Source organism: Paramisgurnus dabryanus, chromosome 20 (genome assembly GCF_030506205.2).
Source record: "Paramisgurnus dabryanus chromosome 20, PD_genome_1.1, whole genome shotgun sequence".
NCBI lineage: Eukaryota > Metazoa > Chordata > Actinopteri > Cypriniformes > Cobitidae > Paramisgurnus > Paramisgurnus dabryanus.
Window position 1 is genome coordinate 26283516 of NC_133356.1, and position 69857 is coordinate 26353372.

Consider the following 69857-nt stretch of genomic DNA (forward strand, 5'->3'; position numbering starts at 1 on the left):
GATGTCTCATTGGATTGTAGACACAATCGCCCTGGCGTATGAGAAACAGGGCATTCCTTGCCCTTTTGGTTTGAGAGCCCATTCAACCAGAAGCGTGGCTTCATCTTGGGCTTTGGCTCGTGGTTCCTCACTTGCAGATATTTGTAGAGCTGCTGGCTGGGCGACACCTAATACGTTCACTAGATTTTACAGTGTTCTTGTTGAGCCGGTATCCTCTCGAGTTCTCTCAGATCAGTGAGAACATCGAGGAACGGCTCCTGTGTCGGCTTGGTGCCTTTCTTTTCGGTGCTGCACGACCGCACCATTATGGAAGGCAGTTAAGGCAAAAACGTTACAAAAAACTGTTTTTTGTCTCCTCCACCGCTTGGTGGCCGATGTTGCGGAGCATCGGCTGCCAGCCTCTCACTAGATGTATCCTTAAGAACCTGGGTGAGGCTAGCGCCCACATTGCGCCCCCTAGTGGTTTCTTTGTGAGTATTTCCGTGGAAAGTTCTGATTTACCACGTTTCCCTTAGCGGAGTTCATTCCGCGCCTCTCTAGTGTACTAAGAGAGAGTGTTTTTTATATAGACCTCGTGTCTTTTTATCCATCACCTTAGTGGTAGACCCCTAGAGGGTTTTTTTTTTTTTTTTTTTTCCGCAGCGATCTTAGTCCTGCCTGACGAGTTCGCTTCCCAGTTCGCCTAGTCACTATCGTGGGTTAAGGAACAAGTAGTGACCGGCCTCTGCTTCAACCCCATTTCCGTTCCCTTAAAGAGGAGAGTCGGAGGGTTTACGCAGGCACTGGAAGGGTCAGCTTCAGTGGCGCTTTGGTAGGGATTCCCAATTCGTCGGTCACGACGTGACGTCGTAGTGACCGACTGAAAGGGAACGTCTCGGTTACATATGTAACCCTCGTTCCCTGAAGGAAGGGAACGGAGACGTCACGTCCCGTCGCCACAGTTTGCTGTTCCATTGCTGGTATCGGCCGGACATTTTTCTTTTTCTGGCCAGCTTTCTCAGCAAAAAATAGCTGATTTGATAACTGCACCTGCCGCTCATTAAATACCTGTGCGGCGGGGCAGCGCCGGCAGATGCAATTATCTGCATGCCAAGTTCATTGGCGTTTTAAAGGTTTCTCGAAGCAGATAGGTCACCCGCGAAGCGGTTCCCAATTCGTCGGTCACGACGTGACGTCTCCGTTCCCTTCCTTCAGGGAACGAGGGTTACATATGTAACCGAGACGTTTAGATAACATAATTACAAAACTAGCAAATTATTGCATTCACATACGTTGCAAAGCATGATTATTTATTTAGATTTCAGAATGAGCACGTTTATTGTCATTAATACTAAATATGCTGCGGTCTGTCTGCTGATCTGATACTGTAATAAATAATAACTGATTAAAAAGCAAAATGTACAACTTTCAGTAAATAACCATTTACATGCTTAGGACGTTTGTGTTGTAATAATGTACAGGGTAACTTCACATATAAAAACGAAGACGAGTAAAGTGATGTTATATCCCTAAAATCTGATAACGTCCATTGATTTAATAGAACGTTTGGGTATACCAACATGGCGGCGCGGTGGCTTCACAAGTGTGACGTCATGCACAATCCAGTCATTTAGTGAAACTGACATGTTTTTATGGTCTCGACTCCTAAAGGAATTGACTCAGACTCGACTGTATTTAACCCTCTGGGGTCTAAGGGGTTTTTAGGGGCCTGGGGAAGTTTTGACATGCACTGACATTTGTGCTTTTTTCAGTTGCTTAAAAACATATTAATGGCAAAAGTCTCATAACAATGTGTTCATCACAAACTGGGCTACAATATCATATAATCAGCATATATGTACATGTTTGTATTTTTGAGAGTAAAATGTTTATGTGTGGTTTTTGAAAAAGCTAAATTTTTAAGTCACTGATATAACTCCACAAAACTCATTCTAAACATGTTTTCCCAAGACTTTTCAAAACAGGATCTAGTAGTCTAGAGTTTTTTCTTCAAAATGATGTGAAAATCATATGGCCTACTCAATTACATAAAGCAAGATATTGATTTACAATTTCTAAGACACTTTTGCTTGGGAAAGGCTGTATGCGTGGAGGCGGGAAAGCTCCTGAATAATCAGTGATTGACAGCTGAGAGACAAAAGAGTTGAATAATGAGCCACATAATGAGCCTTGTGGGGATGTTCAACAGGAATGTAACTTTCTCTGTAGTAAAACCATGATAAGGTTTACTTTTCAATATAATGTAAATACACACACACACATTATATACTAGTCAACATTTGAAGTGGATCAAAAAAGTTTATCAAAGTTGTCCTGAGACAAGAATGGGTATTAGGAATTGGTTTTATGTCAACTTTTTTGAATGGTTTTGATCCACTTCGAATGTTGACTAGTGTATATATTTATATATATTTCTATTGAAATATTTTCTATTAATTTCACAAGTATAAGTTACCTTTTAAAAACCATAGTAGCTTAATCATGGTAAAGATACTGTTTGGCCATCGTAAAATGAACACACTTCAACACAGGGTTAGTGTTTGGTTGGCCAGCGAGAGGTTTACTTTTGTGCAGTAAAAAGCTCAAAAGAACAACTGCCTATCGTTGTCTGGACTCTTATTTGTGTTTTTGTAATCATTATAGTAGAAACACAACAAGGGACACGCGTGGTAAACTTATCAATGTTTGTTTACAGCCGCCGCCATTACCTTACGTGTTGATCATGAAAGCAGTGAATGTGTGCACATGCGAGTGATACTGTGTTTAATAAACTTGCTGTGCGGAGATATGCGCTTAGACGCAACTAAATAAGGATTGTACTGTTTGCAATCGCGTATTTTATAAGAATACCAAAAAGCACGTCGAGTTTCCAGTTTCTTTTTCTGACGCGTTTCTGAAAGGACTTCACTGAGGGAGAGAGAACAGAACGTGCATCATGTTTATTTTCTTAATTTTGCGAAAAGCACAACATTCTGTTTTTATTGGGAGTGGACAGAAAAAAAACTAGACACTTTAACGTTTTAAATGATGTATAAATCATATCTGTATGTCAAAAATCAGCAGAGTAATTTAAGTCTCTTTGCGGAGTGATTGAAAAATAAAGAGTTTGCGGCGCCCGCGCCACCGTCAACCTCAGAGTGTTAAAAAGCAACGGACTCCGTCTTGACCCTGCAAAGACTCGGTCTTGACTCAGACTCTGCATAGGCGGTCTTGTTTCCATCACAACCATTTCCACACACAGGAACACACAGGTTTTTGCTACAAGTTTTTGTCAGGTAAGAAAAAGCAATGAAAAGGAATTATTCAGATGCTATAGAAATACATTACTTAACAACTGCATTTTAATAGCATTTCTTTTTATTCAACAACATCAGTCTGTTTTCAGAATTTTCAGTTTTGTTAATTACATTGTGAAAAATGATTGCCTTCAAAAAACTTCAGTCAACACAACCAAATAGTTAAAAAGAAACTCTAAACATTGTTATCTGAACAACATTACGTTTTTAACCTACCTGGATGTCCATATACGTGGACATCAAATTTTTTTGTTGTTTGCACCATAATACTTAATTCTGTGTAACTGGAACCTGTTGTACACAAACGTGGAAAATTACACTGCTTCATGTTCAAAGAAAAATATTTGGTTGTTATATGTATTGGTTCTTCCTTATCCCAAAATAGCTGTAAGAAATCTGAAAATAAGACAAACCAATGCGCCGGTCTTAGGGGGTTTATATTATTTAGACCTGTACAGCGTTGACTTCACAACTTTAGGTGAAAGCAAAACTAAATGAAACAGGTGGCGGCCAATACAAACCAGAAAAGAGATGGTAACATAAGGAGTTTAATTTATAATTTTGTTTATTGAGTGCCAGAATTGACAGAGTACAGGTTTGAAACTGTAACACATGCTGCCACTACCAGACAAAAACTGACAACAGATGTAGTTAAACACAATAAAAGCGGACTAGACAGAAACAATAAAATGTTCATCAAAAATGGGGTGTCTGACCCCCACTGAAGAAGGCTTGATTTCCCCTGAAGGATGTTGTCACGGTATGTGACTGGAGATGGATTAGGAGACGAGGAGTAGGCGAAATGATAAAAAAACTTTAATAATCAAATAACAAACAGGTAAACAGGCAATTTTCACACAATGACTGGCATGGACATTGAGACCCGACCAGATAATGACTCAACAAAGGCAATGTACCAGTGGCGAACCGTGGGTACTTCAGCTGGGCCTTCAAAATATGCAATTAAGTGCAAATGCCTCTCCATCCATAATACTAGGCTATTCGTATTTCGTTAAATCAAATAGTGAACGTGTAAAAATTCTGAGCACGCAAAGTTAAATTACAGAATGGGCATTGTCTGCCTTTAAATGCAGTTTTAAAGTTTAAAATTACTTTAGTCTAACTGATAAACACAAATACAGACTCTGCTGCTCTGTAATGACAGGGGCTCTGTAAATTAGCATTTAACAAGCTTAAATTATGTTCTTTAATTTATTTTTTAGAAATATATATTTAGCTGTAGGATACCTTGTTAGTCTTTTTCATAATGGGAAATATAGCACCCTGCGTTCTCAGTGCACCTCCTTGTGGCTTATAACTGTTGTTATAAGATATCCAGGGCTCGCAAAATCGCTAGCCCGAGCCCCGAGGGCTACCAAAATGTATCTCCGCCCTGCCCATCGGGTATAGCGGGGAAAACATATTTGAATGTTTTCGCATTCTCTCAGATTTAGTTAGGAAATTATATTGTATGTAATTCGGCGTCGTCTGTCAGTTATTACTATCCTCACGTAACAAGTGAAACTGTCAGGAAGTAAAAGTATAATTAAACCCATTATTTTTCTCGTGTTCGCGTCATATGCACAGGCTCCTCTGCACGCGCTTCTCCCGGCAGTGCTCTTCACGAGTACGCGCTTAAGTAATTTCGTTTTTACCTCAGCCCTATCAAGCTAACCACAACGTCAATCACGTTTTCCGCCATTTACCTCAACCACTCTCACCGCAGAGATTCGGGCCATTAGACTGTATTAATATTAACGGTCTATGATCTTCGTCTTTGGTGTTTTACGGCAGCTCGCATCCAGTTTGTTGCATGATTAGGACTTCATGAAGGCTTACAATGTTTTGTTTTTTACCCGCCCACTTGAAATCAAAAAGTGATTGGTCGATTTGCCCGTCACTCTCCACACCAAAACACATAGCTTGGCCTTCCCTGGGATTCATGAAGTCCTGACCAATGAATGAGCCAGATAACCGGGCCTTAATAGAGACAGACGATTCTGATTGGATTAGATGTTTTCATGACATGAACCTTACAGTAAGCTTAACGTTAGAACATAGATGAGAGAAAATATATTACATGTATTGTATTAAATTGAATTAAAAAGAAATTTAAAAATGTAAAAACATATTTTTATTGAATACTATATTATTTATTTGTATTATTATTATAAAAAATCTTTTTATTAATTTTTTTAGGCCTTCTCTGAAGGCATAGAAGGCCCTGAAGGTTCCCCACTGCAATGTACACACAAGGACTAATGCTAACCCAACAAGAAACAGGTGAGGATGATAATCAAAACAAATGGGGAACAGGTAAGGGTGATAAACAAAGTGCCAAGACTATTGCTGCATCCGAAATCGCCTACTACCACACTATGTAGTATGCAAAAAGCACTACTTTGCCTACTATATAGTATGGAAGTATGCGGTTTCGGACACAGCGTATGGCTGTATCTCAATCCCGAGAACGCAACTCCGAAGATAGGTCTTGGCAGGCGACCTTGAAAGAACGAAGAACACAGAATGCACTTGTGAGAAGTGAGATGTGTGTGATTTTCCTGTAAGTCACCTGACCTCCCCAGATTTGGATATTGAAAAAAGTGACAATCATACCATTATGCGTTATCTGCATTATTATATACTGTCATGGGCAAAGACAGGCTGCAGGATAGTAAAGTTCACAATTGTTATTGACACTCCATAAAACATAATAATAAAAAAGTTCAGTAAGGCAGGACTGGCAGCTATAAAAGCCGAGCATGACCACCGAGGACACACAGAGCTGCTCAGCAAAGTCTAGAAGCCGGTACCGTAGAGTAATCCAATAAGCGGAGACAAGAGGGTGACCAGCAGATAACAGGTGATCTCAAGAGAGAGCAGTGACAGGAAAGCACAGGACCACGGCACAGGAGTCTAAACAAGGAAATCAACACAGGTGAGCAAACTAATATTAAATCTTTTCTGTGACAAGACAAGACTAAGGTGCAAACCCACAGTTAGCGTAGGGAACAAACTCAACGATCTGATAAAGGACACACAGAAATATAAGGGATACAATTAGCTAAGATAATGCAAGACAGGTGAGAGTGCTGATGAGAACAACTGATGCACACACAACACCAGGGGGCCGTTTCAACAACTCTGAGTTAAAACCTGAACTCTGAGTTGACTTACTCTGAGATAGGAAACTCTGAGTTTTCAGTTACAGAACATCTCATCTGAGTTAGTTCAATCGACTCTGAGTTAAGCACATACACAACCACTATGAAAATCTATCATCAATGGAACTTTGATATTACGGTTCGCCATGTCAACAGCACGTAAAAAAGAGGTCTAAATCCTTTTTACTACTAAAACTGAAAATGTTGTTGCAAGTGTACAGCAACTACGAGCATATATTTTAAAGAAAAGAGTTGTTTTTGGAAATTAGTAAATGTGTCTATTTAATTTTTCATAACGGTTAAAATTTCAGAAGTAAATAAACAGAGGACTGTACGTTATTACCTTATTACCTTATATTCATTTTCATGCAGATGCAATTCCATGGGCAAAAAGAACATGGCAGCAGCTCAGCTAAAAATTAAATTAGGCATAAAAGGCTACAAACTTTACAAATGTCCCTTACGAAAATTAACCATGGTTTTACTACAGTTAACCCCCCCCCCAAATTAACAGGGTTAGTGTAGTAAAACCATGGTTTTGCTAATAGTAATCAATACACCAAAAAACATGGTTACTACATTTTTACCACAATAAAACCATGGTTCATTTTCGTAAGGGGTTGGTAATGAATAAAACAGAAATACACCAAGCCGGTATTCACTCAACGTTATTCATTCATCTCAGGTCGCCAATAGTACATCTGCCCTGACCACTGCGGACAGCTAGCCTGGTAATACCATCCTCTGCTATTTTGCTTCGCTTCATAGACAGAGTCTGGCTGGGCATAATTGACAATAGTTTTCCTTCTAGTGGGAGGGGCTTGTCTGAAGTTTAAAATCATTGGTCTGGACGTAAGCCAATCACATAACGTTTGGATATGATGTGCGTTATGCGCCGGCTCAGCCGCATCGAATTTCTGCTGTAAAATACACGTAGGATGTGAAAACAAACCCATCGAGCGAAATACCGGAGTTAACATGGCTGTGAACGACTTTTGCAGATTATGTAAAGTAAATCGGATTAGAGCTAGTTGAACACTATCCTTACGGTGTCTTTCCACTCACGTCTAAGTGGAGGAACGCCCGTCTCTCCTCTCAAACTTTTCCACCAGACAGCCATAATCACATGTAAATTAAATCTTCCTACCATATTTTCTGATTAATCAGGAACGTCACCAAAGAATGTTTGCCCACGCGTCCTCCACCATTAACTGTGAACAATGAAATTCCCTTCCATGATTTCTCGATTGTTGTGCACGTCAAGCAGTGCTGCACACAGTTTCTCTCTGACGATCGGTAATAGTTGATGAATTCCTGGGAGGTATCTCAGACTGAGTACAGTAGCGTAATGAAATTTAGCGGAAGTACGAAGTCTTACGTAGTCAGGCTAGCGGACAGCCAACATGATCTCACAATGTTCCGTGGGATAGTCACATAATTTTTTGCTCATTTTTTCGTGGCATTCTCACGGATCTCCGCATTTTTCTGTGGCCCTGCCACGGACTTTCTTTTCTTTGGCATTGTCACGGATTGGCTACTCAACTGCTTTTTCCTATTTTCAACCATTGTCGCTTCTGTTTGTAAAGGCAACTGTTCATAAGAACACGAGCCACAAAGGCTGATATTAGTCACATTAGGATAATTATAAATCTAAAATGACTGCAAAGAGAAAGAATACCACTCAAATAAGTGGATATGACAAAAATCAACTCGGGGGTCTCAAAATCCTCGCAACATAAATCTAACTTTCTACAAATGAAGGCTACATCATTATGTACAGGATTCTCTATAAAAGCAAATGACATTTTAGTCACTAACGGTCTCTGCACCTTAGGATATTATATTAGCATTACAATTCATTTCAAGTCATTTCAATTTACTGTTTTCATAATTGAAAGTTTAGTGTAATTTATAAAAAATATAAAGTAGTAAGTTAAAATAGTTTGCACTGGCAATTTAATTATAACTTAAAGACAGCTAAAAATATTTTACAGTGTACGTAATAAAAATGTTAAAGGTCACCAACCTTTTTACACCGCGGACCGGTTTCAGCTTTAAAAAAAATTTGCGGACCGGGGGTGAAGTTTGGGGGTAGCTGAGTTGCTGTTCGAACAAAGTGCTGAAAATCCTGCTTTGCAAAATGTATAAGTCAAGGTCAAAGAACCATGCATGCATTAGGAAAATTCATAATTGCTTTATTTATAATATATTTTATACGTGTTAAACCATATTTTGCCAGATTGTTTTACTTTCATTGTTTCATGAATTTGTTTGCGCATTTAGTCTTAATAATTAACGTTACCTCTCCTTCTGAAACAGGCTTGACTGCTGTCTCATGTTTAAGATACCTCTCATCCTCTCACCTATTTTCATTCCTAGACACTGCTTATATTATATTAAAAATAGCCTTTTTATATCAGCCACTATGGAAATGAGAGTTAATTTATGGTCATCATGCGTATTAACATTTACAACATTCATTTACTGTATGGTAATGTTAGCAATCAATAGTTGTCAGATAATAGGTGTTGAAAGAGTGGATCATTTTTTTTTATGTTTTAACATGTCCAAAGTTTCATGCATGTGTAAGCCATGGTGTGGAGATTGTAAACAGTTTATTAAATCTGAGTTAATTTGGACCCTTAATGTTGATTAAAACTAAACCAGTCTAAAAACCAGTCCAGTTTCCCCAGCTGTAAATGCAATTGGCCGTTAAAGTATATTTTTGCTTATATGAGGCAGTCTTTCAGAATGCTCTCAATTACATGTAGATGCTGTATACTGTATGCATTTGTGAGTTTGGTGGGGCTTATGGGATGTCACTCTGGGACGAGTAAGCATAAGGGTGAGAGGGAAAATCAAGACTACACCCCTGCTTCACACTTTGACAACGTCATGTGCTTTAATTTTAATTCTTAAACACCTCGCTGAGGATTGTTTTTGTCAGACCTCTACTGTTTTGTTCAGTCAGTCACAAATTTTAATTGCATGGGCAATGGTTCATGTAGGTTGTCTACAAACCGGAAGGTTGGTGGTTCAATCCCCGGCTCTACCGGACCAAGTGTCGAGGTGTCCTTGAGCAAGACTCCTAATCCCAGCTGCTCCCGACGAGCTGGCTGGCGCCTTGCATGGCTGACACCGCCGTCGGTGTATGAATGTGTGAGTGAATGGGTGAATGTGAGGCTAATTGTAAAGCGCCTTGCATGGCCATAGGTCTGTTAAAAGCGCTATATAAATGCAGTCCATTTACCATTCTAATTAAACCTCTATTAAATTAATCCATAATTGAGATTTAAATCTGAGTTTAAAGTATGGGTGCAACAGAACTAAAGTTAATTTTAAATTTAACTTAAATCCATGATCGAATTGATGGGTTTAATGTAAACCTGTTTTTATTAAAACAAGGTTTAAAGTTTGGTGCAACATAATTATTAGATAAATCCTTACAAACTAGACAGCTAAATTCAACATATTCTCATACATACATCAAACACGTCATTTATTGTCTTTGATATCCTGTTACTAATAAAAGAGTGTTTTTCTTCACTGCTTCTCATATTTTGGCACAATCCATAAATTGAACGAGTAGTTTTAAGGCACCCATCTTGCATAAAATTAAACTGCTATTTTAAACATATTCTACATGCCTGATATAAATTAATATAAATTTGATATAATTATTAATACTGATACACTAATTTGGGCAAAGGGCACTAATGACTTGTTTAAGACTTGAAGCTTAAAGTTGATGACTTGCAACTCAACTTGGACTTGCTTGTCTTGACTCGAGACTTCAATGCAAAGACTTGAAACTTACTTGTGACTTGCAAAACTATGACTTGGACTGGTAAAGCAAATATAAATATGAGTACCCCTAAAATGGGCCATACAACTGTCACTGTATAATGTAAGTGCAGCCAGGCTTGAGAAACGCCACACATTCATTAAACTTTTGATAAATGGTCTCACTAACCCTCTCTTTAAATCGACTGTCTTGATTTCATTGCTCTTTATGAAAGTAACTCTTCACCCTTGTGTTCTTGCATATTTAATATAAATTTCTATAGAAAGAAAATTGTTTGTTAGCTTAGATACTAGGGATGTGCATCTATGCATCGCGTTCCCGTTGAAAAGACCTGTCTAAAATCGATTCTGAATCGTAAGGCTCCGATTCAGTGTTTCATGCACAGCTTGTGCATGTACTACGGCTCCGTGATCAGTAGGAAGTCTTATCAATCTAAAATCACTACAAGTTTGACTCGTTTATAATGTGCATTTAAAAAAGCAAAACTCGTCAAACACAATCATTTATTCTCTATTATCACGAAAATACCTGAAACAATCTGAAGAACAGCGATATAAATATGCCTCTAGATATTTCCTGGAATAGTGTTTGTAATTCTACTTCTTCTGTGGCACAAATGGTGTTTCTAAGCGAGAGCGCCCCCTGGCTTTTGGATGTCGCTGCATTTCACCGTAATTCATTCAAATTCATTCATTGAGAAAACGCGCATTTGCCCGATTAATTGTCACAACCCTATTAGATACACACAAATGTTTTCTCTTCTAAAACATTTTTGCTTTGCAGGAATTTACAGCAATGGCCAACAGTCGGTCCGCTATAAAAGACCATGGCTACACATTAGTGAGTAAAGAAAAGAACCTGGTGAAAAATGAAGGTGGTGACCAGTTTGTCATTAAAAAGTTAAAAACTAACCAGGTAAGTTTAAAAGTTTTATTTTAATGAGATTTGAGTTAAATAATTATACGAGATAAATGATTATAATGAGATTTGAGGGTGTGTTTGTTTTGTTTTTAGGATGAATTAAATTTTCTCCTAGAGCTCACCCATCCACACATCGTCCATCATAAGGAAACCTTCCCAGGTTAAATAAAAAATTCAGATTTTTTTCTGTTCACCTTTCAGGGCTAAATCAATTTCTGACTTATTTTTTAAATAATATTAAAGTTTGTTATACTGTAATTATTATTAAAATTTCAGATTCAGACTGTTTGTGTCTTCTGTTGGAGCACTACGAAGGTGGAGATCTTGCTCAGAAAATCAAAAACAAAAAGGAGGGAACAGATACATTTTCTGAGAATGAGGTATGACTGTAGACTGGTGGTAAAACATTAGCACAGGCAATGTTAATTCTGCTTGCGGTTTTTACAAATTTTAGTGCCAATCGAGCAAACTTGTAGAATCGAATAATTCGTTTTGGAACCTGTTGAGTCTCCAGTCCATCCCACACTGTGAAAAAAAATGCAGCAAGTTAAAACAACTTGGTTTTGCAAGTCAGTTTAACATACTATTTTAAGTTTTGACCTGTGAATATTGAAATTGTTTAACTTAATTTTTTACATTAAAGTAGCATAAAAAGAAATGTTGATTTGAGAAAAATGCTGCATTATTTTGCAGTGCAGCATAAGAATGATTCATTTTTAAAGAGGTGCATCTTTAACCCTAAATAAAACATCTAAATCACCTAGAAACCTCAGGTATATGGTGGAGAAGGTTGGAGCAAAACTCTGTAGGGCGTTGACCAACCAAGAGCAGAATTGAGCAATCGTGATCTATAGGATCTTTTAAAGCAACTCAACTCTAAGTAAAAGCATGCATATTATTCATTCTGAGAGAGCACCTGGGCAACCAGTTTCCCACATACCCAAAATGCAATAATATATCTCATAATAGGTCACAAAAAAATTCAAAAAGATTTTAACCTCTTGCGGTCAAGTGTTGCAGTTTTAACAAAATAAATGATGTAAATTTACATTTGTCTAATTTACAGATTCTGGACTGGATTGTGAACATCTGCATGGCTTTGAAATACCTGCATGATAAACAGATCCTGCATAAAAACCTGCAGCCTGAGGTAAAGATTTCATTTAGTTGATCTATGCATATCATTTACAATATATGAGATTAATTATAATTCAGTTAATGTACTCTGAAAATATATTTAATTTGGCTTTACACATGTTTATTCTTATCTGTATGATTTGCAAAGAATAAGAAACAATCCGATGGAAACTCAAACATACAAAGGGCTGTTTACACAAGGCTGTTTTCAACTAAAATCTGAAAACTTTTCATGCATTTTGGCTGTTCATTTACACAACAACAGCATTCTTTATTGTTTTGACAATGTTGTCATTTTACTACATTGTTGTTGTGTAAGGGAAAATTAAAAAAAACATGAGAATAAAACGTTTTAGTCAGAGCATTTTCAGAAATGCTTTACCCCTGTAGCGATTCAGCGGGAGGAGGGGAATAAGGTTATTTGAAACACTATAAACCTCCGACCGAAATACTACGGGGATTCCCAAGGGAATTTTAGATTTTAGCTCAAAAGGGAATATTATGTATAATTAACTGTAATTAACTATACAAGTTTATCAGGTTTTACCTGGCGTAGCAGAATTAATAATAACAATTAATTAATAAGTTCGTCCACCGAAGACATATATCCATAATCGTATATTAACGTCTAAGAAATGTTAATTTCATGGCCTTTAAAATTAACCTTCTCACTGATACAGTGCTACTCGCAGCTTGTAGCTGGATCAAAAGGCAGAAATAGTGACTTTAATTTCGTGAGCATTGAACACAGAAACAATTCAATTGTGAAAATGCAAAACCGGTTTATTAACTACAAAACGAAGTACACACAACGACTAACTAAACATACACATATACAATAACATAAAACATAGATGAGAAAGAAAAGACTGAAAAGCTAGAGAGAGAGTAAAAGATTGGCAATAGCACTATTGCTTAACATCTGCACAAACCATAGGAAAATCTCTAAGGATCGCCTTAATTTTCATAAGGGGTAAAGCTTAAACATCAGCGAGTAGAACAAGGTTAATACTTGCATTTGGCTCTTTGTGATGTAGTACGAAGTTTCTGAGAGAGAGAGAGAGAGAATCCAGGTGTGTTCGTAAGTCCGTTTGGTTGTTCCGTATGGCGGATTGTTCCGCGTAAATTGTCCGAACTCGAAGTGCAAAGTGCAAGCCAGGAAATTACTGTCCGGAAGAGTAGGACAGGGCTCAGAGAAAATATGATGAATCCGAGGGACTCTGGGTGAGTCTCAGCGAGTTTCCAAACTGCGCTGACGGGTTACCTGAGTAACCGAGCGACTGAGCGCTCCTGAGTGATTGAGCGATTGAGCTATTGAGCCACTGAGCAATGATGGCTTGGACGATAGGCCGTTTTGACCTTTCACGCGCCCAGCCCATTTTAGGTGAATGACCAATGTGCGAAGTGTTCGATCGCGCGGGAAACAAGCCTTTGTTCTTTCAGACATCATTATTTGAGTAATTGCATAATGATAAAAGTTGTTTCCATAACTCTTCAAATTGATATTAAATGACATTGATGTGGCTTATGGTAATATGATACATAGCAATGATTAGGAAATAGAAAGTAGATTAATTTGATACTAGCAGTGCTGGACTGGTAATCTGGCATACCGGGCAAATGCCCGGTGGGCCGACGTCCTTGGGGGCCGGTGAATATAATATGATGATTTTTTTTTTATTGGCCAACGACCGGCCCATAAAGCAGGGACAGCGGCCCATTGGTTCATTTTCCATACTGACACTGGGCTTGCCCAATCATCTCTTAACAAGCTCCACCCCTCTGTTTCTTGTGTCAGATGGACAGAGCGATGATCTGACACAAGAAACAGAGAGCGAGTATCATACAGACGTAACATACATCTCACACTATTTTTGTCTGACCAGCCCATAACACTCGTACATCGCGCAACACAGCCCGTTGCTTTCTTTCTTTGTTTTAATGTAATTCATTAATGGCGCTAAAAGGTGCGGTGGCAATGTATCGCATTTTCCAAAAAAGTTAGCGTTAAGATTTTTTTTTTCGAACAGACCGGCCCAGGAGACACCTAATCAGCAGCCCATTGGTTCTTTTTTATTTGACATTTGGCTAGCCCAATCACACCTTTTAGGGCATTTTATGAAGCATGCAGCGTCAGTGTGCGTCTGTCAAAATAAGAGACGACTGAGTACCGAGTGGACGTGTGGTAAGCAGAACTGCATCTAAAACACTGTTGTTAGATATCCTCTTGATAAAACACAGTCAAAAACACAAGTGATAGACCAATTGCTGTTTGCAAAATGACTTTGATGATTACACTGCAAGAAAATACAGTGTGGGCAGAATTATTAGGTAGCTACATCAAACTTTTGATCACAGTTTTTATCAAACATATTTTACTAATTCCAAACCAAATTAATCTTAATAACTACCATTCATTTTGTAAATAAGGCATTTATAAGTAATACATTATTGTTAATGATGTCTGGCTGGAGAAAAAAACACCTTATATTCAAGTGTGCAGAATTATTAGGCACATTTTCTTTTCATTTAAAATGGGCCAAAAAACTTTTAACACACACACTGGAAATTCATTATTTGATCTCCATAACAAAGATGCCATGCATGGAAATTGCAAAATTGAGGTATACAAGAAATCCTGATTCGGGCAGCAAGGGCATTAAATAGGATAAAAGGAAAAGATATATACAAAATTAATGTTGGTTATTAAAATGACTGTGTTTTGGAATTGGTAAAAGGTGTTCAGAAAAAGAGTGATCAAAATATTCTGCATACACTGTAATGGGACTCAGCCACGAGAGTGCGACTTCATTGTAACATTTATCAGGTCTTGGTTTTATCATAAGGTGTTCAGAATGGTTAGTTTAAACATTGTGCACTCACTGGCTAATACTATTATTTTTAAAACCTGCAAAGCCTTTTACAGCGCTTACATTTTTGTAGTGTCACGTGTCAGCTCTTATACTTTTCTACTTAATCATTGTGTGGAGTTGGTAGTCAAGTTTGCACAGAGATTTGGGATCCTATGTAGTGGGCCGGTCTGGGCCAAAATGCCAGGGCCAATTTTTTGTCCCAGTCCAGCCCTGGATACTAGACAAGACATGGGTTTAAGATCACGTTGAATAATAATTTCATACCTAAGATATGAACCATGCTACGGTGAACAAAATCTAACTAAAGTGTTAACACACAGTTACATCACACATACATGATCATGCAGTAAAGGGATATAAAATATATATACATTTAAACAGCTCATTGTGATCTTTAAATGTGGTTTCATCAGAGACATATAGTCCGTGCCCCCCCTGCTGTGTCTCTGGCGACTGTGGACTCTGGTGGAATTCCTTTGAACCTCCTTTGAAGACTGCATTTGTTTTAATTGTTGCCCATTTTACACCCCTGATAGGTGGTAGATATCTGGGTGATTGTGTTATCAGGACACAGGGTTATCTAAAGTCACAATTTTAGGGCTGTTTACGATCCAGACGCCAAATGGCCTCAATCTGACTCCGAGCCATTTGCTACACCCCACATCTCCAAATGTACAAAATATCTTATGTTTTCTTATGACAGAGCATCTTCTTCACTTCATTTGGAACCATCGGTCTTGGCGAGTTTGGAGTAATTCATCAATGGTATTGTTTGCTACTTTGACTCAAAACAAGACTTGTCAGGAACTCCTCAACACATACTGTAATATAAGAAATACAGCATAGTTTACATTTTTGTGTGCTTTATGATTTGTATTCTGCACTGTAAAAAAACTATCACTGCACTGCATTGTGTAAAACTGTCAAATAAACAGATAAAGTACTGGCAGAAAATTACCAGTACATTTTCTGTTATTGTTTTTTTTTTTTTGTTTCTATAAGGTCCACCGAAGAGCCAGAAGAAGAAAATAAAGCTTCATATGTTGCACCTGAGATTTTGAATGGAAGACCTTATGAGGAGAAAACGTAATAAAACATCACCAAACTACAATGATTACATGCATACCTGTACATACAGTATTTCAGACTGAATACTTACATTTTGATAATAATAACTTTTACAGTGACATATGGAAGTTGGGGTGTGTCATCTATGAGCTGTGCATGCTGAAACGTGCGGTAAGAATTTCCCTTCTCTGGATTAAAACAGAGTCGACGGGTTAAAACAATGTTTTAAGATATATAGTACAAATACCAATGCAGTATTGAGTAAAATTTGGGTTACGCTTTATTTTGATAGCCCACCTTAGACATTATACTGACTTTAAATACCTTTACAACTACATGTCAACTAACTCTCATTAGAATATAAATTAGGTTACGGTTAGGGTTGGGTACAGAATTAGGAGAATACTGTAGGATGACATGTAGTTGCAAATTTACTTATAGTAAGTCTAATGTTTTTTAAAAGGAATTATCTTAGTAAAGTATTAACATAGATATATAGTCTAGTAATACTATACTGACTGGTACTTGACAAGAGGTTGCAAAGGTATAATTTGTAAAATATATCAAGTGGACTATCAAAATAAAGTACTTTTTTCATATATTGATTCACACGTGTTTTCTTAATTGCATTGTCTTAGAGGGAATAAACATTGTATGTTTTTGTTTGAGACTGTTGATCAAAGAATGATTGATTATCATATTGTTGTCCTTATTTAGTTTCCAGCTGTTGAAAAGATACTCACATCCTCTTATAAAGCTCTTCCTCTGACCTTCTCTGGAGATCTTCGTCAGCTGATAAAAGAGACACTTCAACCTGATCCAGCATGCCGTCCATCTGTCAGTGAGATCTTGACCAGACCTTTTATTATTAATCATCTTCACAAAAAGGTGAGCTACCTTATTAAAATATTTAAATGTCTATACAATTCACTATTAAAAGTGCATACTGGCACTGGTTCTTAACAAAATGAAAAGCATTGAAGAAATCTGTTTATTTTTTCAGATCTTGCAAAGTATTACGACTCTTAATAAGAAACTAGAGGACCTAAGAGCACTAGCTAATGATTTGGAAAAAGTCCATTTCAACACAACCGTAGGCAGTCTTGCGGGGGGTGTAATGGGATTGGCTGGAGGAATCGCAACTGTGACGGGAATTGTTCTCTCACCATTCACTCTTGGAGCGTCTCTGGTAGTAACAGGATTGGGAATCGGCACGGCAGTAGCTGGAGGAGTAACTGCTGGTGCCTGCAACATAACAAACATGGTTAACCAGAGCACAAACAGGCAAAAGATCAAAATGCTCATAAAAGAGTTCCAAGAAAAGATTACCTCCACAGTTTGCTGCATCGAAAACATCCAAAGAGCTCTGGAAACTTTAGAAGAGCAGTCCACAATCAATGATGAGTTTTCCAACGCACAACCGGGGGCAAACGCTGGAGCTCGAATTGGACGAGGACTGGGAGGAATTCCGGAGATTTTCCGTCTAATTCAAATTGCAAATGTTGGGAAGGTGGCAGCTCAGGCCGCAAGAGTCGTTCGTGTGGCTGAAGCGGCTACAGGAGTTTTGTCTGCACTTTTTATAGCTGTTGATGTCTTCTTTGTGTTTCTCGACTCTAAAGAAATCCACAAAATACGCCAAGTTAAAGCGTTAAAAGATAGTCGAAAAGCAAATCTACTGGCAGAAGAGCTGAAGTCTGAGACCATGAAATTTGTGACAAAAATAAAGGAGACGACAGAGGAGCTTCAGAAAATTTTGGATGCACTTCAAGATGCAATGCTACCAAACTAAGAGTCTGAAACACCAAACAACTAAGAATTGTTAGTAAAGATCAGTGTGTTCTTCAGTCATAGACTGATTATAGTTCTAGCAATGGTTAGATGATAATAGCTGTATATTCTGGGTTTACGTGATAAAATACCATAATATTTTATTGCTAGTTTCAATATTGCTTAGAGAAACTTAACCATAATGAAACCATTTTAGCTTGCTGTACTCCCTATAATTATGTTAAGAATGGGACTTCTTGCCTTTATTTTTTTGATGTTTAGAAAATCAGAATATATTTGTGGCTGCTTAATGTAATTTTCTTTTACTTGTACTAAAATAAATGTATCACCAAATTACAAACTTTGTAAGTTTTTTTTTATTCAATGCATTATATTTGAACAGGCCTGTTGTACATTAAGTTACAACAATATTTGTTTTTATAATGACATGAATTCATTATGTATTACTTAAAATGTCATAAAACTGGGGCGCCCTTGCACCAGTCTCCCCTCCCAGTTTTAGAATCACTGCTTTACTCAATACTGAGTTGCAACAAGCTTTGCATACTTGGATTGGGGGAGTTTCTGCTATTTTTCTTTCGCAAATCCTCTCAAGCTTGGACAAGTTGGATGGAGACCATGGGTGGACAGACATTTTCAGGTCTCTCCATAGAAATTCAATATAAGGTTTCAGTTAGGGCTCTGGCTGGGCCACTCCAGGACATTTACAGAGTTGTCCCTAAAGTGGGTCGCACACCTGACAAGAAGTGCTGCGTAGCATGTGGGACAATTTTTAGATACACCGGAAGTGCACATTAAAAAGCACAAGCTTATTCCAGATAGTGTAAGGTGGTGCCAAACCCTGACAGAAGATATTTGTAAGACTTCACATCTACCCCCAGGAACCCCCCCCCAATGGTGTGAGGACCGAAGAGTCACACCTACCACACTTTCTTGTCCCCCTCTTCTAGAGATGCGCGGATGGGCTATTATTTCATCCGCAACCGCATCACAAAACTCATCATCCGTCCGCCATCCATCCGCACCAACGTTTCTGACCAGTTTTCAAAACCGCACCCGCCCGCCATCCGCTGACTGGGCGATGTGATGACAGCCGCGAGACTAGAAAGCTCTAGAATATCAGCAGTGAACTCAGTCTCCGATCGGCGCACACGGGACAAAAATAAATAAATTAATCAGTAATGCCTAAATTAAACGCACAAATTACATAGTCTGCACTGGTGTCATCCTGATTTACCACTTTGTAAAACTTATTCCAGGCAAACCTTTTCTGACCTTCTATTTCCTTTGTTTTTAATTCTTGAGGCGTTGATAAGAGCTATGTCAAAATGCGTCCTCATTTCTCTGCGCTGTTAATGATAGAACGAATTCTTAACATGCCGAGGCTATCCCAAACAATTAAAACCTTTATTAAATAAAAGTGTATTAGAAAACTTTTTCTTGTCACTGTTTTAGTATTATAAGTTATGTTTTGTGTTAATATTATTCTGTTTTTGTTGCGTATATTTGCAACATAAGGTTGATTATTTGATATACTGTTGAATAGTTTAATCTACATCAATGTGTCATATTTTCTAAAATAAATTAATATTTTTGATTACATATTTATTTTAATAAGTCAGAAATGTCTCCGCTGTTTTCTGCTGACAGGCGCGGTGGGGGCTACTGGGGGCGCGTGCAACAGGTGACGCAAATTATGGGTCCTCAGAAGGCTAGACCGTCTCATTTCAGTTCTCTTTGAGAACTTCTGAGGCTGCCACCCTGAAAGACAGAGTGCTCACCTTTTAAGGTTGCATGCTTAGAAGGACACAGCTAACAAGCAGTCGATCCGCCACCCGCCCGAATCTAATTAAAATATTATTTTTCGTCACGTCATCCGCCCGATCCGCGGTTTATCCGCGGAGTCCGCGGCTGTAACCGCCAACCGCGCATCTCTACCCTCTTCTCTAAAAGCAAGTTCTAAAAGCAAACTGTATATGGAATGCTACATGCACAAAGAATCTGAATCTGGTCTTGTTTGGTGTCGTATGAAGTGTTTTTATGTTAGTGGTACATTTGAGTTTATTAATATGACAACAGGATTCAATGTTCAAGTGTAACAATAAAATAAGTAAACTTTACCTAATGTTGGGAGACACCTCCTACCTTAGACATGTTAACCAATCCACCACTGTATGAATTTTAGGCAACACGCCTGGGTTTACAAGAACCAATCAGTACATCATTGAAATACACTTGAAGGAAATAACAAGCATGTGATTTGGTTGGGTTCTTTTATTCAGCCAGCATCATTTTCTACAGCTCCGTATCACACAGTACAACACAACATAACACTGTTAGTCTCGTTAAAACGCATAAACTAACTCTAACTCTTTGGGGTTTTCCCCCGGGGTTTTTCTCGGGCTTACTGCCACACACTGGACACCCATCGCATTGCTGCATACTACAAATAAACATGTATGTGCTGAATAAATAAATAACCAATAAAAAAAAAAAACTATAAAATAGAAATGACAAAACTATTATGGGGGGGGGGGGGGTCTAACTTTTAACTATATTTAAATTATATAGTTATAATTATATTTAATAGTTTTCCCCACATCATTATCACAATGCTTTGTTCTCTGGATATATCTAGATATAGTTGAAAAAAATCAACTTCATTTTATAAGTTGTAGCAGCTCATCTCTAGTCAAGATTAATAATAGTAAGTTGACACGACTTGTAAATCTGAGTTGATTCAACAAAAAAATTAAAGGCAGCAAAGATCTTTTTACAGTGTTGTGATTCTGTTGTATGTAAGCAGTTCCTTGAATAAAGGAAGTACATGACTATCTGTGTCAGTCTCTGTGGTTTGCCCCATGGTTTAAATAGAAGGCTGCAGATACTGCGCAACAAAGAAACAAAAAATCTTATAGTTCTGGTGTCAGAAGAGGATCCCAAAAGGATATCAGACTGAAGAAACAGCAGAAACAGGCTTAACGTGAGAAACATCACAAATTCATTAAACTTTTGATAAATGGTCTTACCGACCCTAACTTTTAATTGACTGTCTTAATTCCATTGCTCTTTACCCTTGTGTTCTTTCATATTTAATAACAATTTCTATAGAAAACAAAATCTTCTTAAAAATTTTGCTTTGCAGGAATTTACAGCAATGGGAAACAGTCTAACTGCTCTTAATGAACGTGGCTACACATTAGTGAGTAAAGAAAAGAACAAGATCCTGGTGAAAAATGAAGGTGGTGACCAGTTTGTCATTAAAAAGTTGAGCACTAACCAGGTAAGTTTGACAGTTTGATTATAATGAGATTTAAGTAAAATAATTATAAGAGATAAATGATTATAATGAGATTTGAGGGTGCGTTTCTGTCTATTTTTAGGATGAAATAAATGTTCTTCTAAAGCTCAGTCATCCACACATCGTCCATCATAAGGAAATCATCACAGGTTGAACGAAAAATTCAGAATTCTAAATTAATTAACTTTATTTTTGAATAATATTAAATATTTTTAAACTGTAATCTGTTTACAGATTCAGACTGTTTGTATCTTCTTCTGCAGCACTGTGAAGGTGGAGATCTTGCTCAAACAATCATAAACAAAAAGAAGGAAACAGATACATTTTCTGAGAATGAGGTATGACTGTAGATTGATGGTAAAACATTAGCACAGACAATGTTAATTCTATTCCCAGTTTTTACAAATTCTAGTGTCAATTGAACTCACTTGTAGAATGTTTTAAACTTTTTTTTAAACAACGTTTTTCTGATGAACACAAATGAAGATATTTTGAGAAATGATGGTAAACTCATCATTTATCACAATACTTCCAAAATGTTTTTTCCTACTGTGGAAGTCAATGGACACTATATGCTTACCTACTTACTCATTTGGCTGACACTTTTATCCAAAGCGACTAACAATTGCTATATATGTCAGAGGTCGCACGCCTCTGGAGCAACTAGGGGTTAAGTGTCTTTCTCAGGGACACAATGGTGTCACAGTGGATTCGAACCCGGGTCTCTCACACCAAAGGCAAGTGTTTTATCCACTGTGCTATCACCACCCTGCGCTACCACCATATGCTGTGTGTTTTTCATCATTTCTTAAAATATATTCTTTTGTGTTTATTAGAAAAAAGAAATTCATACAAGTTTAAAACAACATGAGGATTAGTAAATGATGACTGAATTTTCAGTTTTGGGTGAACTATCCCTTTAACTTCATTTTTAGGTTAAAGAAGCATAAAATATATGTTGATTTGACAAAAATGCTTTTTTACAGAGCAGCATAAGCATGATTCATTTAAAAAAACAAGAGGCATACCTTAAACCCTAATTAAAACATCTGAATCAGCTGGTTGGAGAAAATGTATGTAAATTATGTAAATTCACATTTGACAAATTTACAGATTCTGGACTGGATTGTGAACATCTGCATGGCTTTGAAAAACCTGCATGATCAACAGATCCTGCATAAAAACCTGCAGCCTGAGGTAAAGATTTCATTTAGTTGATCTATGCATATCATCTACAGTATAGTATAGGAGATCAAGAGAGTGCCGGCGCCTATAATTCAGTTAAAGTACTCTGAAAATATATTTAATTTGATTTTACACTTGTTTATTCTTATCTAAGAGATTTGCAAAGACTAAACAATCCAATGGAAACCCCCAATGCAGCAACTCAAACACACACAGGAAGTGACGGTTTACAAAAGCCTGTTTTCAACTGAAATGTGAAAACTTTATATGCATTTTGGTTGTTCAGTTACACAACAACAACATTTTTGATTGTTTTGACATTGTTGTTGTGTAAGGGTAAAATTCTGCACTTTTAAGTTAATCAGTCTACTGTAAATTAAAAAACATGAGAATGAAATGTGAAGTCATTTCCAAATGTTTAAAATATCTTGATTTTCTTATAACAGAGCATATTTCTCACTGCATGTGGCACCATCCGTCTTGGCGAGTTTGGAGTAGTTCATCAATGGTATTGTTTGCTTCTTTGATTCAGACTTGTCAGGAACTCCTCAACGCATACTGTTAAACAATAAATACATTATAGTTCATATGTGTGTGCTTTATGATATTCTGCAATGTAAAAATGTATTTTAAATTTTGCACTACACTGCGTTGTGTAAAACTGTAAAATAAACAGATAAAATACTGGCAGAAAATTACCAGTACAATTTCTGTTTTTCTTGTATCTATAGGTCCATTGAAGAGCCAGCAGCAGAAAATAAACCTTCATGTGCTGCACCTGAGACTTTGAATGGCAAACCTTATGAGGAGAAAACGTAATAATACATCATCAAACTGCAATGATATCATGCATACCTGTACATACAGTATTTCAGACTGAATACTTAAATCCTGGTAATAATAACTTTTACAGTGAAATATGGATGTTGGGGTGTGTCATCTATGAGCTGTGCATGCTGAAATGTGCGGTGAGAATTTCCTTTTTATCAGATTGAAATAGAGTCAACAGGTTTAAACAATGAGTAAACAATCTAAGATATACAGTACAATACCAGTGCAGTATTAAGTAAAAATTGGGTTATGCTTTATTTTGATAGTCAACTTTAGAAAGTTTGTCACACTTTAATGTTTCCAATCATCGAAGATTAGTTGATGTAGTTGAAAAGGTACCTTCATTTCAGAACTGCATGAAAACATGTTGGCCCCCTTCCTGTTTTTTTTTCTTTTTTTGCATGTTTGTCACACTTTATTGTTTTTAATCATGAAAGAAATTTTAATATTAATCAAAGATAACAAAAGTGAACACAACATGCGGTTTTTAAATGAATGTTTTGGCCCTTACAGTGCTGTGGATTTTAAAACTGCATGTTGTGTTTAATTATATTACCTTTGATTAATATTTACATTTCTTTCATGATTAAAATCAATAAAGTGCGACAAACATGCAAAAAAAAAAGAAAAAAAACAGGAAGGGGCCAACAGGTTTTCATGCAGTTTTAAAATGAAGGTACCTTTTCAACTACATCTCATTAGAATATTATTAGACTTTTAGGTTAAGGTTAGGGTTAGGATGAATAAAGGTCAGCAGAATACTGTAAGATGACATGTACTTGCAAAGTTACTTATAGTCAGTGTAATGTTTTTGTTAAGGGATTGTCAAATATTAACATAGAGAGATAGTCCATACTGTACTGTCTATACTATACTGACTGGTACTTGACAAGATGTTGCAGAGGTATTTATAATTTGTAGAATATATAAAGTGGACTATCAAAATAATGTAATAACATTTTTTCAAGTGTTTGCTTGATTGCATTGCCTCAGAAGGAATAAAGGTTGCATGTTTTTCTTTGAGCCTTATGATAACCGAATTTTTGCCACCATTTAGTTTCCTGCAGTACTCTCAGTTGAGATTGTTCAAAAGATACTCACATCCTCCTATGAAGCTCTTCCTCTGACCTTCTCTGAGGATCTTCGTCAGCTGGTAAAAGACACACTTCAACCTGATCCAGCATGCCGTCCATCTGTCAGCGAGATCTTGACCAGACCTTTTATTATTAATTATCTTCGAGAAAAGGTGAGCTACCCCACTAATTTTTCATACAATTTACTATTAAAAGTGCATACTGGCACTGGTTCTAAACAAAATGGAAAGCATTGAAGAAATCTGTAATTTTTTTACAGATCTTGCAAACTATTACAACTCTTAATAGGAAACTAGAGGACCTAAGAGCACTAGCTAATGATTTGGAAAGAGTCCATTTCAACACAACTGTAGGCAGTCTCGCGGGAGGTGTAGTGGGATTGGCTGGAGGAATCACATCTGTGGTGGGACTTTTTCTCTCGCCTTTCACTTTTGGAGCGTCTCTGATAGTAACAGGAGTGGGAATCGGCACGGCAGTAGCTGGAGGAGTAACTGCTGGTGCCTGCAACATAACAAACATGGTTAACCAGAGCACAAACCGGGATAAGATGAAAATGCTCATTAAAGAGTTCCATGAAAAGATTACCTCCACAGTTTGCTGCATCGAAAACCTCCAAATAGCTGTGGACACTTTAAAAAAACAGTTTTCCACAAGCGATGATGCATTTTCCAATGCACAACCAGGGGCAAATGCTGGAGCTCGACTTGGACGAGGACTGGGAGGAATTCCAGAGATTATCCGTGTGATTGAAGTTGCAAATGTTGGGAAGGTGGCAGTTCAGACCGCAAGAGCCGTTCGTGTGGCTGAAGCGGCTACAGGTGTTTTGTCTGCACTTTTTGTAGCTGTTGATGTCTTCTTTGTGTTTCTCGACTCTAAAGAAATCCACAACATCCGTCAAGATTATGCTTTAAGAGAGAGTCGACAAGCATCAGCATCCACCAGCAACCAAAGCACTGACCAGACATCAAATAACAGCGACACAACAAATCTATTGGCAGAAGAGCTGAAGTCTGAGACCATGAAATTTGTGACAAAAATAAAGGAGACGACAGAGGAGCTTCAGACAATTCTGGATGCACTGCAAGACGCAATGGAACCAAACAACGACAACTAAGAATTAGTTAGTAAAGATCAGTATGTTTTTCAGTCATAGATTGATTATAGTTGAAGCAATGGTTAGGTTTGTTAGTAAGTTAGTATTATAGTTAGTATTATTTGTTAGTATTTTAGGTGTAGCAACTAGAATTGTTAGTAAAGCTCAATTTGTTCTTTAGTTAGATTGATAATAGTTGTAGCAACTCTTAGGGAATTATTACTGTATATTCTGGGTTTCCATGACAAAATACCTTATAAAATATTTGATTGCTAGTTTTAATATTGCTTAGAGAAACTTTCTTAGAAGCTATAAAAGAAGCATTTCAGCTTGATGTACTCCTATTTAATTATGTTAAGAATGGCAATTCTTGCCTTTATTTCCTTGATGTTTAGGAAATCAGAAAACATGAGCACCTTTTCCTGTTTGTTTATATGTTTGTGGCTGCTTAATGTAATTTTCTTTCACTTGTACTAAAATAAATATATCACCAAAAATGCAAGCTTCTCTGTTTTTATTCATTTTACAACATTTTAACAGACACATTAAGTTATAGCATTACTTGTTTTTATCATGACATGAAATCATTATGTATTATGTAAAATAATACATAATCCCGTGTAGTGACACCCCCTCCCCAGTTTTAGAACCACTGCTTTACTCAATACTTGCATCAAGCTTTCACACATGGATTGGGAAATTTTCTGCTATTTTTTACAAATTCTCTTAAAGCTAGGATAGGTAATGTTAGAGAGGTAGCAAAATTAGAAAATGGCACCTCTTCTAAGCTACACCCCCTCTCGTTAGCACTCCGTCCAAAGCTACGCCCCCACAAACATGAACGCGCATCCACAGTCGGAGTCAGCTGCAGGTCACAGGAAAACCGAGTATTTCAACACATTATAGGCATCAACCAAACGACTTCATGTCTCATTCACCTGTAACTCAACTGATTTACACCGACAGAGAATCTAATGTTAGCATTGGGCTAATACTAGCTACAAAAATAGCTACGTTGCCTAACGTAACATTTATCATGGAAATAACAAATCCCCCCGAAGCAAAACAAATTATTACCTGTTCAGCAGAAAGACCGCAACCTCGGCATCGCTTTTCAGGCCCTTCAGCTCCCTCAGTTGTCTCCACCGTTCAAATGCTCCACCGATGTTTACGCGAGTTTGTCCTCTGGCTTTATCCAGTACCTGTTTAGTTGCAGCCTTTTCTGCCTCAGATTTTCTTTTTCTAGGTTTTTTATTAGGGCGAGCAGTTACCAGCAAAGCTGGCAGTGGTAGTTTTGGCTGCTTTTTATCTTCCATTGTGCCGGTGCCGCAAACTCCTGCTTACTCTGTGTAGTGTTCAGGGTGACGATGACGTGATTAGTGCACGCAGGGCAGCGCGCGCAGTGGGGCTGGGCCACGAGACATGAAGGCATCTGATTGGTTCTTTACACACGCACCGAATGGCAGTGATTGGTCGGAGTTTTTACTGTCCTGCAGCTGCTACAGAGGTCTGATTGTTTTCATTCCGTTTTCTGAACACATAATGTATTGACTACTCTCAGGATAGAAGGACCATTTCACCCAGTATAATAAAAAATGTATCTGAACAGGATTACCTACGCTAGCTTTAAGCTCGAACAGGTTGGATGTAGATCACAAAAAAACATGCGAGAAGTGAAATGGGAAATGACATGAAAAAACAAATAAAACAGAAATTGTTTGATTGAAAAAAGGTCAGAAAGAAATTAGAAATTTCACCCGCTCTGAAAAACCCAGAAAAGGGAAAAAAACTAAGAATATGAGTGAAAGAAAAGATCAGTAGATGGGTACTTCAACCCATGCCTTGCTCTTATTGGTTGTAGCTCATTGTGACATTAGAGGAAGTTGTCTACCATCTGCAAGGTGTCAGCAAGACTCTTAAATGCATTGATCGTTGACTAGTTCACACAAAGATTGTCGAGTGCTGTTCATACTCTGATTTGCTCACAATCACAGCACAACCTTTTGGCAAACTCGATGACTTGCAAATCTGTCTTAAATCTGACTTAAAATCCTGTAGTGTGAACTTGCCATTATGGTCATTGTAATGTTGGAAGAGGTCCGATAACTTGATTGTGTTGAGGTATAAAGGTATATGATATTTAGTATACGATTTCTCAATGTAATTACCAATATTAATGATTTTCTTGACCACTCAATAATCTGATGTCATCTTGAGGTCACATACTGAAACTCAAGTATGTATTTATGATCATCAACAAAGATTTGTTTTGGATATTGTAAGGTGGTGCCAAACCCTGACAAAAGATATTTGTAAGTCCAGCACCAAATGGCTGATCCCAGAGGGAACTATTTTGAGCCCTTTTCACACAGAGATTCCGTAAAATACACGGGACAGGCATCCTGGATTTTTCCGGAATAGTTAGAGTTTTTGTTCATTCACACTGCCAAGATTACACGGCATCTGATGGTCCCGGAAAGACACGTGACCTGTTGAAAGTCCCGCCCTCTCTTCTACGCAGCTTCTGAAGTTTGCAAAGTATTTATTATTCCTCTCTCCAGAAACAACTCGTGTGCATTTTTGTTAATAATAAGACTACAAAGGAGCGCGTGAACGCACAGTTCTATGCTGTTGAATGATCTCAGCTTCAGAATGGATATTTGACAAGCTCCCTGATCTCTACTTTAATACAGTTTTCAGACATTTCTCATTGTGATTGTTTATATGCATTTAAAACCCGCATTTTGAGGAGCTGAACGATATATCTTGGTGGGATGACGCGCGGGTATTTTAGTTTATTATAGCTCAAATGAGCACGTGACGCAATATTCTTTTATGCTGCTGAATTATCTCCGTTTCAACGCAGTAAATGACAAGCTAACTTACCTGATATCTGCTTCAGTCCAGTTTGCTGACATTTCTCATCGTGAATGTTGTTAATTCCTTATTTTAAAGAGTTGAACGAACTTAGTGTTGCCATGCTACGTCCTCACTACGGCACGTGCGTCATTGTTTATGCGTCTCATTTATAATTTCCTGAAAACTGCTTCAATCTAGTTTGCAACATTTCTCGTGGTGAATGTTTATATGCATGTTATCTCTCGTTGTAAGGAGCTGAACCATAACTTGTGTTACGACACGCCCATTACGGCATTCTTGCGGCTTCTTGTTCACACAGAGGGTTATCCGGGTATCTGACTAGGTCCTCTTTCCGGCAACGATCCCAGAAGATTAACGGGACGAGTTTTTGTTCACACAGACGCTTGTCTGGCAATTTTACGGGTATTTTCTGGGACCAAAGGTCTGTGTGAATGGGGTTTAACAAAGACACTACATTCTGGTAAGAAACTAGAATGATCTAATCAAGCTCATATATACCTCAAAGACAATTACCCTTTTTTTAGAACACAGAGGATCTAAAAGATCTAATCAAATTTTGATCAGCTATCCCACTGTGCAAAGACAGAAGTCTCACACCTCACCAACCTTATCTCCCCCTCTCCTCATGGTCTTAGAACACACTGCAAATGGAATGCTACATGCTCAAAGTATCTAAAACTGGTCTTGTTTGGTATCATATGAAATGTTTCAATGGGTTTATTAATATGACAACAGAATTCAATGTTAAAGTGTAACAATAAAAGTAAGAAAACGTCACCCAATGTGACACCTCCTACCTTAGACATGTTAACCAATCACCCACTTTATACATATTTGGCAACACCCCTGAATTCACAGGATCCAATCAGTACCAAATCCCTATGCTTTGTTCTCTCTGGATATTTAAGGAAAGTTTGTAAATAGTTCAGTGGGATTTTCTATATTCAGAAAGGAACAGAATATTCAGAAGGTTTTCGTTTGATTGTTTTGTATTTGAACTGAGATATAAATTGGGTTCTGAATTGTGTTTTTCCTATCTGGTTAATAAATTGTTATGTTTGCATTCATTCTAATCTGCTAGGTATTATTGGCTCCTCTAAGTTACTATAAAGTATTACAATGGGAACTTTTAGCAAGAGATCGCAGGAGTGGCATTGTTAAACTGCTTTGGCCATAACCTCTAGTACGGTCGAGTTTGTGTTGGTAACCTGTACAACGGCCAATGTGGACCGATACGGCATTGGTAATCGAATAAATGAGTTCAATATAAATATGAGTTATATAGAATGATCAAACTTTTATCCAAATTCCATAATTATCTATGTGATTCATATTACGAACAAGATTTTATCTTTTGGAGTCAGATAAAACAACCTAAATGTTGGCCAAACCGTCATTTTTAAGCACCCTAAAAGACGGGACGCCAGGACCCTTTGCCATGCCGGTTGGTTTCCTCCATTGGGCCAGACGGATGAATATATATATTATTTTACCCTTACAATATCTTGTTTAAATTAGGCATGTTCAGGCATAAAGCTCAAGTCCAAAAACAATCATAAGTAACTGTGCTTTTAGTTTGCCTGTGTGAATGTATCATTTCACATTCATTGATGTCCTTACATGTCTGTCCATTGCTTTGGTAGCCAGGTTTGCAGATGCAGCTCTAGATACCTGGTAATTTTTGCAGCCAAAGAAAGTGGAGAATACACCAGGACTCTGAACACCTATCTATGCCTAGACAAGCATTGCATGTGCACACATAGGAGCTGGTGTTGTTGGTGCAGGTGGAATTTCAGTGGCAAATACCTGGCAGAGAACATTCATTATTATCAGTGCACTGAAAGCCATTTCCTCTGAAAACCAATTTGCAACTGCAGTTTCGTCCTCATTCTCTGTTTGTGCAAACTGCACTGTGTAGTAGATATCTGTCAGGACCCCATTACCAGAACCATCAACTTCATCATTCACTCCTCCCACATTCCCCCGAATACTAATCACCATCAGCTGTGCCACATCACCATATCCCTTTAAATACCTCACCTTCACTCTCAGTCCCCGTCTGGTCTCATCGCAAGAAAGCTAGACTCACCCGCTACACTTACCTGGATATTCCCTGTGCTCTTCATCCCCAAACCGACCGCTCAGATCATCATCCACTCCTGCTATCAGAGACATTGTTAACCTTCAGCTAAGTGCTCATACTATCTGCCATATCTATATACTCACCTGTCTGCTCTATATCTCTGTATGTGTTACAATAAAGAAAATTTCTACATACCTTCAGTCACCTTCCTGGTTCACCCCGTGATAGAAGACCAGACCACAGAATGCAAAACACCACTGAGGCCGAGGGGAGCCTGCTCGCGATCCCTTCGCGGAGTTGGTGCAGGCTGTCCATTTGTCTTTGCTTCCATCACCACCCAGTCATCCTCCTGCTGTACCTGTAGATCTACTTCATTCAGTCCGTCTACATTTACTTTCTTAAAACCCAGCTGCCTCTTCAGCTGCCTTTGCTAGTCCCATGGCCAGTGAGGTGGAGGATTGCAGCGGCTTTCTGCTTCAGGTATCGTTGTATTTCCAAATGGAATCTCATCTATATTCCAATGATACTGAACGAGTGGCATTCATAATTTCCCTGCTGTCTGGATGGGCACTCCTTTGGGCTCAATCCATATGGAATTTTAATTCCGCAGTAATTCAATCTCTATCCAGTTTTCTCCAGCATTTCAAAGAAGTGTTTGGCCAAACTATGTCAGATCTCTCCGTCCATGATTCTCTCTTCAATCTACATATGCATTACAATTACGTACTCGAGCGGCTGCCAGGGGATGGAATGAAACTGCCCTCGTCACTGCTTTTCGTTATGGACTGAACCCTCATATCCGCCAACTCAAAGTGGTTTATGAAGATTCCATGGGTTTAAAAACCCTCATTCAGAAAACCATCTGTGTATCTCAATGTCTGTCCGCCAATGACGAAGTGCCAACTGCTTCTAATAAAGACTGAAGCAGTTGGGACTGTGCTATCGGCCTGTTTCCTGAAGCCTCTTTACCCAAGGGTCGTATCTACCCCCTGTCTATTCCCGAACAGAAGGCCATGGAGGAGTATGTGAAGGAAGCTCTTAACCAACAGTTCATCCGACCATCTACATCCCCTGCCGCTTCCAGTTTTTTCTTCTTGGCCAAGAAGGACGGAGGTTTGAGACCCTGTATTAATTATCGTCATCTCAATTCTCAGACTCTAAAGTTCAGGTATCCCCTTCCTCTGGTCCCTGCTGCCTTGGAACAGATGCAAGGAGCCCTTATCTTCTCAAAACTGGACTAAAGAAGTGCTTACCATCTAATCCGCATCTGTCGAGGAGACGAATGGAAAACTGCCTTCGTGACCGTCCTCAGGCCACTATGAATAACAGGTCATGCCCTTCGGATTATCCAACTCACGTTCTGTATTCCAGGGATACATGAACAAGTTCCTCTGTGAGTACCAGAACAAGTTCGCCATCGTCTACATAGACGACATATTAATCTATTCAAAAACTCTTACTCAACATCATCACCATGTAACCCTTGTACTGGAGAAACTATGTGAGCACCAACTGTACCTTAAACTAGAAAAATGTGAGTTGCATACCCGTTCTGTTCTGTTTTTAGGGTACATGGTCGATCAACAAGGTGTACAAATGGACCAGAGGAAGGTGGAAACCATTCACAACTGGCCCATAACCATTACTGTGAAGGATTTACAAAAATTCCTTGTATTCGCTAACTTTTACCAGAGATTTTTTAAGAATTACAGTCACATCAGCGCTCTACTCACCTCATCTTTAAAAGGGGCTCCCAAGAATCTCACTCTGTCTCTCGAAGCCAAAGATGCCTTCCGTCTTCTCAAAGAAGCCTTCCTGTCGGCCCCCATCCTTGTGCATCCAGATCCTGATCTCCCTTTTATCGTTGAGGTTGATGCTTCATCCTTCGGAGTGGGAGCTATCCTCCCTCAGCAGCAGGGGAATCCTCCCAGACTCCATCCATGTGCCTTCTTTTTCAAGAAACTCTCTCTGGCGGAACGGAACTACGATATAGGTAATCAGAAGTTGCTTGCCATCAAGTTAGCCCTGGAAGAATGGAGACATTGGCTGGAGGGGGCTAACCACCCTTTTGAAGTTATCACTGATCACCGAAACCTGGAATATTTTCGGGAAGCAAAAAGGTTTAATCCACGGCAAGTTTGTTTGTCCCTGTTTTTTACTCGATTCAACTTCACAGTAACCTACAGACCTGGAAGCAAGAACCTGAAAGCAGATATCCTCTCTTGACTCCATGGTTCCTCTGTTGAGGATCTCCCATCCGAAGCTATAGTCCTACCATCTGACCCACCAGAGTACCAACCAGGCAGAAAGGTTTGGTTATCAACTCGAGACATCCGCCTTCGTCTACCTTGCCGTAAGCTGAGTCCTCGTTACATTGGCCCCTTAACCATGCAGAGGCAGCTGAATGAGGTCACCTACAGACTCAACCTACCTCAGGAATACAGGATCTCACCTTCATTTCACGTTTCCTTGTTAAAACCATTCACTGATCATGTCTCTCCTCCTTCCACAGACCCCAGAACCGATGATGTACCTCCTCCTCCCATTCCCATCGATGAAGAACCCATCTACAAAGTATGTGACATCCTCAAGTAATTTGGCGGTGCACATGACGGCAATATCTTTATCATTAACACATAGATAACATAATCTTATCACATTTGACTATAGAGAGCTATTCATTCCTATGCTGTTCCTATTAAATAAATAAACAAATATTTAGTTAACCACAGTTAATATTTTGTCATGTCTTTATTTTAGAGATATGTCACATTTTAAAGGATATTTCACCCCATTTTGGAAACCAGAGCTTGTTTTCTTTATGTCAGTGGCTCTCAAGTCCTGTCTTGAAGACCCACTATGGGAGGCCAAATGAGGCGAAATACATTTAAACACACATTTACATTACTGACATATTAAACCCTTGCACTTATGCAACAAATGCTAGCTGAGGTGTGAAAGTTGTGCGGTGTATCAAGATACTTGTGACAGACACTACCAGTTGTGGCTTTAGCCTTATGGTTAGTGCACTCGACTCTCATGTCACGCCCAAACACTGGTTTGAATCCTGCTAGAAACAGCTTAGAATAGACTCAAATGTGTTTACTGACATTGCTTTGCTTTCTTTAGATAAAAAACACCTGCACAAAGGTAGTGCCACCACATGTATTGGTGTGCACACGTGTGAGAGAGAGAGCAATTTTCAGTGCCAGAAAACCATACTTCCTATTACAATAAAATAAAAATTGTACTCACAAATTTACGCTCTCTTTCTCATTGACTCAGATGTGTGAGTATGCTACCTATGTGCAGGTGCAACTGTTCAATGTTTTATTTACCCGCAAGTGTTTCATAAATATAAAAGCAAAGCAATGTTAGTTAACACATCCGATTCTACTCAAAGTTGTTTCTAGCGGGAGGGTCAATGGAAACACAGCCAATGATAATTGACCTGTTTCCATTGGCTGTATTTTCAATTTGCCATGTCGATGTGCGTAATTTAAAGGGTAATGGAAACGCAGCTACTGTCTGTGACAAGTATCTTGATACACCGCACTGCTTTTCCACCCCAGCTAGCATCCATTGCATAAGCTCAAGTGTTTCATATGTCAGAAGTGTAATGTAAATTAGTGATGGGAAGTTCGGATCATTTTTCTGATTCGGATCTTTGAATCTCGTTCATCAAAATGAACTAATCTTTTTTTGAGTCATTTCGTTCTTTTCGTTAATTTAAAATATGATTACCTATAATTTCACAAATTACCCCAAAATAACCACTTATGCAAACAAATATGACATTTCTAACAAGTTATCAGAAATAAAAATCCTTATTTCATTATTTCTTGACACAAGCTCTGAAACATACACAAGAGATAGAAATTATTAGCTTACTCCTAAGTCAGTCCTCGTGTACAAGTCATGGTAATGCAGCCAAAGCCAAAATATAAGAAACGGAACTCCATATTTATCACATTTGTACGCCTCCTCTCGTGTCTAACTTACAGATGTTAGTTGTCAACTCGTCACTGTCTTACTGACTCTCTGTGTTCGGCCAGGCTGTGCCGTATGATATACAGCACAGGACCGGAAAGAGAAATGATTAGTTCATCATTCTCTCGAGTTCGGGACGAGTTCAAGTCTTTCGTTCTTCCTGTCAGCCTCATAGAGGCTATGCTGTCAGTACCGGAAAGATAAATGATTAGTTCATTCAAGTCTTGAGATCGGGTTCGGCCGGGTCCGAGTCCTTATGTCACGTGACCGCTGGTATATCACATTAAATACAACATTAGATTCGTATTATTGATTGCGTCTGAATGTATCCTATATTGTTTTATATTTAGTAAATTAAATACAAAATATGTGCAAAAACATTATTTGAAAAATAAAAGTTCCATCTTATTAAAGAACGAAAGACTCGGAACCGACCGAACACGAACTCGAAAGGTGAACTAATCATTTTTCTTTCCGGTACTGGTAGTGTAGCCTCTATGGGACTGACAGGAAGAACAAAAGACTCGAACCTGTCCCAAACTCGAGACTCAAGAGAACGATGAACTAATCATTTCTGTTTCAGATTCAGAGCCCATATGTTGCGCAATGCGCATGCACGGTCAACACAAAATGAACGAATCACTCTCTGAGACAACTCGGTAGTCCCGAGTCATATTAAAGATTCGTTCAAAATGAACGAATCGTTCATGAACGACACACCACTAGTGTAAATGTGCTAGTGTTTCAATGTATTTCGCCTCAGTTGGCCTCCCATAACCCACTGCTCTGCACGCTTGTGTATGTCTTCATTTTTTAACACACCAGATTCAAATTGTCAGCTCATTAGTACTGTAGAGATCTCCATAAAATGAGCTGAGTCTGTTAGATAAAAGAAACATACAAACTGTACAGAGCAGTGTATCCCCAGAACCGGATTTGAGAATCATTGCTCTGTGCCAACCAGGATCCACCAAGAGACATGGTGAATAATAAACAATTGCCTGTTCTGAGAAATTGAAAACATATGAACAAAATGATAGGTGACTATGTTTATCAATAAATGTTTATTTTTGATCTGCATATCCTACTAGGATAATCTTAACCTCTCTTTTTATTACAGGGCTAGTCAAATGGTGACCCGCTGGCCAAATACGGCCTGCCAATCATCTTTATATGGCCTGCCCATCATCTTTGTCTGATTTAAAGGCATGGTTGCTTTCAAGCCGTCTTTCCACTCTACATGACAAATGATGGACGATAAACCAAACCGCTGGAATGTCCTTCTCTTACCTTTAGCATGGATTTATGATTAAAATAAAAATTGTATACGACTGTCACTAGGGGGCGAGCTTCAACAGTCGTGTCTGAATGTTGTGTAAAGTGAATTTTTTGTCATTAGGAGAAAACTGGCTATATGTTGTGATTACATGTACATTGTTACTTGAAATGTAACAATTTATGAAAGTTATAAACAAAAAAAGTTTAAGAGCTCTACATTGCAGTAAGTGCTTTACAAAAATGCATTGTTTATAAAATATTAAACAAGAAAATATGAGTTTTCAGTAATTTAATTAAAAAGCAAAATATTGGATACAAGATGTGTGCATCCTTGTTGTCTTTTTTTTAGACTTCCAGTTGGGCCTCGAAGGGATGTAGACGTGTCTTACTGAGCTCTCCCACATGAACCTTAAAATTCGTTAACAAGACACTTTTTTCTTTGTTTGAAGCCACACAGACACTGTGTGCATGGATAAAATGTCTTTTTTTTGTAATATATTACCTAAAGGTTGGCCCGCATCATATTTAGATTTTTAAAATCTGTCCCTCGAAGAAGACCCTGGTTTAATATAAGGATTGTGAAAATTAACAGAAACATTATGTCAATTTAAAGCAAGGTGTTTTACAGAGTGAGCTGAAACATGATTATCATTACATTGTTTACTTAGAGGAGCAGTATTATTTATTTCGAATGCAAATAATCCCATAGCAAACATCCCTGTTAATTATTTACACAGTTTCAACTGTACAGACAGAAGCAGTACATGTGATTTTTCTGGAAACCACAAACCTTATTCTGTTTTTGCCCCTTCCAAAATCTTTGTCAAAGTGAAGCTTGATTACAACATTTCACGAGTTTGCATTAACATGTAATCTATAAAATAAAGCATATTTGGCATGTTGTCCGAGGGGAAATTTTAGCCTGAATCCAGAGAACTCTGCCTCTCTTTAACTAGAATAGATCTACCAGTTGAGAGTGAAGCGATCGGGTGGAGGAGGGATGCTGCCAAAAACTGTCACGGGACAGAGGCGAAGGACGGTCACATAAAGAGACCTCTTCGCACTGATAGGTTACATGACCATGCTCCTCCTCCTAACTCCTCCCTTAGTTAAATTAACTTTATTAAATGGCATGTTCTGCTCAGTGAAAAATATAAATCTTCTCATCGCTGAAAATCTTCAATGAAGAAGGAAACATTATTGAAGATAATAACAAGCATTTTCAAAGACACTGTTTTGTCAGGTAAGGAAGATCAATTCAAAAAGAACTATTCAGATAGGATAGGTATTTTAAATATATGACCTAAAACAATTGCATTTTTACCTGCACTTTAAATTTAAAAACATCAATCAGGTTTTTGTGAATTACACTGTAAAAAAATGTTTTGCCTTATAATGTTGAGTTCATTGAAAGTAAAAAATGTCAGTTCACCAGAATCTGAACAACATTAAATCTCAGTTTTAACAAAAAAATTATAATTTTGTAAGATTCTTCAAGTGTTGACATTACAGCATAAGCTGGAGCAAAACAAAATAAACACTGGAGGTGGCCAATTTCAAACCCACACAGACTCGGTTACATAAGGAGTTTAAAAAATCATTTTGTTGTGTTGTTGAGTGCCAGAATCAACGAAGCACAGGCAACACATACCTGCTGCCATTGCCAGACAAAAACTGATGACAGATTGTCAGGATCCCATCTCCACAACCAACAACCTCATCATTCACTCCCCCCACTCGTTCACATTCCCCTGAATATTAATCACCTGTGCATCATCACCATACCCCTTTAAATAACTCAGCTTCTCACTCAGTCCGCATCTGGTCTCATCACTCGAACACTAAACTCACCGTCAACACTTATCTGGACTCCCGTTTGTTTACTTATCTCAGAACCCGACCTCTCTGATCATCATCTGCTCCTGCAAACAAAGACATTGTTACTAAAGCTAAGTTCCATTATCTACAACTTTAGAATGCTCACCAGTCTACTTTAATTCCGTGTGTAAAAACCAGACCAACAAAAATGCAAAACACCAGGGAGGCCGGAGGAAATCCGAAGAGCGATCACTTCGCGGAGTTGGGTCATGCTGTTTGTCTATCATTACTTCCATCTCCACCCAGTCATCCTCACGTCGTACCTGAAGATGTCCTTCACTCAGCCCGGCTACATTTACTTCCTCAAAACCCTGCTGCCTCTTCAGCTGCCTCTCCAAGTCCCATGGCTCGACCAGCGACATACTCAGGCGAGGCGGATGATTGCAGCGGATTTCTACTACAGGTATCCCTGTATTTTCAAATGCAATCTCATCTATTCTCCAATGACACTGCTAGAGTAGAATTTATAATGTCCTTGCTATCTGGACGTGCACTCCTTTGGGCTCAGTCTATATGGAATTCTAACTCTGCAGTAATACAATCTTTATCCAGCATTTTAAGGAAGTGTTTGGCCAAACCATGTCCGGTCTATCCGTCCATGAATCTCTCTTCAATCTACTACAAGGAAAATTATCTGTGAGTAATTATGCTTTACAATTCCGAACCCTAGCGGCTGCAAGTGGTCTTTGAAGATTCCCTTGGTTTAGAAACCCTGATTCAAAAGACCTTTTTTTGTTTCTCAGCAACTTACAGCCTGTGACGAAACACCTAACGCTGCTAATCCTCCACCTCCCATATCACCCATGGTTCCTCCAGTACCTGAGCCCATGCAAGTGGATTCCACACATCTTTCTCTCTCTGAACGTTAACAAAGTATTCGCAACAAACTCTGTCTGTATTGTTGTGGAGAGAAGCACGTCATTGCGGATCGTCCAGTTCGATCTCTTCGCCCAACGGAAGCTCAGTTCAATTTACCCTGAACATAGAAGCTTTAAATCGTACTCCTGTACTCCTGTTAACCTCTTGGATTTGTGTCCCAGCGAAAGCTCTTATCGACTCGGTGGAGATTCGTCATTACTGATCATCGTAACCTGGAGTATCTTCAGGACGCTAAGAGGTTGAATCCCCGCCAAGCTTGGTGGTCCTTATTTTTTGTGTAACTTACAGACCAGGAAGAAAGAACCTGAAGGCAGACATCCTATCCAGACTCCATGGTTCCTCTACCTTCCGAGCCCATACTCCCTCCAGCCATGTTTGTCGTCTGGAACATCGATGAACTTATTAACCAGGAGAATCAAATCAACCACACTCCGTCGGAGGTAACCTTTGTACCTGTGCATCTACGTCACAAACGTTTGGATCCTGCTCATTCCACTCCAGGCACCGGACATCCAAGTAGCAGGCGGACCCTCTCGCTTCTCAGTCAATGGTACTGGTGGCCTAACATCTCCCAGGATGTCGCTAGGTACGTGAGAGGTTGCTCACCCTGTGCCATCACCAACACTCCCAGAAAACTCCCTGAAGGTAAACTTGCTCCCCTACCTATTCCTCAATGCCCGTGGTCTTAGATTCTCTAAGGGATGCAAGTTAATACCACTTCCCAAACTACCTGCTGCCTTCGAGACTGCAGAAGCCCTGTTTCACCATGTGTTCCAAAACTTTGGCATCCCCGAAGATATGGTCTCAGACCATGGACCACATTTCATCTCAAAGTTATGGAGAGCCTTTTTCAACCTCCTAGGTGTTACCATTAGTCTATCTTCCAGTTATTATTCTCAAACCAATGGTCAGGCTGAGCGTAAAATTCAAGATATCAGTCGTCACCTCCATACCTACTGCCATGAGTATCAGGACAGCTGGATCCGCTGTATGCCCAGAACTCCTTGCCTCAATCCACCACAGGTTTATCCCCGTTCCAGTGTACTCTGGGTTATCAACCGCCTCTATTCCCTTGCTCAGGAGAACCTTCAGTGGTTCCAGCTGTCAATCACTGGTTCTATCAGAGCGAGAGGGTTTGGGACTCAGCTTACGTTCACCTACAACAAGCCGTCAGGCGTCATCAGGATCAAGCCAACCGTCATCATTCAGACCCACCAGAATACCAACCAGGTCAAAAGGTAAGGCTTTCCACCAGAGACATTCTTCTTCATCTCCCCTGCTCGATACATCACGATGTCAAATACAGACTCAACCTACCACTGGAATATATGATCTCACCTTCATTTCACGTCTCTTTATTAAAACCTTTCACTGATCCTGTATCTTCTCCTTCCACAGACCCCTGCACCGATGATGTACCTCCTCCTCCTATTCTTATTGACAAAGACCCCATCTACAGGGAACGGGTCATTCTGGACTCTCGGTGACGAGGCTGGCGGCTAGAATACCTCGTATACTGGGAGGACTAGGGCCCCGAGGAACAGTCGTAGGTTCTCCGTGAGGACATCTTAGATCCAGCTCTACTTACCCAGTTCCACTCCAACCACCCCGATTGCCCCCAGACCTTGAGGGAGACCTTTCCGCCGTACTTACCCTTTCCCAACTGCCTTCGAGAGCTGCCTCGGGAGGAGGGGATACTGTCAGGATCCCATCTCCACAACCATCAACCTCATCGTTCACTCCTCCCACTCGTTCACATTCCCCTGACACTCCCGCGCCTCCCCTCCCTTTCTCTCTCATGTTAAGTGCACCGCGTGCCTCTTTCTACACAACATAGTGAAAAGGTGGCGGTGTTTTCAATGTCCGTTCCTCCGTATACTTTCTTTTTCGCGTAAACGTCAACAGTCACAGATGCTACTGACAGAGAAGACGGCAGATCGAGTTTATAATGACTTGACGAAAGGTTAGCATTAGTGTTTCCCACACACACCGTTCTCTCCCTTTCTATGATGCTGTATGCCCTCGCACATGTTTTGTAGTAACTCCGTCTAACAGTTACAGTGTATTCTCTCATATTTCTGAATTTGCATCGAATTGTCTGCGCTATACGCAATATACAATAAACTCACATTAAATAACAAAGGGCTCATAACACAACAAGACATCAATGAGAAGAGCAACAGCAGTAAGGCTTCAATGTAAATGTATGGTGATTTTGTCAGAAGATGTCACGTTTAGGATTTTAGTCACTATTTTATAGTCTACTCGTTTTATGTCTGACATCAGAACAGATCATATGTAAAAGTGGCATTTAGTTGTCTTAAAATGCAATATAATGTTACAGATCAAAGAGTAGAAGTGAAACACATTCAGATGCCAACATTCGATCAAACGCAAACACACGATGACATCACATATATGCTAATAAGAGTGTGACGTCATCACTGCCACAGTCTCTAAAAATCCTGTGGAAAACACTTTGCTTGTTTACTTAACTAAACAAAGGTTTTAGGTCTTGATTCCATTGCTCATTTGTAAAGTAACTGTTTAGTGTTTACCCTAGTGTTCTTTATATATTTACCTTAACATATTTCATATAAAAAGCAAAATTTTATAGAAATCTTTGGTTAGCTTAGATCTTTGGTTAGCTTAGATTCAGACAAATGTTTTCTCTTCTAAAATATATTTGCTTTGCAGAAATTTACAACAATGGGCAACAGTGTGTCTGCTCTAAAAGACCATGGCTACACATTAGTGAGTGAAGAAAAGAACATGATCCTGGTAAAAAATGAAGCTGGTGACCTGTTTGTCATTAAAAAGTTGAGCGCTAACCAGGTAAGTTTGATAGATTGATTATAATAAGATTTGAGTTAAATGATTATAAAAGATTAATGTTTATAATGAGATTTGAGGGTGTGTTTCTTTCTGTTTTTAGGATGAATTAAAATGTCTCCTCCAGCTCAGTCATCCCCACATCGTCCATCACAAGGAAATCATCACAGGAACGAAAAATTCTGAATTTATTCTTTTTATCTTTCAGGGCTAAATTAATAACTTATTTTTAATGACTTATTTTTAAATAATATTAAATCTTTTTAAACTGTAATTTGCTTTCAGATTCAGACTGTTCATATCTTCTTCTGGAGCACTGCAAAGGTGGAGATCTTGCTCAGAAAATCAAAATCAAAAAGAAGGAAACGGATCAATTTTCTGAGAATGAGGTATGACTGTAGACTGATGGTAAAACACCCATTAGCACAGACAATGTTAATTCTGCTCCAGGTTTTTACTAATTCTAGTGCCAATCAAGCAAACTTTTAGAATCGAATTAAAGTCTTTTATTAGTTTTGTAACTAAATACTATCTTCCTAGCATAAGCATGATTTCTTTTAAATATTGAAGGTGTACCTTAAACCCTAACTGAAACATCTGAATCAGCAAATGTAGTTCATTAGCATGATTAAAAACTTCCAGATATGTATATGTTGAAGCAGGTAGGAGCAAAGCTCTGTAGGCAGTGGCGGTTCTACACGGAGGCCAAGGGTGGCCCGTGCCTCTGTAGACATGTCCCTGGCCACCCCTGTGGCCACCCCGTGCTGACCAAATAAAAAAGTATAAATTCATTTTGATTTTACAAAACCAACATCTCGCTAACTTTTTAAAGTTTACACATTGTAAAAAGCGCTGCAATTATGCTCTAACATTATATACGTGCATAAAATGGAGGAATATAATTATATACAAATGTTTACAATTTAAAATAAATATTATTTTAAATGTTGATTAGATTGTGGTCCCTAACTGTCTAGCAATGTGTGTTTAAATGTAAACTAAAACAAACGTTTGTCTTTATAAACTTTACATTTCATAAAGTTTATTGAGTAGGCTTGCATGATTTTGGGTGGGAGTCTTTAGAAAAGAGCAAAGCTCCCCTTTTGCACCTGCACTCACTCTTTTATTAAATAAATATTTATATGATTGTAAAGTAAAATAAAGTTTACGGGGCAGTTTCCCAGAAAGGGATTAGACTAGTCCTAGACTAAAATAAATGTAAGAGCTGTCCAAACTGAAAACAACTTGCAATGCCATATCTTAAAATACATCAGTGCCCTTTGTTTTGCTTCAAAATGCACACAAGTAATGTATTTAGTAAGGCATGTTTGTTAAAACTAGTTATATTTCCTAATTAAACTAAGGCCTAGTCCTGTATTAAACTACAACCCCAAAACAGAAAAAGTTGGGACACTGTAGAAATTGTGAGTAAAAAAGGAATGGAATAATTTACAAATCTCATAAACTTTTATTTTATTCACAGTAGAATATAGATAACATATCAAATGTTGAAAGTGAGATATTTTGAAATGTCATGCCAAATATTGGCTCATTTTGGATTTCATGAGAGCTACACATTTCAAAAAAAGTTGGGACAGGTAGCAATAAGAGGCCAGAAAATGTAAATGTATATATAAGGAACAGTTGAAAGACCAATTTGCAACTTATTAGGTCATTTGGCAACATGATTGGGTAAAAAAAGAGCCTCTCAGAGTGGCAGTGTCTCTCAGAGGTCAAGATGGGCAGAGAATCACCAATTCCCCCAATGCTGCAGCGAAAAATACTTTTCTGAGTTTCTCAGAGAAAAATTGCAATGAGATTGAAGTTATCATCATCTACGGTGCAAAATATCATCCAAAGATTCAGAGAATCTGGAACAATCTCTGTGCGTAAGGGTCAAGACCGGAAAACCATACCGGATGCCCGTGATCTTCGGGCCCTAAGACAGCACTGCATCACATACAGGAATGCTACTGTAATGGAAATCACAACATGGGCTCTGGAATACTTCCAGAACACATTGTCAGTGAACACAATCCACCGTGTCATTCGCTGTTGCCAGCTAAAACTCTGTAGGTCAAAAAAGAAGCCATATCTAAACATGATCCAGAAGCACAAGTGTTTTCCCTGGGCAAGGCTCATTTAAAATGGACTTTGGCAAAGTGGAAAACTGTTCTGTGGTCCAACGAATCCAAATTTGAAGTTCTTTTTTAAAAACTGGGATGCCATTTCATCCTGACTAAAGAGGACAATGACAACCCAAGTTGTTATTAGCGCTCATTTCAGAAACCTCCATCACTGATGGTTTTGGGTGGCATGAATACATGTGGCATGGTCAGCTTACACATCTGGAAAGGCACCATCAATGCTGAAAGGTTTATCCAAGTTCTAGATACATATGATCCCATTCAGACGTCGTCTCTTTCAGGGAAGACCTTGCATTTTCCAACATGACAATGCCAGACCACATACTGCATCAATTACAACATCAAGAATGCGTAGAAGAAGGATCTGAGTACTGAAATGGCCAGCCTGCAGTCCAGATCTTTCACCCATAGAAAACATTTGGTGCATCATAAAGAGGAAGATGCGACAAAGAAGACTTAAGACAGTTGAGCAACTAGAAGTCTGTATTGGACAAGAATAGGACAACATTCCTATTCCTAAAACATTGGTCCTCCTCCAGCTGTTCCTTATATGTACATTTAACTTTTCTGGCCTCTTATTGCTACCTGTCCCAACTTTTTTTGGAATGTGTAGCTCTCATGAAATCCAAAATGAGCCAATATTTGGCATGACATTTCAAAATGTATCACTTTCTACATTTGATTTGTTATCTATATTCTACTGTGAATAAAATATAAGTTTATGAGATTTGTAAATTATTCCATTCCTTTTTTACTCACAATTTCTACTGTGTCCCAACTTTTTCTGTTTTGGGGTTGTAATTCCTATAACCAACCCTATAATCTTTAAATATAATTTCTTGCCATTTTTTATGTGCCCCTCTGGTAAAACACTGGCCCCTCCTTGGCCCCCCTAGTGAAATTTGTCTAGAACCGCCACTGTCTGTAGGGCATTAGCCAATGGCAGTCCGTGCATTTCACATCTTGGCCTTATGAAAGAATCCAACTCCTAATACCATCATGACTGAATCAGTGGACACAGGAATAGTCACCGCCAAACATGTCAACGTGTACAGCTGCTTCATGCTCTCACCCAGATATTTTATGATGAAGGAAATCAAAGATTTCAATGTGATTTTTGCCTTCAAAATCAGTCATGACATTATTGGCATACATTATACCCAGTTCTGTTTTAAGCCGGGACAGTTTGAATAGTGTTTTGTCACTCTGCGTTAAGCTGGAGAATGTTTTCAGGATTTTTTTCCGGTATGTTTGAAACTGCTAGGTCAATCCAATCAATTGAGGCAAAAATGCTGACATCATTGTAAGCCAGCTAGATGCAATTTGATTGCCTTAATCTCAAGCTGAAGAGGCCTTCACTGTTATGATTGGATAAATACTGTATCATAAATATACACTACCCCTGCTGAAAAAACAGCATACCAGCAAGATCAGCATAGGTTGTGTTTTGGTGCTGGTTTGCTAGTGAACACCAGCTAAACCAGGCAGGGGGGCCTCAAGGACCAGGATTGGGAAGCACTGGTATAAGTCATCACATGCACAATAGTCTGTTCAATTGTCAAAATTAGTAAAGAACATAATGAATAGTCATGAATCCTTGAAACATTTGATAAATTTATTACAGCAATTGACAGTCAGGCAAACTATAACTTGACTAACGAAAGAGGAGTTTACGCTAAAAAACCTTTAAACGTGGCTGAAAATGCCTGGAGGACACCGATTGCCAGTTGTTTCTTCAGCTGAGCGCTTTGGTAGCTGTGATACTTCAGCTGTGAGCCGGTTGGTTGTTGTGATATTTGTCCCACCCCTCCTCCACTGTGATTGGACGGCCGTGTGAGAACATTGACGAGCGGTGCTTTTCACCCAAAGTTGAATCTCTTTCAACTCTCGACCCTCAGCGCCCAGCGCGGAAAAACCGCAGAGCGCCGGTTTTCAGCGCATAGAAACCCGCTAGCTGCTAGCTTATTTAAAAAATGCAGAGCTTCCATTGGAACCAATTGAAAACATGAGCTGGCCGCGGGCGTAAAAGCTTTGGTGTGCACGCCCCCTAATGGTTTTGCAAGGAAACGAGACTCCTCACATTCTCGATTTTGTTGATAAAGCTGGCTTTTATCTGGCAAAGGGGCAAAGTGGTCGCCCCTAATATTTTTGGCCACCAGGCCACGGTGGATGTCCCAGGCCAGCAAGGGGACAATATAACTATGTGTGCTGCCAAATCTGAGAATGGTGTGGCCACTCACATCCCCAGGCTTGGCCCATACAATACATAGAAGCTCCTAACCTCCTTCATTTTCACTTGATACCTGAAAATTTGTCAATTTGTCATTGTATGGGACAATGTGAATTTCCACCGTGGCCCGCTCATCAGGGCCTGGTTCACTACTCATCCTGTTGTTGATTTTCCAGATGGAATAATGGATGCAGTAGAGAGATATGTAAACTAATTTGTTTTATTAAAGAATTGTATCAGACAGCAATTACAGTTTTCCTCAGTCGCTTTGATGCATTTCGTACATCACTATTTACATTTGCGCAACAGTTAATGCAGTTCTCAAAACAATTAGTACAAACTGCAAAACCTAGTTGATAACCTGCAAAAGCGTGTCACTTGCTCAAAATGGAAAGGTCATTCATCAAAAGCAAGTATTCATGTCAATGAGAGTGTCAGTTTCATCAAAATGAAAAGTCCTGACACCATTGTTTATGAACAAGATAGTCAAATGGCTTAATCATGTTTTCATTATGACAGTTTACTTTATAAATGTTTTCCAATGCAAAAAAGTAAATTCTTGGTGACACTACCTGAAAATGCTCAAGACAGCACTATATACTATTTGCATAGCTATTTTGAAGTAAAGTTACACCTTACTGTATTTAGTGAGGTAACTGAGTACAAGACACTGAATACTGTATATTTCACATTTTTACTGCATATGCTGCTCTTTGCAATTCTAATTTGTTCACAGCATTGTGCAAAAGAAATAAATACACCCTTCTTTACAACAAACAAAAACTCCCTTTGGGTAGAGCTGTGCACAACTGTAAACAATATTGCAGCACATATTGGAACTGAACATACAATACACACAGTACTGTAATCATTCTTGCACATCCAGACGTTCCTCTCTGTCTGGCCACACAATTTCAGAAATTGTTCAATTTAGGAGACATTTTGGGGAAAAAATGATTTAAAAAAATGATTTTGACAACTAGTTCAACATTTTTGTACGTAATGACTCAAGCAATGAAATGAGGACTATTCGTTTTATATGGAATGACTATTCAGCATTCAAAAGTATAGTTAATTTTGACAGACATGACATAAGCAAATGATAATGTTATAAAACAGCAGAGAATTGTATGACTTGTCCAATTGATGCATGTCAAAAAGCATTTGCAATTTGTTTGAAGGAATGAGAAACTGCTATTACACTGATTTCTGTAGAAATTACAGTATTACTGGGTATTACTGGCAACTAGCTGCCAGTAACTTACCGTAGTTTTTACATTTATGTTATTTACTGGCAACATTTTGTTCAAAGTTAAATTTAGACTTTATCTTCTACAGTAAGTTACTGGCAACCAGCTGCAAAATTACAGCACATTTTTTACAGTGTATGATGTGGACAAATGATTAAATATTGTGGAGGTTGAACTAACTGTTGTGCAATGTAAATAGTAATGTGAGAAATGCACCAAAGCGGCTGAGAAAAACTGTAAGCTTGCACGTACACATTTCCTGTTTTTTTATACACCTTTTAAAACCCAGACTCAATGTTTCCATTGCATCAGCTACTAATTCTGCGTCTGTCACATTTGCTAATTTGAGCTGACTAATTGTCTGGTTTTTGTGTTCAACCTTCCACCAATCAGTAATAAGTTTTGCTTTGTTGCTGCAGAGCAAGTTATTTTTTGTTTCAATGCAACATTGCAACTGCACATTTCTTGGAAACTTGATGCAATTGCTATAAGGTGAACTTAGTTTTAAAAGGGCAATGCACTCAGTGTCCTTTTTGATAAACCGAAACTTAACAGGAAAACAGTTCTATTCAGGTGACAGAAGACACATTAATATTCAACTTTAAGATATGCATTACAGATAAAACCTTTTGTAAAGAAACCATATGATAATTAATCAAATACAGTATTTAAATGCAATATTAATCTCCCAAATTCTCTCACAATCCAAGGATGGTCATGGTGTTCCTACCATCTTACTCTTCTTTCCTCAATCATTTTCTCCGCTTGGAGGTGGAGAGTGTATGAGCATTGGGCTCAAGATCAGAGGTCCCTGCTCCATGCAATGAATGCTGTGTGTGAGGATATTACAGGAGATCAGTGTAGGGGGTGGTTGCGACATGCACGCTGTTTCTTCCCTCGTTGCATTGCAAGGGAGAGTATATGCTGTGATGTGGATGAGAATCTGTGGCCAGACAGACAGCAGTGTGTGAATGGCTAGGAGGGTGAGGACGGTGGCCAGGAGAGGGAGGGTTGTTTACAGCACAGTAGGCAGCAAAACATTTTGACTTGCAGTGCTTACACAATGCCAAAGGAACATGGCATTTTGGGGGCACTGCCTGTTTAAATAAGAAGGAAATTTAGTTTAGTCATCAGTGAACTGTTTTGGGAGAGGTACAGTATGAGCTTTTGCAGGCAACCCATGGTGTTGTGCCGAACCAGCCACGTTATTTTGGCAAAAGCACTAAGAGTGTTGAGAACGTCCGGTCTGTTTCAAGAAATTAGCCAAAGCAATTGAGAAGGATCTTTGACATTTCCGTGGCACTGACTCTTTATATGGGAAAGTAATTTAGTTTTGAATCATGAGTAAAGAGGTGGGAGAGGTATGAGCTTTTGCAAGTGAGCTGTAGTGTTGTGCTGAACTGTAAGAATGTTTTGCCAAATGATCTAAGAGTTTTGAAAATGTAATTTCTGTTTAAATGAGCCAAACCATGGAAAAAAAACTTTGATTTGGTTGATTCAAATTGTATTGCAATTAGAGGTAATTTGCCAATGTATCAGACATTACACACAATATCAATTTCAGATATTTATAGAATATACACTCACCTAAAGGATTATTAGGAACACCCTACTAATTCTTTGTTTGACCCCCTTTCGCCTTCAGAACTCCCTTAAACCTATGTGGCATTGATTCAACAAGGTGCTGAAAGCATTCTTTAGAAATGTTGGCCCATATTGATAGGATAGCATCTTGTAGTTGATGGAGATTCGTGGTTGTACGTGTTGTGGCTTCACAAATGCTTTGCTGCATACCAGTGGTTATTTCAGTCAAAGTTGCTCTTCTATCAGCTTGAAACAGTCGGCCCATTCTCCTCTGACCTCTAGCATCAACAAGGCATTTTCGCACACAGGACTGCCGCATACTGGATGTTTTTTTCCTTTTCACACCATTTTTTTTTTGTAAACCCTAGAAATGGTTGTGCGTGAAAATCCCAGTAAGTGTGCAGATTGGGAAATAATCAGACTGGCCGGTCTGGCACCAACAACCATGCCATGCTCAAAATTGCTTAAATCACCTTTCTTTCCCATTCTGACATTCAGTTTGTAGTTCAGGAGATTGCCTTGACCAGGATCACACCCCTAAATGCATTGAAGCAACTGCAATGTGATTGGTTAATTAGATAATGGCATTAATGAGAAATTGAACAGGTGTTCCTAATAATCCTTTAGGTGAGTGTACGTGTACCAGTTTTTGATAAGTGAATGAATTGTATTGAAATTGATGGCGTACAAGATGAAAAATTATTAAGAAGTTGTGAAGAGTTTAACGGTTTAAGTGAGAAGTGACTAATCAGTTTTGATAAACAAGCCATATGCAATTAGTTTTTGTGCAAACTGCAGAGAGTTGTACTTAATGTTTGCACATATGTGCCAAAGCATTTGCAATTTGCTCAATAAATAAAAAATTCCAATCTGATGTGAACAATAAGCCAATTGTTCAGAGATCTGATCTTATTGTTTTGGGAAAAAAAAAATTGTTTAAAGGAACAAGCCCACATTTTGAGAATTTAGCTTATTCACCGTATTAGATAAGTCCATACATGCCTTTTTCATCTCTGTGCATGCTATAACTCTGTCTGAGGCAGCCCCCGCTAGCTTAGCTTAGCACAAAGACTGGAAGTGAATGGCTCCAGCTAGCATACTGCTCTCAATAAGTGACAAAATAATGATAACATTTTCCTATTTATATGTTGTGATATGTATAGTCACATCGTTCGTGACAACGAGTGCGTTCGTGACAACATCATACTAACATTATATTGAGGCTGGGAACAACTGCAATAGTAGTGACCACCCTGTTCATGTAATAGTGTCACTAACGTTACATTAGATCTAGCTAATAGCACTGTTACAGAAAACTAACTTAGTCATCTAAAAACATTACGGAACACTTACGTAGCCATAGGTGATCCGCTGTCCTGTCTGTACGATCGATGGGATGGCCGTATTCTTCAGCACACGTTTCATTGTCCGTGTGGCAAATAAATTTTTTTGAAAATAGTCATCCTCTGTGGAAAGTTCTGAGCAATGTTATACAGGTGTGTGTGGAGCTATATCCAGAGCAAACAGCCATTGTTTCATCAGATCAGTGTTTTTGGTTGGAATTCTATGAAATAGCATGGAACTTGTTTTCCCCATAGACCGTAAAAAAATATGGACGTAGTGTTTGTGACGTCACCCATTGGCTTGTGAAGATCGTTTTTGAAGCTTAAAGTAAGCGTTGCCTGCCGTCGCCATCTTGGCCGCGCGTCACCGCGAATCACTCGCGGAAAACCGAAAATGGGTAAAGAGGCGGGACATGAGTGAAGCTGAAGTGAAACCACGCCCGCCTAGCGCGAGTCTATTGACAGCAGTGGCTGTTCAAACGTCACTCAAGCGGCCACGCCCTTAATTATGCATAAGATTAAGGCTTAATATAATTTAAACGCATGAGTAATAACAAAATTCACCCCCCTCACAGTTGTCATGAAGGGCAAAATTAGCTATATAGACCAAAAATACATTTGTACCAAGATAGATAAGATAGATAATTCCAAAATGTTAATAAAATGATTTTAATTTAAATGTAAATTCACATTTGTCTGATTTACAGATTCTAGGCTGGATTGTGAAGATCTGCATGGCTTTGAAATACCTGCATGATAAACAGATCCTGCATAAAAACCTGCAGCCAGAGGTAAAGATTTCATTTAGTTAACCTATATCATATAGATCAAGAGAGTGCTGGAGCCTGTAATTCAGTTAGTGCTCTGAAAATGTATGTAATTTGGCTTTACACATGTTTATTCTTATCTGAGAGATTTGCAAAGACTTATAAAAAACAATACAATGGAAACCACAAACATAGCAAATCAAACACACAAGGGGCTTGATAAGTGCTTGAACAATAGTAAAGTAAGCATGGAAAATAAAACACTTTTTTCTGTTAAGTACAACCAGACAGCCAAATCTTTATATCATCCCCCAACCCTTTAAATACCATTTTAGGACTTTTTGCAGACACTGCCACTCTCAGCTCGATCATTACATACAGTAGCAAACCAAGCCATACGCTGAAATTCCATAAATATCCATCTCACTTTACGATCTAAAATAGTCTAGAAACATTTGTTGAACAATATTAGAAATATTTATGAGTTAACATTCGATTAAGTTTATATATAGAGTTCTATATTTTCAAGTGGATTAATATTTTGTTAGGGCACTGCCTCACTTGCCCTATAGATGAGCTGCACATGATTCTGGCTGTTCATCTGCACGACAACAACAACTTTTTTGATTGTTTTGACATTGTCATTTTAAATAATTTAAAAGTGTAAAATTCTGCGGATTCAAGTTGCATAAGGTCATTAGCTTACTGTAAATGTAATAAAGCATGGTAATAAGACGTTGACATTAATAACTTTTAGAAAATGCTTCACCCCACATCTCCAAACTTACAGAATATCTTGGTTTTCTTATGACAGAGCATATTCTTCACTACATTTGGAACCCTCCGTCTTGGCGAGTTTGGAGTAATTCATCAATGGTATTGTTTGCTTCTTTGATTCAAAACTACAGTCAGGAACTCCTCAACACATAAAAATACAGCATAGTATATCTTTTGTATTCTGCACTGTAAAAAATCTGTTATTTCATACTGCAATCTGAAAGCTATTGATACTGAATCATTCTGTAGCTCTATTGTTTCTTTGAACCTTTCAGATGTCTTTGATATTTCTTCTCCCTCAATGATTTTATTTACGTATCACTCCATAATTTCTGATATCTGACAGCAGCACGCTCCTATTAAGTCCAGAACAGTGGCGATTCGTGACTGCTCATCTGAGGGGTGCAAATTCAAGTGATTGGAGTGTCATGTGTGTTGCTTGTGTTTTCAATATATGTGTTCTGCGCGTCAAGTGATCCTATGTGCATCACACGTCAAAATAAGTGCCTGCTGCACACGCGTCAAAACCGTTTATGATAAAAGAGACGCTCACGTTCACAAAATACACGCAAGACACTCTCTTAACAGTAAACTGTGATTACACATGAGATTAGGCAGTATCTGGCAAACTCGAGCGAATAATAAACCCTTTAGACGCGTCTGCAGTGGGCACTTTTTTTGTGATGCACATAGGATCACTCGACGCACAGAACACATATTTTGAAATAAGGAACCACACACATGACGGGCTACATACATGTTGTGACAAACTTCGTATAGTGCACCCTCGAATAAAGAAGTCACCAGACGCCACTGGACCAGAAGTGTCCCTTCCACCTACTCTTCTCCTTGGCCTGAGCTTCATATTCTAAAGGCTACTGGTAGACGGCTTAAGCATCTTTACCGAAAAAATCTTTACTGTACCTTATTTAGCTTTTCTTGATCGTCTCAAAATATAGAAATCTGTTCTCATCTCAGCTCGCTCTAGTTTTGTCTCTTCCACAATTAATTAATCAAGTAACAGTCTAAAAGCATTATTCAATACAATAAATAAGCTTACTAAACCTCAAGACTCCCTAGCTTCTAATGACCTCTGCTGTTCTTTTATGGAATACTTGCTTGAAAAGATCAATGCCATCTACCAATGCTTCTTTACTGATACAATGCTCAACCATCCACCAAATTTATCCAGTCAAACTCTTGTTTTTCTTTAACAACCCCATCTTTTGTCTCTAAGTTAATTTTGAAATCCAACTCCTCTTCCTGTCATCTTGATCCTGCTCCTAATTCTCACTACATCAATACATCACTTACCTCTGCTTCATTTCCTCTGCCACTAAAAACTGCAGCAGTTACCCTGTTCTCAAGAAACCCAACCTCGACCCCTCTAATTACTGTCCTATTTCAAATTGACCCTTCATTGCTAAATTACTGCAAAGCACTGTTGCCTCCCTTATTGTCTTTTCTATTTGAAAAAATCTCTTCGATCCCTTTCAATCTTGTTTTTGACCCTGCATAGTAGTAAAAATGCACTTGTAAAGGTAGTGAATGACCTACATCTCTCTGCTGATTCTGGTTCTTTGTCTGCCTTCGATACCGTCTCCCATGAATTACTTGTTTCTCGTCTCTGTGATTTGGTTATTTCTCGTTCTGCTCTTTCTTGGTTTTTTTCTTATCTCTCTGGCAATTTTCCATCTCAGTTAAGTACTTTCGATCACCTAATTTCCCCCTGAATCAAGGTGTTCCCCAGGGATCCGTTCTAGGGCCTTTATTATTCATAATTTACATCATACCGCTTGGTCATATTTTGCAACGCCATGGTCTCAACTATCACTTTTACGCTGATGACATTCAATTATACTTAATTTGCACACATACCGTATTTTCCGGACTATAAGTCGCTCCGGAGTATAAGTCGCATCACTCAAAAAATCTGTCATGCAGAGGAATAAAAATATCGCACTGGACTATAAGTCGCATTTATTTAGAAAATTATTATTCTTTTTGGGCGCATTTTGTTTGTTAAGTCTTTCTCCGTTGTATTTAAGTTAATGTTTCAATTAACAGTTTTTTTTCAGGGGTAGGCTACAGGAGCAACATATAGCGCCCTCTCATGGCTGTGACAGTAATGTTTTCTTTAGGTTCATGAATTAATTCGGACATATAAGTTGCACCTGACTATAAGTCGCAGGACCAGCCAAACTATGAAAAAAGTGCTACTTATAGTCCGGGAAATACGGTACCCTACCTTCCCAAAAATACAAAATCTCTGTGTAAAAGACAAAAGATTAATGAAAAATTTCTGAAACTCAACATGGACAAAACTGAGATCATTTTTATTGGAACTCCTTCACTTTCCAGCAATATTTCTACCAATTTCACCTGGTTCTCACATCAAAACATCCAATACTGTTAAAAATGTAGGTGTAATCATTGACTCCAACCTTTCCTTTCAGTCTCATATTACCTGCATTACCAAATCTGCATTCTTTCATCTACGCCGTATTCAGGGGCGTCAGTTTGTGTTGAAAAGTGGTGGGGACAAAAGATAAAATGAAAAAAAAAACATTACAGTAGGATGGGAAAAATATTGAATAATGGCGCATCAAAAATGGGCATAATGAAGGCCGGTCAACAACACAAAAATACTCCGTATAAAACCCTCAACAATGTCGACTGCACATGTGACAGTCTCTACAACACCAGCTCAACCGAACAGTGCCAAAGCACCATACCGTAGAAAACGGCAGCACGTTAAGTCAATGATTACAATGAAATTTATATATGAAAAACACACACACTATAAGCACACAACGCAACATATGTGACCCTGGACCACAAAACTAGTCGAACACTGCAAAAAATTATTTAAGAAAAAATGTTCTTTGTATTTTTGTCTTGTTTTCAGTAAAAATATCAAAACATTCTTAAATTAAGATGCTTTTTCTTGATGAGCAAAATGACCCAAGAAAATAAGTTTAGTTTGTAGACCAAAAATACCAAATGTAAGTGGTTTTGTGCATAAAACAAGCAAAAACATCTGCCAATGGGGTAAACAAAAAAATCTTGAACATTTTTCTTAAACACTTAATTCAAGAAAAATGTAAGAAAAAATAGCTTACCTCATTGGCAGATTTTTTTGCTTGTTTTATGCACAAAATCACTTAAATTTGATATTTTTAGTCTAAAAACTAGATTTTTGCTCATCAAGAAAAAGCATCTTAATTTAAGAATTTTTTGATATTTTTACTGAAAAGACAAAAATACTAAAAAGAATTCTTGAAAATCTGACTTTCTTTCTTAGTATTTTTGTCTTGTTTTCAGTACAAATACCTAAAATTCTTAAATCAAGATGTATTTTCTTGATAAGCAAAATGACGAAAATAAGTCTAGTTTTTAGACAAAAACTATACAATTTAAGTGAATTTGTCCTTAAAACAAGCAAAAATGTATGCTAATGGGGATGAGAAAATTTTGCTTAAATTGAGTGTTTAAGAAAAAATAAATCTTATGTTTAGATTTTTTTCTCACCCCATTGGCAGATATTTTGCTTATTTTAAGCTTGTTTTTTGCAGTGTCGCACAGGTATTGTTTGATTTTTCAGAACATTTTAACCAAATGCTTTCAAAAAGTGGTGGGGACAAAATCAGCCATTTCAAAAAGTGGTGGGGACATGTCCCCAGCGTCCCCAGTGTAAATGACACCTATGGCCGTATTGCCCAGGTCCGTCTCTTCATCAGTACCAAAGAGGCTGAAACGTTCATCCATGCATTTGTCTCATCACGCCTTGATTACTGCAATGCCCTTTTTATTGGTCTACCTGTCAGCTCCATTTCCAGTTTCCAATACATTCAAAACTCAGCTGCTAGAATACTCACCCATACCAAGTGTTCTGCTCACCCAAGTCCAATTTTGTCTAATCTTCACTGGCTTCAAGTTGCCTACTGTATATTCAAAATTCTCCTGCTCACGTTTAAATCTTTGCATGGCCTCAGCATCACCTCTCTTCAATGGGTGGCAGATCATTCAGTATTACTGCACCCAAACTCTGGAATTCTCTCCCCCACTCACTCTGTTGTGTTAATAATATATCTGAATTTAAATCATTACTCAAAACTCACCTGTTTTCTGAATCTTACACCTCCTGATTTGATTAATTGATTGCTCTGCATTATCACTAATATCTATCTGAATCTTATGTCTCTTAATTTTTGTTTTGTATTTTTGAACTTCACACTCTTTTTCTATATACTTCCCTGTCCATTATTGTTTCTCAGTGTCTACTTGTATTATCTCTTCCTTGTTAATTGTACACCGTAAAGCATCCTTTTGCTCTGGAAAGGTGCTATATAAATAAAACATTATTATTATTATTATGTGTACTAGTAATAATAGATTACAATATACTGTATTAATATGAGGGGATTTTTTGGGGGTTTTTTACAGCTGTTTGACTTGAACTTTACATTTTGCACTGCATTGGGTTGTGTTTTAGCATTAACTAAAACTGTAAAGTAAAAAGACAAAGTATTGGCAAAAAATAACAGTACTTTTTTGTTATTGTTTTTTTTTTTGTATCTATAGGTCTACTGAAATGCCACCAGTAGAAAATAAACCTTCATATGCTGCACCTGAGATTTTGAGTGGCAAACCTTATGAGGAGAAAACGTAATAAAACATCAAAAACTTTAATGACGACATACATATAAACATGAATACAGACATACATATTTCAGACTGAATACTTAAACCCTGGCAATATTTCACTTTCACAGTGAAATATGGATGTTGGGATGTCTCCTCTATGAGCTTTGCATGCTGAAGTGTATGGTGAGAATTTCCTTTCATCAGCTTCAAACAGTCAACTGGTTAAAACAATGATGTTCTAAAGCCACCTTTCCACTGCACACGACAAACGACGGCCGATATGCCGGAAGTAATTCATTTCCTATGGAGAGTCGCAAAGGGTCTGCATGATGAGCCGACCATCTGCGGATGCGTAAATATCGGATCCGTTTTGAGCGTTGGAACCGTTAACAAATTTGAACTTGCGCGACTAAACCGCATGCGATATGCCGACCGGAAGTTATGTATTTCATTGTATTCCAATCATAAACTGTTTGTGAGGTAAAAATGATTAATCCTTTTTTGTTTAACTTTATTAGTAACACCTACACCCTTTAAAAAAAAACTTTTGATTACTGATAATAAATACATTATTCATTTAATTTGTATATGTAATTATTTTAATCTTGTCTTCATATGTTCTCTCAAAAAAATATTGGCAATCTTTGACATATATGCATAGCTGGAATGAGCTTCCCACCCATATACGATTAAACTGAAACTTCATTACGACTACCACTAGGGGGAGAACTCCGACTGTCGTTTCCGTATGTCGTGTGCAGTGGAAAGGCGGCTTTAGATATAGGTAAATGCAGTATTAATTAAATATTGGGTTACACTTTATTTTGATAGTACATCCTAGACACTATGTTTAAACTATATTTATGATATACTGTTAACAATATGATAAACATGTGATAAAAAATTTTTGCAGTATCACATCTCTTGTCATATTGATTCACAAATGTGTTTTTTGTCTCAGAAAGGCTGTTTACACTTGGCATTAACATGCGTTTTCGTCGATCGGATCACAAGTGGACGACGTTAATGCCAGGTGTAAACGGTGTTCAAAACGTTTTGAACGCGTCCACTTTCGACCACTTTCAACCACATTCAGAGGTAGTCGAAACCACTTTCGATCGGATCGCTTTGGGGTTGCGGAACGCAATGTGGTTGAATGCGTTCGAACAGCCACATGCGACCGCCTTCTCTCCGCCCATTTATGTAATCTGAGGTATTAAACACTAATTTTACGTCTTTTTTGACTTCTGCCGTGAACATACGGTGAACAGCGCTATTTTTAGCCTTTCATTGATAAAACTACTGCGGGTGTTCTCCGTAGTTTCGTTTTGAAAGCGTGAAAGTTGCGCGATCCTATTTCATCAATTGCGCTGAAAATTCAGAGAAAGCTCCAACAAATAAACGTACAAAACACTGTGCAGCATGTATACTTGCTAAACAAGCAGCGGGCTCCGACATAATATAAGTTTGCGTCCATATAAACTCATAATTACTCCCGCTCGCGTTTGAATGACAGCAGAGAGACTCGCCCACCGTCTCACAGACCACCCCCTCACAGTATTCAGGACAGATGCGGTCGAAAGTGGACAAAAGAGACGGATTTAAATACCAGGTGTAAACGCAATGTGTCTCTCTCGTCCACTTGTGATCCGATCGATGAAAACACATCTTAATACCAAGTGTAAACAGCCTCAGAGGGACTGAAAGTTGCATTATTTTATTTTTTTGAGCCTATCTAAAACAGATTTTCTCATGTTTGTCCTTATTTAGTTTCCAGTTGTTGGGAAGACACTCATATCCTCTTATGAAACTCTTCCTCTGACCTTCTCTGAGGATCTTCGTCAGCTGATAAAAGACACACTTCAACCTGATCCAGCATGCCGTCCATCTGTCAGCGAGATCTTAACCAGACCTTTTATTATTAATCATCTTCGGGAAAAGGTGAGCTACCTTTTTTAAATATTTTTACTATTGAAAGTCCATATTGGATTTGGCACTGTTCTAAACAAAATGGAAAGCCTTAAAGAAATCTCTTTTTTTTAGATTTTGCTAACTATTAAGACTCTTAATAAGAAACTAGAGGACCTAAGAGCACTAGCTAATAATTTGGAAAGAGTCCATTTCAACACAACCGTAGGCAGTCTCACTGGAGGTGTAATGGGATTGGCTGGAGGAATCACATCTGTGGTGGGACTTATTCTCTCTCCGTTCACTCTTGGAGCTTCTCTGATAGTAACCGGAGTGGGAATCGGCACGGCAGTAGCTGGAGGAGTAACTGCTGGTACCTGCAACATAACAAACATGGTTAACCGGCACACAAACCGGCAAAAGATCAAAATGCTCATAAAAGAGTTCCAAGAAAAGATTTTCTCTACAGGTTGCTGCATTCAAAACATCCAAATAGCTGCGGAAACTTTAAAAAGACAGTTTTCCACAAGCGATGATGCATTTTCCAATGCACAACCAGGGGAAAATGTTGGAGCTCTACTTGGACAAGGACTGGGAGCAATTCCAGAGATTTTCCATCTAATTGAAATTGCAAATATTGGGAAGGTGGCTGCAAGAGCTGTTCATGTGGCTGAAGCGGCTTCAGTAGTTTTGTCTGCACTTTCATTAGCTGTTGATGTCTTCTTTGTTTTTCTCGACTCTAAAGAAATCCACAACATCCATCAAGATAAAGCTTTAAAAGAGAGGGGAAAAGCATCAGCATCCACCACCAACCAAAACACTGAGTTGACAGACAAGACATCAAATAACAGCGACACAACAAATCTGTTGGCAGAAGAGCTGAAGTCTGAGACCATGAAATTTGTAGCAAAAATAAGGAAGACCACAGATGAGCTTCAGACAATTCTGGATACACTACAAGACATAATGCAACCAATCTCTGAGACACCAAACAACAACAACTAAAAATTGTTAGTTAAGATCAGTGTTTTCTTTAGTCATAAATTGATTATAGTTGTAGCAATGGTTAGGTTTATATTCTGGGTTTCCATGATCAAATACCATATAAAATAAAATAATGCTCATTCACAGGGAGTACAACAAGCTGAAATGCTTCTGTTGTGACTTTCTTACCTTTATTTCCTTGATATTTAGGAAATCAGAAATCATAGCACCTTTTTTTGTCTTTATATGTTTGTGGTTTCTTAATGTAATTTTCTTTCACTTGCACTAAAATAAACGTATTTTGATTCAATTCACTACATTTTAACAGGCCTATTAACATTATTTGTTTTTATCATGGCATGCCTATCTCAAGTCTGGGGCAATAAAGAAATCTCTTTATGTAGCAGTTTAGCTAGTTGCTGTGAACATTTTCAAGATATGACTTTATCCCTCAGTTTCACAGTCAAGGCAAAAGGCGAATCCTAGACTAAAGCCCGGGATAAACTGCACAAATTTTGGCTGTACCAGATGAAAGATTGCCATTGTGAAACAATCGTCGGGATTTCTGTGATCATGGCTATTCATCAGTGATCCTATGTCATACAGTGAGAGAGGTTCAAAGACTGACGTTTTCCCGGTCTTGCACCCAAAGATATACAATAGTTTTCTGACAGTGCATGATCAACGCATGTTTGCTGCTATCACCTTCATACCAGTATTTGTTTACCACTAGCGCATGCTGGTGACGTTGCACTAACGTGTGACGCAGCCGCCAAAGCTTTTGACTCAATAGGTGTCATCATCGCACAGTCTATGCTTGTCGAAAATAATTTGGACGCAGTTACATACGACAAGATTTTACTGTACGACTTGATGAATTCTGAAGTAAGCATTTTTGCTAGCCTGGGTGCCAGCCGATCTTAGCCCCGCCCACAAGATTTTGAAAACGGGAAGATCGGTCTGGCGTTTTTCCGTTGAGGAGCTACTATGCTCGACCAAATGCTGTTCGAACCAATCAAATTGTCAGGGCGGGCTTTATACGATGATGGACAGATAATCAACAGTAACGTAATGAACCACGTCACCAAAGAGCGCTTGTGTTGAATGGCTGCCGGTGTAGAGTTCAGATGTGTGGATTCTGACATTGAGTCTGTTCTAAAAGATATCGACAGAGCATTGATTTTAAAAGAGGAACAGAGAAACGCGAGCAGGGCATTTGTTGATGTTTTTGCCGTCCTTCCTATTCGACAAAAGTTGGTCGGAACTGAAATGGGTAACGTTATCACGGCGATGGAACTCAGCGTGCACGACGAGATGGATATTATTAGCGATCGTTGCCAGCTTCTTTTCGGAAGCTCGGAATCGTAGTTGCTGAATAAGTGGAGGGACATGCTAGGCTCTAATATTTACAAGCCAACGTAATGGGTATCGTCGTGGATGAAGTGCACCTAACGTACAAATGGTAAGAGATAGTCTTACTCCTTGACTTGACTCCTTGACTTAGTAAATACTTCATGTTGTGATATAAACGAAATGTTGTAAACATAATAGGTGTTGATGTACATTCGCTAACTCAGTATAATCACAATGTTAGTGTCATTGTAGCGAAATAACTAGCAGTTCGGTCAGGCTGCAAAGACGTAATTTCAACATACGTCACACTCCGTTGCTCTGATTGGTCGTAGGTCTATCCAATTGAGTGCAGAGGCATTTTTCGGTTGAGACACGCCTCATAATTATAGCTCAATGGAGCGGTATCAGACTCAAATTCTGACTAGAATTGAGTATGACAACGTCAGGCTACATTTTTGCAGCTGTGAGGATGAAGTAGGCTACTTTTCATTCTGGCAGAACGTACAAAAAATAAAACAAGAAGAATACGGCAAAGATATTGGCTTAAGTGCAGAGGGCTGTGGGCTGATCAAATACCATATCTAGGGCTGTGGCGGAAAAGGGATTTCACTGACAGTGATTTTTCGTTGCTAACTAGCGCATATGTGGTTTTACTGCCTTATGATTATAGTGCCAAGTAAATATCTATATTGATATTATTAATGTCACATATTGTTGATTTTTTTAATAAATATGACAGTTTAAAAAACAAATTCAGTGGGCCTTTTTGTAAGTATAGAATGAGGAGCAATGAGGTAAAATGCAAGGTAAGCTATACGTCTTTCCCTATATGCTTAAAGTATTAATACATCTACAGCCAAAGGTTAAAGGGATAGTTTACTTTAAAATGAAAATTCTGTCATCATTTACTCATCCTCATGTTGTTCTAAACCTGTATGAATTTCTTTTTTCTGATGAACACAAAAGAAGATATTTTGAAAAATGATGGTAAACATACAGCAGATAGTGACCATTGACTTCCATAGTAGGAATAAAAAAAATATGATGGAATCCAAAATATTTGTTCCTACTATGGAAGTCTATGGTCACTTACTGCTGTGTGTTTACCATCATTTCTCAAAATATCTTCTTTTGTGTTCATCTGAAAAAAGAAATTCATACAGGTTTAGAACAAAATGAGGATGAGAAAATGATGACAGAATTTTCATTTTAAAGTGAACCATCCCTTTAATTTGTAAAACAAAAATAATTTAATTAAATATAAAGCACATTGTTTAGGCGTATTAAGTGCAAATGTACTGACCCTCGGTCAGTGCGGTGTCTTGAAGTAAAAGTGAGCCCGTAGCTTTTTTGTGCACCTGTAACTGCACAAAATAAATGCCTTACAGAAGGCATTGCATATTAATATAGGGCACTTTCACATTATGTAAAATAAAAATTAATACAGACATGGCCGAGGTGCCGGTTTGTACACCTTTATCCCCAATTGCTCTGCTCTGGTTCTAGGGAACTGATAGCCAGAGCCGGATTAAATAAATGGACTACACTAGGCAGGCTGCATTTTTTGGGCCCCCCCATCGAGGTTATCTATGAATTGAAATCTGAAACTTACCAACGTTACTAATAAAAGTTAATTCACATTTGACATAGTCTAGTCTTTGGTTACAAATTGGTTGTTTGTTTGCCAAATTAAGTCATGTGTTGTATATTAACCAGTCTATCAGACTATTTTTTGCTAAATGTATTATTTATACGTCATTACACGGCTCTATTAAATGCTATTAATTATCCTCATCTTATCCATTGGGAGTGTCATTGTTAAGGCAGTAGTACCAGTAAATAACCAATAGGTGTCAGTAAACTATGTAAACAGAGCAAATAAGTTTATCTTATTTGCTCTGTTTACATTTAATCGACACATTTAATTAAGATTTTCTGCAAAATGCAATAGCTTACCACATTTATTAATGTTGTAATTAGGAATAAGAAGGCAAACATGTCTCATTCACATTCATCAAGACCATTTAGAAACTGTCTAACAATAAATAATATTAAATATAAGATTGGAGGATTTAAACTATGGAAAACTAAAGGTATTCAGACTATTAAAGAATTGTATATGGATGGGATACTTCTTACATTTCAAGATTTGTGTGATAAACACCAGATTCCCTCAAAAAAAAAATTTTAATATTCACAGCTTAAAAGCTTTATGTCTTCCAGGTCTACAGATATTATGTACATTCCCAAACTGTCATTAATTGAGGAAATCATTGGAAAAAGAGGTGAAATATTATAATTTAAAGAGTCTGCTGTAGACAAATTAAATGCATGGAGGAAAGACATTCAAGAAGAAATAGAGGAATTTGAATGAACTGAAGCATGTTTAAAGGCGCAAAAACAAATTATTGGATTGTAATAAAACTTTAAATTGTGTTTTACATGCACAAAATAATTTAATGGGGGTATCCAAAAAATTCAATTTAATTCAAAATCGAATTAAATAACAACCTTGCTACTTGTGTTTTATATGCACAAAATAATTTAATGGTGGTATCCAAAACATTCAATTTAATTCAAGTATTATATTAGATACATTTTAAAACTTCAGTGCATGTATGATAAGCCTAGTAATACGTAAATATTTAAAATACATCAATAACTGATATCATAGGTTAACACAGACTTTATTAAGCCCATTACTGAGTGTATTTGTGTTTGTGAGTTTGTGACTGTTGTTGTCTGAGGTGGTGACTCGGATGGGGACGCCAGTCATCAGAATGGTTGATTTTCAAGTTCATCGTTCCACTCTGTACCTGACAGAGTTTCTTTAAGGACACAGACATGGTTGCTGCAAAAAATAAATAAATAAAAGGACAAACGATCATTTCCCTATGTTATATAAGGTATGTTTACGTATAATAATGAGGCAAAAAACAGTTAGCTTGCATAATAATTCATGACTGCAATGGCAGAACTAGCGGGGTCAAGATTTTTTTCTTTAAGCCCCCCAAAAATTACGTTAGATATCTCACCAAACATGATAACAAAACCAATGCATAGTGGCTAACTAAGTCAACTGTAAGCAATCTGTGCTTTAAATTCACTTCACAACTGTGAATAGCGTAAAGAAAAATCTAGCAGCCTCAGAAACGATACATTAGACTTTAGCACTACCATTACTTCGAGATAAAACTGTTATACATAATATAAAAACTGTTATTATATAATTCATATAACTGAAACATAAATAACCAGTGTTTTGAGGACATTTACCTCAGTGGACGTGTTGCTCGACGAGGATTTCATTGCGATTCTCAATCTTGAAGAGAAATATGCAGCGAAGCTCTCCCGTGGAGTGAAGAAGAGGTGGAGTTACAAGGTTTCTCAGACAGTTGAAATGTCCAATGGAGTTAAGAGGTTTGCGCTCTTTTTCAGGACTTTAGATTGGTTAATAAATTTGTAAAAGTAACAGACCCACGTGGGGACTGACCAATAGCATTGATTTGTGAAAAAATATGAAATTGACAAATTTTGGACATACGAGGTTTCCGCCGGACAGCGACGTTGTAGATGGGACATTTGTACATTTTTTTCCCCCTCTGTCTGGGCCCCATCCCGCTAATCGGGCCCTAGGCACGTGCCTAGTTTGCCTTTGCGTTAATCCGGCTCTGCTGATAGCCCTCATTTTTTGTGGCCCGAGTTTGGTTTTTTAGACCTCCAAGCTCTTCCAGCAGGTCAACCATAGGAGGAACTTTCTGATTCAGACTATGGAAATTATGGGTTTGGCCTCTGTAGCCGATCAGTTTGTGAATTAATGTCTCTCAATTGAGCAGGGATGCAAATTGTCACCTTTCGGCGAAATTTGCCGTTTTGGATCCAAAGTAGGTCATTCTTGTGATCCGTCTAGATCCGCTGAGTTTTTGAAAATGAAGGGTGGGGGGCAGGGCCGGCCCTGGGCATAGGCGGAATAGGCAAATGCTAAGGGCGCCGCCGACCCCTTGGGGCGTCCGTGCGCCAAAATTATATATTTTTTTAATATATGTATATAAACATTTAACTATAAATGTTTAATTTTGCACAAGAAAACAGCAGTTATTAATGAATTATTAGTAGCATAGTATCTCGGAAGATCATGCTGTTAAATAGCTCTGTGGCTATACTGCACTGAAGCGGCAGTTTAAAATATAAACCCAGAAATCAGCCAACGTCAAGAACAAGAAAACGGAAACAACAATCAGACAGAGACGCGGAATTTACATAATGTTACACAGACCATGTTTAAATTTCAATGTTTCTGCAAAGAAATACCAACTTGTTCACTTTGTTTGGTATTAATAAAGCTGCGCATTGGAGTGCTGGCCGCGGTGCTGAAGACGCGCTCGGACGGAGTACTGGTGGCAGCACAGATATTTACGTGCAACCTATTGGAAACTATTATTCGTTATTATATAATTATTATTCGTTATTTTACTTTATTACTTCCACTTTAGAAGAGTTCAGCACTTTTTTATTTTAATATTTCTCTTTATATAAATATTATTTTGTACTTAAATCTATAATTTCATTATTTTACTAACCCTACTAACTCATCTGCGCTTTCCGATAGGTTGCACGTAAGGGGAAAAGTATAGCTTTCTTCCCATTGAGAAGAGTTCTGCACTTTTAAACTTTAAAAAAATATCTCTTTACAAAAAAACTTTTTTCTTCTATTTAAAAGCTGTAATTTCGTTATTTTACTAACCCAATTAATGACTCCTCCGCTTTCCAATAGATTGCACGTAAATATCTGTGTATATGTGCCATCACGCGTCTTCAGCACTGCGGGGAGCAGCCAGCACTCCAATGTGCAGCTTATTAATACCAGACAAAGTTGGTATTTTTGTCCAGAAACATTGAAATTTAAACCATGGTCCGTGTAACGTAATTTAAATCCCGCGTCTCGGCCTTATTGTTTTTTTTTTGTTCTTGACGTTGGCTGAATTCTGGGTTTATATTTTAAACTGCCGCTTCAATGCAGTATAGCCACAAAGCTATTTAACAATGACCACAATCTCCCGCGACACTACAACATGCTACTAATAATTCATTTATAAGAGCTGTTTTCTTGTACAAACATTAAATATTTTAAGTTAAATGTACAGTGTAAAAAAGACAAGATTTTAACAATGTCAAGATCAAATGCCTGAGTATTGTGTGTATGTGTGCATGTGTGTGTTTACAGAATATTTATTTAAGTTTATGAACAAAATTATTGGAACACAATTATGATTCTGTGATTCTAAAGGGCACCAGGTGAAATCTTGCCTAGGGCAGCAAATTGGCCAGGGCCGGCCCTGGTGGGGGGGATTATTCTTAAATAGACACATGCGTCAAAATTCCCATCTTTGCAAGTATCCTCAAACACAACCATTTAGGTTTAAGAGAAAGTTAACAGCTAAAAGAGAAAACGCATGTGTAACATTATATTAGATCCGGACTTTGGTCTTAAAGGGGAAGTTACCTAATTTTGTCTGTTACTCTTGTTAATCAAATCTTTTATTAAGATTTGTACGTCGAATTGTACACAAGTTTGATTCGAGTTGCTCTTTCAGAGTTCAGATTTATACTGCTATGACTGTGAACAGAACAAACACTGAATTATTTGTCTATGTGTACTGAATAATATGAAATACAAATTTCTGTAACACTTTACAAAAAGGTTGTATTTGTTCGCATTAGTAAATCCATTATGGACATAAAATTACTAATATATTGTATATAAGCATTTATTAATTCTTGTTTATGTCATTACAGTATGCAAGTTTGTGGTGCATTTAGTAATGTTAAGTTTCAAATTTGATTAAAAAATGTTTGTTAGTAAATGCTAAAATTAATAGGATTTACAATTAATAAATAATTAATTTAATAATAATTGATATAAACTGTGATATATATTGATATTACACCACTGGTGATTTGTAATCTGGTAAGTGAGTGGATGATTCTGTGAAAGATGGTTGATTACCTAAATTTGTTTACCTGAATACATTGCAAATGTCACGGCTAGTCCGTGACATGTTTTGTGTTTTGCACTTATCCGTTTCACCTGGACTCTCATGGACTCATTACGCCAACACACCACACCTGTTGTATGTTTGATTGTGTTTGTATTTATACGCATTTGTTCCGTCAGCCTGTGCCGGATTATTGTCATTGCTACCCCGTCTGTTCCCTGTATTGATGTTACTGTGTTCCCTGTTTTCACCGTGTCATTCCTCGTGTTTTTATCATTAAATGTTATTTATTTTTGAACTTTGCGTTTGCGTCCTGTCACTCCTCCCGAGTCATGACAGCACAGGCACAGTAGCAGTCAAAAAACAGAAAAAACTGCACACAAAAACCACCCTAACAGGATATGGCTTGGTTAAAAATACATTTCCTGTTAAAACATAAAATGTAACAAGTTAATGTAAATCATTAAAACTTAACATGCTTTTTATATATGATGAAATTAAAAATACTTTTTTACATGTATAATTTATATTGTATATTTGCACGAATGCTTACAACATATGTATTTTGCTGCATTTTTTTTTTAGAATTGACTTCCTATAAATTTTGTGATAAGCTGTTTATGTTTGCTTACATGCATGACAACAGGCGTCATATGTTGAAGAACCAATTAGTAGCTTAAACGTATATATTCATATAGCCTGTTATGTAATTACACTGTATATAAGCACATCACTTTCTGTGGTTGCCCAGCACTGAGACAGAGGTGGGATCCAAAAAAATTTTTAATAAAGGAACAGCAATCATCTTGGGTAAGTGAAACATTTTCATTGCCTTGCCATGGGCAATTCAGCCATCAAGATTTAAATGGCCAGAAACAGGACACCACCAGCGGACCACCTCTGATGTGAATCTAATTTTTATGTAATGATTAGTCAAAGACTTTATATTGTATTTAATTGTTGGTTTTGACCCATTTGATGAAGTTTAGGTTTGGAGGTGCTTAATTGGGGTTTATTTATTTTAACAAACCACAATTTCATAAACTTATATTATTTTTTATTAGATTATTTATACATAATAATACATATCTGAACAATATGATAAAGCTCAATTAGGTTCACCACACTAAACCAGCATGTGAGGATTTAAAAATATCCATGTTAAAATTTTTCAGCATACAGGAATACACAGAAATGTATGCCATCTGTTCTGTATAATAGCATTTTGTCACTGTGATTGGGGGCTGTTTGTTCAGGATTATGAGTTGTGTAATTCTTTACTGGTATGTGACTAAGGTTACATAGTTGAATATGGTCAAGTGCGGCCCGCCAATCATCTTTATCCGGCTCGCCCGTCACCTTTAGCCGTTTCTCAATCGGAAGGCTGCAGACTCCGGAGGTCGCATATGCAGACTGCATAGAGGGTTTTCACGACGCGTCATCAGAGCGGAAGTCGCCATATTGGAGGCACTCCGCATCACAACAGAGCACAGACACTGATGTATATCCCGAACGTCGTCAAGGAAAACTGTTAATTATTGCCGTGTTTAATGATGTACCAATAGGATAGATCAAGAAAAACATTTGGAATATCGACTTTCAAAAGTTATTAAAAACCAGGGAAAGGCGTGCAAGAAATTATCAGAGGATGCGCTTGTGGTCGGCAAAGCTCAGGAAAAAAGAGTAGTATTGTATTAGAAATATGATTGAAGTACATAAAGTGTAAAACAAGTATGCTTCTAACTGTTGTGCTTTATTTAAAGAGTATTTAATATGTCCTTTTTAAAAGTATACTTTTAGCGTATGCACAAAATGTACTTAAAGGAACAGTATGTTAGAAATTTATATTAATTAATCATAAAATGGCCCTGATATGTTACTAGACATTAAGAAATAATTTTCATTTCAAATACTTATATCACTGACAACAGTGATCCGGCCTGGATATTGTCATTTAAAAAGTGGAGTTGCAGCCCTCAACTGATGTTTATGTTGTCAATTTGTGTATTGGCCACCAGCTGTGTGATTGCAGTACCAGTTTTAGCCACAAGTTTTGTGATTGCAGTACCAGTTTTGACCACAATCCTACATACTGTTCCTTTAAACACAACAAAAATTTGCGCTGCAATGCTTTAATGCCAGTGTGCTTAATTGCTCATAACAAATTTTCTATTATAATAATATTGTAATAGTAAATGGTAAACAATTATTGCTTTTATTGTTTTACTGTGTGCTTATTTTATTGTAAAGCACTTTGGTAGGACACTGGCTATTTAAAATTGCTTTATAAATAAAGCTGACATTGACATAATGGGCTCGGCATGAAAACCAGGTAGTTGACTATATCGGGAGATGCAACTGAAGGAAGAATCGCCGGGTCGTCACGAATCCAAGAAGAGGGAGCTAGGGATCTGCACCGCCTATAAATCCCTATATGCCTTTGCATCTTGGACGCGTTTTCTGTTGTTTAGACATGTCTACATTCACTTAAAGTATCCAAAGCGCACAATACTCCATTGAACTCCGTTCAGTTCTTTACACCGAGTGCCTCCACAATGGCCGTGCATCCGGGTTACCGCCCAGAACATGACGTCGGTGAAAACCCTCTATACGTCATCAAGTTTAAGTCAACTGGGCGTGGCCAAGATGGCGCACTGACTACACGTGTTCTGGAGAGCTCGGCAAATTCTAACTATTAATTTGATTTGTAGTGCAGTAAAGTAGATTTTTTGCTTTTACATGATTGTATGACTGTTACAGCAATCGGTATGGTTGACAATGGGAAGATCTGAAAAAAGAAAAAGCAAGAACTGGGGCCAAACCAATGCTAATCTTATGAGCAAAGCTACCTCAACGAGAACACAAGAAGCCACAAACAAGCTTTTAAGCGACAATCTGCATGATTACTCCAAACCAGTAATGGATTCTGCAGATATCATGCTTGCGGAGGAAGTACTTCCTCCTCTTCCCGAAACTCCTTTCAAGTCTCCGGCTGTTAAGCAACGCAAGACTGAAAGTTCGGATACCGCTAACATTCTCATGCAACTCGGTGAACTCTCGAATCTTATCAACAATCGATCTGATGCCCTGGAAAAAATGGTGAGAGAGAATGCACTGGCGATCGCGAGCATGAAAGAAACTGTTGTGGAGAATACGAAGCAGATAGCTGATGTGAAGACAGCGGTGGAGTTTGTGAGTGAAGAAGTTAATGATCTCAAAGTCAAAATCGGTGCAATGGAATCACAGGTAAAGAAGAATGACGTTAAATCCTCTGAGCAAGAAAAGCGTCTCTCACATCTCGAAGGATATACGCGGCGTTGGAATCTGAGAATCTATGGTCTACCTGAGAAAGAGAGAGAGGATGTTCGTGAATGTGTCATCCAGATATGCCAACATCTTTTACCAGAGGCAAAAGACAAACTTCCATACATCGTTGATACTGTACATCGACTTGGACGTAAACTGCCAAATGTTGAAAAACCAAGAGGGGTAATT

At 38.1% G+C, this 69857-nt stretch overlaps 3 protein-coding genes across 5 annotated transcripts; all 3 read left to right on the plus strand.

Annotated features, from left to right (window-relative positions):
* Positions 1–11060: 11060 nt before the first annotated feature.
* On the plus strand, positions 11061–18053 carry LOC135786511 (probable serine/threonine-protein kinase nek3). The gene is made up of 10 exons (XM_065295972.1): positions 11061–11180; positions 11280–11346; positions 11463–11566; positions 12253–12336; positions 15900–15961; positions 16199–16282; positions 16381–16435; positions 16663–16671; positions 16982–17152; positions 17268–18053. Exons 1-10 carry the CDS (start codon positions 11061–11063, stop codon positions 18051–18053), a joined length of 1542 nt encoding a protein of 513 aa, XP_065152044.1.
* Positions 18054–20846: 2793 nt separating this feature from the next.
* On the plus strand, positions 20847–26067 carry LOC135787383 (uncharacterized). The gene is made up of 10 exons (XM_065297330.1): positions 20847–21035; positions 21198–21335; positions 21436–21502; positions 21588–21691; positions 22467–22550; positions 22985–23046; positions 23270–23353; positions 23452–23506; positions 24427–24615; positions 24723–26067. Exons 2-10 carry the CDS (start codon positions 21210–21212, stop codon positions 25575–25577), a joined length of 1626 nt encoding a protein of 541 aa, XP_065153402.1. The 5' UTR covers positions 20847–21035; positions 21198–21209; the 3' UTR covers positions 25578–26067.
* Positions 26068–36921: 10854 nt separating this feature from the next.
* LOC135787384 (uncharacterized) lies at positions 36922–59327 on the plus strand. 3 transcript variants are annotated; one of them, XM_065297332.1, is made up of 11 exons: positions 36927–37030; positions 39943–40507; positions 41242–41379; positions 41480–41543; positions 41659–41765; positions 50638–50721; positions 51512–51573; positions 56059–56142; positions 56250–56304; positions 57892–58062; positions 58165–59327. In XM_065297332.1, exons 3-11 carry the CDS (start codon positions 41254–41256, stop codon positions 59032–59034), a joined length of 1623 nt encoding a protein of 540 aa, XP_065153404.1. In that variant the 5' UTR covers positions 36927–37030; positions 39943–40507; positions 41242–41253; the 3' UTR covers positions 59035–59327. The 3 variants fall into 3 exon arrangements, with proteins under 3 accessions (XP_065153403.1, XP_073669022.1, XP_065153404.1); XM_065297331.2 differs by lacking the exon at positions 39943–40507 and having other exon boundaries at positions 36922–37030; XM_073812921.1 differs by lacking the exons at positions 39943–40507; positions 50638–50721 and having other exon boundaries at positions 36922–37030.
* Positions 59328–69857: the final 10530 nt, after the last annotated feature.

Excerpts from the sequence above, each read along its gene's own strand:
- LOC135786511 (XM_065295972.1), top strand. The coding sequence starts at position 11,061 with ATGGCCAACAGTCGGTCCGCTATAAAAGACCATGGCTACACATTAGTG. Across the intron at positions 11,347-11,462 it reads TCATAAGGAAACCTTCCCAG|ATTCAGACTGTTTGTGTCTT; the intron begins GTTAAATAAAAA and ends TTAAAATTTCAG. Across the intron at positions 17,153-17,267 it reads TTAATCATCTTCACAAAAAG|ATCTTGCAAAGTATTACGAC; the intron begins GTGAGCTACCTT and ends TTATTTTTTCAG.
- LOC135787384 (XM_065297331.2), top strand. The coding sequence starts at position 41,254 with ATGGGCAACAGTGTGTCTGCTCTAAAAGACCATGGCTACACATTAGTG. Across the intron at positions 50,722-51,511 it reads ATAAAAACCTGCAGCCAGAG|AGCATATTCTTCACTACATT; the intron begins GTAAAGATTTCA and ends TTCTTATGACAG. Across the intron at positions 58,063-58,164 it reads TTAATCATCTTCGGGAAAAG|ATTTTGCTAACTATTAAGAC; the intron begins GTGAGCTACCTT and ends TCTTTTTTTTAG.
- LOC135787383 (XM_065297330.1), top strand. The coding sequence starts at position 21,210 with ATGGGAAACAGTCTAACTGCTCTTAATGAACGTGGCTACACATTAGTG. Across the intron at positions 23,354-23,451 it reads AAACCTTATGAGGAGAAAAC|TGAAATATGGATGTTGGGGT; the intron begins GTAATAATACAT and ends TAACTTTTACAG. Across the intron at positions 24,616-24,722 it reads TTAATTATCTTCGAGAAAAG|ATCTTGCAAACTATTACAAC; the intron begins GTGAGCTACCCC and ends ATTTTTTTACAG.